The sequence below is a fragment of the Equus caballus genome, chromosome 27, assembly GCF_041296265.1.
Source record: "Equus caballus isolate H_3958 breed thoroughbred chromosome 27, TB-T2T, whole genome shotgun sequence".
Taxonomy (NCBI): domain Eukaryota; kingdom Metazoa; phylum Chordata; class Mammalia; order Perissodactyla; family Equidae; genus Equus; species Equus caballus.
In genome coordinates, this window is record NC_091710.1 from 37,192,698 (window position 1) to 37,264,786 (window position 72,089).

Consider the following 72,089-nt stretch of genomic DNA (forward strand, 5'->3'; position numbering starts at 1 on the left):
ATATAACTTTTTATAAGTCAGTGATCAAGCTAGAGTAAACACTAAATTTTAAGCTTAAGCAAAATAATGGAACTTATTGGAAGGATATGGGGTGACTCATAGAGTAAAAGGGGAAACATATGCAGGGCCTCCTGAGAGACTTGAATATGAAACTGGGAAGTCATCAAGAACCAAGATGGTGCTCACTCCCTCTCTGGGTTGTGTGGGCTCTTTGCCTGTGTGCCTAATTCTACTCTCTTTCCAAAAAGTCTTCTTTAGGCAACCCACCTGCTTGCGCACAGCTCACCACAGCGACCTTGAAATGCTTGCTTCTGCATTTAAATTCATGTGACCTCATATATCCAATCATCAACAAAAAATATTCTTTCACTGTATCAATTTCAAATTCCAGAGAGAGAGAGAATCTGTTTGTCTCCCCTTGCGTCAGATAGGCACTGCTAGTCCGATCAGCTATGACGTGGGACTCGGAAGCAAGTGGTTCCTAGGCTTGGCCCTTTTGAACATTGGAAGTGAAAGTGCTATATATAGAAGTAGGGCAGCAGGGAGGAAATGACCGGCTGAGGACGTGGTCTAGTAAGCATCTTCGCAGCTATTATTCAGTTCAGTTGAAATCTGATTTGAAGTTACCAAATTCTATTTATTCAGCCAATCAGTTCAATGTGGTAGTTTTGATCACAGGCTCCCTAGAGGAAGCAAATACGGGATTACATTTTCCTTTGTGTCCTCTAGTGTGTTCACTCGGTGCTAAGAACACAGTAGGCATTCAAATATGAAAATAATTTGATGTTCCTTAGTTGCAAATGTTCCCCCTGGCCTTGCATTCAAGGCAGAAAGAAACATGAAGATATATATGGCATGGCCTCACATACTCATGATTCCATTTCACATCATTGGCCTAAATAATTGATGAATTCATGCTATATTTAAAAGTTATCCTGGCTTTAACTCAATACTTTCAGAGTCCTTGATTGCTTTTTTATGGTTATAAACCCTATGTTTACTTGAAGTTTATCTTCTCCACAGAAACTCGGTGGGGAACATTTACCATACCTCAATCCTGCATTTCTCTCTTTCTCACAGTACCAATTATGATCCAAGTTATACAATTATCTCTGGAGAATGGTATGCATATTTTCGTTAATTGGAAGGGATCATATTCATTTAAAAATAAATAACTACTTAGGGCTTTTATGTTCAAAGGTGTTGTATAACATTAAAACGCATACTGAGGTCCTGCTTTCCTGAGTTTTACAATCTAATTATAGGATAATACAAAGAGAAAGTTTTAAAAAGTTCTGAAACGGTAAATAATAATGCAAAAAAGGTCACAAAAATAATATTATTCACTGCTAAAGCAGTGATACAGTGAGTAAATGGGTGGGAAAATTTCCAAGGAGAAAAATGTCATTTTGGATGTCTTTATTGATATTCTTTGAGAAGCTGGTACGAATTGTGCTGGAATATTTTTGGAACTGGACAGACAGGAGTGACCATTCGAGGAATAAAAAAAAATGTTGTAGACACATTCATGGAAGTGAGCAACACATTTTTCTAAGGACAAAAAAGAGAACAGTCTGATTGGGGCTAAAGGAAAAAGGAATGAAATTTTAATGATAAGTTGGATTCAGAGTGTCAAGATCTGGAAGCTTGAGTTAGCCCTCACAAAGAATTCAAATCTTATCATTTTGTATAGTAGGTTAAAAAAAGAATCGAAGGTTACTGAAGAGTGCTTTCATTGTGACCTTAGTATAGAGCTTTCTTTCTAAAACATTGTTTGTAGAAATATTAACAACAGCTTGACTCACATCAAAATTATTCTTGCTATAAGACAGTGTTATTAATTAAGCATTATGCAGTATGTGGTTATTACAAGTGAAGTGATTACTAAGAATGGCTCTGTACAGCACAGGAATTCTTACTATCCTCTACGGTCATAATATACAAAGTACTTAAGGCCCTTGTGCTGTCTCCTGCCCACATCTGGACTTGCTTCTGCATTTAAATTTATGTGACCTCATATATCCAATCATCAACAAAAAGTATTCTTTACTCTAGTTCATTATTTTCCATTCTCGCCATCATCAAAAGTATCTTTGCCTTCTCTTCTTACTCTAGTTAGTTCTCATAAACCCTGAAAAAAATAATTCAACCTAAAATAGACTTCAGACAGCTAAATCTACTATTTAACTTGCAGGAAGAAATGACCACAAAGCCTCATATTTGGAATATATTATTTTTTATAATTGATTGATGATAGACATAACCCTTTACTACCCTAAATGTCATGTTTTAATACTTCACAACTTTATTTCAAATGCAGCTGGTAGATGATATGTACAGTATCATTCAAAGACTCAGATTACTCTTCTGGAGATGAAGTAAATTTAAGCACTACTTTTCATTGTGGTCCAAAAATAGAAGAACGTTGGAAATTAATAGGATGATTTTGATAAATGAGTAATTTAAATTGGGTCATCCGCATAATTTTTAATGTAACAGGTACCTTCTCATTTTGAATTTAGCTCTATCTGTACACTGCTAGGATTTTGGGTATTTATGGACATATTTGGAAATCTGATGGGACCAACCTGATAAAATTCCATTCATATGGAGGCAAAGATTCTCTTGGATCTGCACCACTTATTAGAGTCCAGATATCCACAATTGTGTTTCTGAAAATTAATGGGATAAACTGACAGAAGTCTATTGATGTGGGCCCTGAAAATGTCGTGAGAGAAATTTTGCTCTAGGAAATTTTGGAAGTTGCCTAGCAAAATAGCATCAACTGAGAAACAAATTCTTAGTAATCCAAAGAGGAATAGAGATTCTTCAGAGTTTATGATTTCTATTTCTTTAATTTGGCTTTGGTCTTGCCCTGTGTACATGTAAGGGACTATAAGAAAATTTCAAAAAAGCTATTCGTAAATCATTGAGAAAAACCCAACATTGCTTTGAAAGAGTTTACTCCAGAATGGTGGGAATCTTCCCCTTGTTGCATTCTGCTGACTCAACCCAGCAAACTACAGTTGTTCTTGACAGCAAGGTGAAGCTGTGATGTTTGCCCATCAGAGATCATTGGAGGCAGGGCTGTTTCCAGGGGGCCAGCAGAGCAACCCTGGCTCTTGCTATGACTAGAGAAGTAGCGCTGGCCATTAGTCAGGAACTGTGGATGGCAAAGCTTTACCCTAGTAAAGCAGCACAAATGTTGGTTTGTGTACTTCACCTGGGCCTGGAGACCTGTTGAAGAAAGGGAGGACAACAAGAATGAGTGAGAGTTGAGTTAAATGTTAATGTGACCTCATTTGAACCTTGAGCTCTGGAGAGCTCTATTTATAGTTAAAATTGTGCTTTGCATTTCACTGAAAATCACAATGTATTTTGAATGATAATTTTTCATTCTGGCCTGTAAAGACTCCTCTAGATGTCTCTCAAGGTATTTGAGCCTGTGAGTAAACTTACTATAGTACAAGGAATTGAGGAGCGAACCAGTGGGATTTTGCACATCTCTGGACAGCTCTTGTTCGTCTATTCTCATTATCAGAAACTTCTCCCGCCAAGACTGCTTCCCTTGACTCTGTTCTTGAGGCGGAATTTGACTGAATGCTGGTAAGAGGCCTCCAGGAAAGTACTCCTCTTCAATAGAGTCCCCGAATCACCCACACCCATGCACAGCATCCTGTACCTTCCACCCAAGCAGGGGATGAAGAGATGATATTATTTTTTGTACCATAAATGAATCTTTAGATTTTGTTTAATGGTTCCAGCAGGGCAGTTTAGCTACTAGCAAATTACTGAAGCAAGAATATCCCTTCTTTGGCTGAAATAGATTTTCTCCTTCCAGTGGGATATGTTTGAGTAGGGATGCACATTAAATGGTGGGTGACAAGTAGCCAAAACCATTGAACTTACCTGGGTAATCATTAGGGCGACAGATGCCCCTCTGCAATCTGGTGTTGACTCTCCCACCTTTACGTTGCCCTATTCTTCACCAACTCTGTGGACTTCAGGACAAGTATTCCTGGAGACACTTAGCTTGCTTCCCTATATACACCTTCCTTCACATTTTCTCCCTCCTGTAGTCTGAAATGTCTCCCCTACATCTCCATTTGTTGAAATCCTTCTGGTTCTTTACTGTCCAGTTCACATTTGCTCGTTCAAGAGTATGACTTACAATTGTGTCTTATATACAAGAATAGAAACCCAAAAAATTATTACAGGAAAAACATTTTCTCTCTGAGGGAAATATTTACCATGCTGTCATATTAGTAAGCTGCTTTTTCAGTGTTTCCACAGTAGCTCTATGTATAATTTGTTATTGTCTCTTATATCATACTCTTTCAATTATGGACATTTTGTCTTCTCATTAAATTTTACAGGTGTAATAATAATAATAATACATATCATGTGCTTATTATATACCAGGCACTGTGTTAAGGTCTTAGAACACATGATAACATTTGCAAGCATGCAAGCCCACATTTCCACTTAAGGATCAGACGCCTAGAAGGATTGAGTTAACTGCTGAAGTTTTATCTCTGGGACCCAAAACTAACACTCTCTACCTTCAAAACCATGTTCTTTATCACCTCATTGTATATCAAATAACACACTACTTAGTAAAAATGTTATATACAAAACTATAAGGTTCTCACAATCATTTCTTGAATGGAATTGCTCATTCTAAAAGAAAGACCTATTAACTAAGATTGTTTCATCAATAATGCCAAGTTTTGATAATATAGAATAAGAAAAAAATTAAAATAATAACAAAAAGGGTTCCTGCCGTGTTCTAATAACTCTGAGACAAAGATAAACATCCAAAAACTTCTGGAAAAAATCCAGCAACAAAAGGACTAAAAATCTCCTTTATCCTCTTTTTGTTTGCTTTTGCTGTTTTTCTGCTCCTATGTTCTTCGTTCTTCAAACTGACTGAATGTTTCTGGCAGTTCACAGGTAGAACATGTATTCAATAAAAATAAGCTCATGAAAGGGATCTCCAAAAATCACACGGAAAGGAAGTGTTTTCAAATTTCATTGAAACTCCGTGTGCACAACAGATGACAATTTAGATATAGGAAGACATGTTCTTGTTTAATTCAGCATGTACTTATCGAGCGCCTACTAGATGACAGTTCAGTTTCTTGTCCTGCCATAACAATGGTTAGTGTAAGAGGATCTGGGATGATGGATACGCCATTGCCTGGCAACAATGATAAAGATGAAGTACAGAAACTAGCTTGATGCAAAAAGAGAGAAAGAGAAGAACTGTTCTCACTTATCCTGCTCTATTTTGTGAAATCTTTGGTCACAGCTACATAAAGTATAAAATAATTTTTCCTCTATAGAAAGGTGAGAATATGATGAATATGGCACCAACCTATGTGTAGTAGGCAATGAGGGAGCCAAGGTTGTAGTACCCTTACCACTGAGCATAAGGAGACATCTCTCTGGGTTTTTCTCCATTTTCCAAAAGCATTGACCTTTCCAGGTTTTATTTCAAACACTAGCTTTTCAAATAGATTTCTCAAAGTTTTTATCCTTCTTAAATATTTTGATGTATACAACACAAAATTACTTGTAAATAATCATGTCTTAAAAATGGGATTTCATTATAACCATTTTAATTTTTCTCATCTCTGCAAAATTCTTTACAGTTATTATGTTGGCCAAATACACCTTAACAATTTTAGCAAAGGTATAACAAAGAAGACAAATGTCTTGTAAATATTAATGAGACCATAAATATTTAACCTACAAAATTAATTATAGTATTTTATGAAAGTTTGAAGAAATGAAATAAAGTAAATATTATCTTATTAATATATTTCTGTACCATGAAACATATATCTTTTCCTCTGTAAATCTCAAGAAAATGGTCAGGGACTTTTGCCAAACATGATTATTTCTATATGAATATGTTTAATTTAAGCAATCTATTTTGGAGGCATAAGCAGTAGGCTGTTAAGCGGAATACTAATTATTGCTTCTAGAGATGTTCAATACTTCTTTTCACCTACAAAAACTGCATATTATGAAATTTGATTAAATCCCTTGATTTTGTTACTCTTTAATCATGTCTTCAATTTAATAATTCAGGAAAGCAAATTTCAACATAAATGTATATCTTGGCAAATTCTGCCTATTTATTGCTGTCATATTTTATCAGACAATACATATCGTGGTGTGATTATAGCTTTTGGGTTTTAATGATGCAATGTAAACTCTTATTTATTTAACTTATGAGCATTACTTCTGGTACAGCTTCCAAGAGTTTGCTAAAACCTTTGACAACGTAATTAATTAAAATTGAGAATAAGGAAATAACTATTGTCAGCAGGTGGTATTTATCTTGAGTCATAGAATTTACCCATTCTGTGATTAGCCACCAGAAAACACAATTTAGTTTTTTTTTTCCCAAGGGAATGTTAATTTAGCAGTAAGCACACTTACCTTTCTTCAAGAAGCAGTACGTACGGTTGCCGCAATCCCGCATCACGCTGTTCAGCAAATGAAAGAGTCTATTTTGTATGATTACAGGGAATGAGGCTCTGCTTGTTCACCATGAATCCAGGAATGCTTAAGTACTTTTCTGAATAGGCTTGGCAGGCATGAATATCTGGGGAAAGCTTTAAAGAAACATTCAAGTAAAAGAAGACGTAAAACCAAATCTTTTCTCATGATTCAGAAACCTTTGCACCAGTGGAGTGTTTAGAGTGAGAAATATTTATTCTTTGGGATTCATGAGGGCTGGCCTGGACAAGAGCTATAGCAGTAATGAAGTCATTATGTCATCTAACACTTATACAAGCCTGGTTTAATGCTATCATCTGGGAGAAAATTAGCAGACATAAGTTAAAGTTTTTATATTCTTTTAAAAGCTGAATATTTCAAAGCTTTTATGGCCTCCTTATAAGCTCCATGTAGTGGCATCCAGTTATAGTGAAGACAAAAATTTCTTTCCGGCAATGTTTTACTCAGCCTTTCAAAATATTGCCAGCACAAAACCCAAATAGCTTTACCAAAGTCTGGGATATTTCTCTTCGTTCAGTTGAAAAATGAAATAAAGCTACAGGCAGCAGAGATAATCAACAAGGAATCATCAGTGAATTCAAATTTATTTAAATTTAAGTTTATTATGCTACTTAAATCTCCCGATTTAAGTTTAGCCATACATTAAGCAACAATTTGCAATGGTTACTGAAATTTGCATTTTTACATTCTTTCATCAGAGTTGATGTGTGAGTCTGTGTTTTAAATAGTTTCAAAATCCTTCACCTTTTAAATGAGAGTCCGTGATCCCTGGAATTTTAGTATTCTCTTAGGACCCATTCAGATAATTTGTGGAGGGAAAAGGAGATTGGAAGAGCTGCTATTCTTAATAGATACCGGAAGCTGGATTGCGGCATCCCTCAACTCTTGGCTGCTGACGCCCTCAGGTGAACTCTAACTGTTTACAACTCTCATAGACTGAGGTAATTTTAGGCTATTGTATCTTTCCTCCAAAAGTACTTTTTTGCTCAAAAGAAAGAACCAAGAAAGTCTTCTACCCTACAAGACACTTTGTAAAGACTCAAATATAAGGTATTTATTCTCTGAGGGATAATTCTAGTCATAGGGGAAGGAATGACCTAAAGTTAGATATGCATTTTTATCCCCAAATTCTTGTGATTTGCCACCTCTGTTCCATCAATGTGCCTGGCCCCTCTGCTTAGAATGTCTTCTCCTCTGCACCTATGCCACACGGACCAGGCTGCTACTATATCTACTCTGTTTCCTTTTTTGTTTGAAATTATTTTTATTACTTAGTATTTCAAACATGAAAAATAATATGCAGTGTATATTTAATGTATAAAGAATAATAAAACAAAAACCTGTGGATCTACTCCTCAGATTCAGCAATTGAATATTTAAGATAACCTTGAATCTTCTTTGTGTTCATCCTTAATAATATGCTTTTATCTCCCATAAAAGGGTCAATACTATTTAAACTTAGGGTTACTCATTCCCATGTTTTCCACTGTGGATTTACTATGTATATGAATGTATGTCCATAAAATAAAGATCTTAGTTTTGTAGGTTTATAGACTTTATTTAAATGACACCATATTATATTTATTCTTCTATCTTATTGTGTTTTTGTGACTTAGCCGTGCTCACTAGTGAAGGGCGGATCCCTCAGTTTTTACCACTGTATATTATTCTTTTAGATGAGTATAATACAGGACATTTACTCATTTTCCTGGTGATAGTCACTTGGATTATTTCTAGGGGTTTTCTGGCTATTAAATATAAAGCTGCAAAGAACGTTCTTGATGGTGTCTCTTGGTATACATGGCAACAGTTTCTAGGACTTTGTAAAGGCAAAGGGTATATATATTTTAACTCTACAAGAGAATACCACCCTGAATTTTCAAAGTTCATGCACTAAGTTACATAGTCAATAGCAGTATATGAGTGTTTCTCTTAGTGCGCGTCTTCATCACCATGATTATCTTGGCAAGCTCCGTGAAGATCCCTGTTGGAATTTTAATTGAAGATCATTGAATATTTTAATCAATTTCACAACAAATATCTTTATGATAGTGAGTCTTCCTGTCCATGTATATGATTTGTCTCCATTTACTTTGATTTAATTTAATTTCTATAAGCATAGCTCTGTGGTAAATGTCAATCAAGATTTTTGGCTTCTCGGCATAGAGAAATGCAATTGGTTCTTGTATTTTGTTTTTGAATGCAACCACTCGGTGAATTGTCGGATGAATTATAGCAATTTGTCTGTAAACTTTCATGATATCCTAGGTAGGCAATTATTTAATTTGTGGCTTGGTTTGTTTTCAAATATTAAATATTTCCTCATATTTTAAAATTTATTTTTTCTATTCGACAAATAAAACATTCAGTATAAACCATGACAATGGCCATTTTTTCTCATTTATTATTTTTAAAAATGCTTCTAATGATTTTCATTAATCCGATATTAGTAATAAAATTTTGGTAGATATCATTTATTGTGTTAAGGTTTCACTGTATTCCAAGTTTGCAAAGTATTTTAAAAATGAAGTGATATTAAGGTTTTTCAAATGCTTCTTATACATCTATAAGATGATGTTTGTGGTGCTCCTTCCATTTGCTAACGTGAGGAATTAGGTAAGTAAAATCTCCCCCAAGTTGAAGGGAGCTTATTCCTTCTTGAATAAGCTCAAATGGGTATTTTTTACATCAATATAAATGAGTGAGATTGATTATCTCATCTTTATCTGACTTTGATAACAAAATTATATGCCTCATAAAACAAATGGTAGTGTTCTTTTCATGTTCTCTGGAAAAGCCTGTAAATAATAGGAATTGTATGTTTATAGGAATTATCTATTTATTGATGATTTGGTGAACTAAACTTTAAAATCATCTAAAAATTATTTGTTGGATATTTTAAAATGTATTCAAATTCTTTAATTAGTTATAAATCTATTCAACCTACTTATGGATCTGTTTTGAAAGCTATGTTTTTCTTGGAATTGATCTTTGCTTTTTAAGTTTGAAACATCTTGACAATGTAATGTTCAAAGGTTTCTCTTATTTTCTTCATAATCTCTCCTCTAGTTTTTTCTTTATTAGTAGTAGTATTTTTGTTTATTCTTTTCTTGATAATCTTTTATGAAAATGATTCTTTTAATCATAGATCTCCTTTGAACTAAATAGGGTCAGTATCAAATTAATATATGTTGATTAATTAATAAATCTTGAAACTGTAGCATAAACAATTATAGTTATAAAATTTGATTCAAAATTATTGAATAATAAAATTTTATACCATCCAACATATAATACATTTTATCATGTAGAGTTTTCCCAAAATAGTATGAATGCTTAAAAAAAAGAAAAGAAAAATAACATTTTAAGTAAAATATATTATTAAAGTGAGAAAAGACTTTTTAAATGATTATTTTTAGACTTTATTCTGTTTTAGAACGACTTCCAGACTAACTAGAACAAATTAAGAGCAGCTTATTTTTATTAACTAGCTCGCTCACGTTTCACCTTAATTGAGCATTCAGATATAGACAAATAATGGAAAGGGATTTATTAATTTGAGCATTGTGAACAAAAGATAAGTGTTTCCATTATTTGCCAGTCATCACACCTTAGGTCTCAAGGTAGTTTACTTTCATAAGCCAAACTTTGCCAGGTAGTTAAACTGTCTGTATCACTTTTCTATTTGCAAAATAGGAAAACAAAATAGAACTGACTTTATTAGTTTTCAAGGGTATTTATTTCATTATCATGTGTACATCTTATAGAACAATATCTTGTATATAATAAGGGCAGAGTGTTACCTATTATTACTGATATTATTGGCGGAGATATGATTCATTGAAGATCTGGTATGACTCCTTCTGAATTATGGCAAAGCTGTGTTGATTTTTTCAAAAATTGCTGTAGATGAACAATGAGAAGAGAAAGTCTGAGGTTTTGGGGTAACATTCAAACACGATGGATATGAAGACAAGTAACAAAGACTTGGCCTATCTAAAACCAGGTTTATAGCTCCATAGCTGCCCCATGTCCCTCACACATACACACACCACAGCTGTGTAATTTATGTCACACCTTAAGCTAAAGCTTGATCATTATCTAAACATTCATCACACAACTTTTTGTGTTCCAGGGAAGAAAACTGTAGTAATATCCTAAAAGATAATCCCTAGCATCATGTACCAAAATAGCGTCTGGCATTTATTGAATGAATAAAGGAATCAAGACTGTGGAAGTCAGACTAAATGGAAACTTTCTATTAAGAGGTTTTACCAAACATAGAAAGTTTGAAGAGGAAATTCCACATTGTCAAATAATGTAGTAAAATTAGGCACCATTATTTTGATTCTGGTATTAATAGGAATTTCTACTTCTTTATCATTTTTATGCCTTCTTTTCTCTGTGCCTTATTGCACTGAATAGGATTTCTAATTAATGATAAATAGAAACAGTAGAGAAGATCTGCCCTCAATCTTAGGGAGAATTCAGTGCTTTAGTGTTAGGTATGATGTTAGCTGCAGCTGTTGTTTTTTGGGAAATATCCTTTGTTAGGTTGAGGAAGCATCCCTCCTCTGGATTCCTAGCTTTCTGAGAATTTTTTTAAAATCATGATTGGTTGTTTAATATTTTCAAATGATTTTTCTTCACCTACTGAAATGATCATATAGTTTTTCTTCTTTATTTTGTTAAAATGGTAAATTGCGTTGATTAATTTTTGAATATTAAACTAACCCTGCATTTCTGGGATAAACCAAGCCTGGCCATGCATGACATCTCCTTCATATGTTGCTGGATTCAATTTGCTAGTGTTTTATGGATAATTTTTGTTTCTGTTTATATGAGGGATATTAATATATAGTTTATTTTCCTTACAATGTCATTTTCTGGTTTTGATATCAGAATAATACTGGTGTAATAAGGTTGTTTCCTTTTCTCTATTTTCTGAAAGAGTTTACATAGAATCAGTATTATTCCTTCCGTAAGTGTTTGGTGTCATTAGGAGAGAAACTTTAGGCCTCAAGCTTTCTCTGTGGGACAGTTTTTAATTAAAATTCAAGTTCTTTCATGTACTTCAGGTTTTTTATTTCTTTGCTCATCGGTTTTAGTAATTCGTGTCTTTCAAGGAATTTGTCCATTTTACTAATTTATAGAATGATAGAGCCCTATTACTCATCTTAACCTTGAAAGATCACTGAATTCAAATTCTAAATCTTACAAGGATGATATTCAGTGTGATCTCCCAATGACAGAATGATGTCTCCCTGATATGTGACGTTTTGCAACATTGTCATTCTTCTTGGTAACCTGTATCCATCTATTATGTTCTTATGCATCTATTAAGATTATTCTCAATTTTACCTTCTTGTCAAAGATTGACTGGCCCTGCTCAAGCCCAGCATTCCTAGCAATGGTGTCACCATTCTTTAATGCCTCATTTCTTTGTTCAATTATTTATTAAAAATTATTCAGGGGTCAGTCCGGTGGCGCAGAGGTTAAGTGTGCACGTTCCACTTTGTGGCACAGGGCTCGCCGGTTTGGATCCTGGGTGCGGACACGGCACCGCTTGCCAAGCCATGCTGTGGAAGGCATCCCACGTATAAAGTAGAGGAAGATGGGCATGGATGTTAGCTCAGGGCCAGTCTTCCTCAGCAAAAAGAGGAGGATTGGCAGCAGTTAGCTCAGGGCTAATCTTCCTCAAAAAGAAAAATTATTTAGTGAATAGTATATGCCAAGCCCTATGCTCAATGTTGAGTGTACAGTGAGATATCAAACTGATTAGGTCCATTTCTTCTTAATCTTTAGCACCCACTAAATAAGTTGGATAATAAGCAAGTAAACAACAGATTCACTGCAGAGAAGAAATTTACATTGAGAATTTGAAGTATAAGTAATATTAGATCTGAAAATATGCAGGTGAATGAACATTTCAGAGGAAGGATAGTAGGCACAGAGAATGGAGAAGTGAATGCAAGGCGCACAAGAGAAAACTGTGGGGAGGATTTTAAAAATGAAATTAGAAGGTTAAACAGGACATTGCCTGAATAAGCTCTTAATACTATTGCTGACTGAATTTAGATTTTATCTATTTGAAAGATTGGGAGATGATGTATTAGATGAGCCATATAAAATTTTTCTTTTTCTACATAAAACACGGAACAAGAATGTGATGTTAATAAAGACAATGTAAAAACATAGAAAGAAGTACAATCGCTAGGTGGACACCCATTTTAGAAGTCTAATTTACAAATAGCTAAACATTTTACTAAAAGTATCCCTACAACATGACAGAAGAAAATTATTTCAAGAAAATGTTTATTTCATTGAATTATCTCTTCTGGATGATTTGATTTGTATCCTATAGAACTGCCAGATGTATATGTTCATCTGGCTTTCTCTAAAGCTATTGTTTCAAATCTCCTTTAGAGGATTTAGGAATGAAAAATTGAATGAGGAACTTATAAAGAAATAAAAAAAAAATATGAGGATTCATATACCTCAGATAGACATGTTAAATAACATAAGGCAGATTGATCATTAATAAAGAGGAAATTCATAAAGATTATTGTGGTAGAATAGTATATAGTCTGGAGTGATGTTGACATAGTTATTCTTTCTAGATTTGTCTTCTTATTTTACAAGCACAACTGTTCACTAAAGTAAAATCTTTACCAAATGACTAAATAAGCCTCTTATTATCAAATAAATATGTCTTAGGAATATGTATGTGAACAGTTATTTAACATTGTCTTTACTTTACCTTATAATTGAACCTTTTGATTTTGGGGGCCAATTTCAAATTTAATATGACATCACATTCTTTCTTTTTTTTAATTTTTGTATAAATATGTTAGTTCAGTTAAAGTGAATGTTTTCTAGTCAGTGACTGCATTTTGCTTGTTTTTATATACATCATAATGTCTGACACAATGTCATTCTAATAGAAGATCTTCAGCAATATTTTTTTAATTTAAATTTACTGAACATCTGAGATATTGCTATTTCTCACCAATATTGATCTTTTTCTTTTGTCTTCTAGGTAAGCAGACAACTTTACTTCTGAGCTTTCACTTAGCCAGGACCAAATGACTGGTTCTGACCAACAGGCAGCAAGTATTTGGGACACATGTCACTTCTCGGCCTAAGCATTTAATTCCAGCTCACCTCTCTCTATTGTCTCATTTTATGCCAGAGCAGCAGAGGTGATATATTCCTAATGGTGTAGCTAAAAGATGACACAGTTTCTGTTGGCCTGAGTCCCTAATGGTCTGTGTGGAACAGAGCCCCGTACAGACCTTCATGTGACATATAGTGGAACAAAACATTTTGTTTTTAATTGTCTTAAGCCACAGAGACTTTTTGGGATGGGCGTCACTGCAATAAAGCTGATTCTATCATAACAAATGTATATCTTTCCTCTTAAGAGGTAAAACACTAATGTTTTTATAAATCTTAGTATTATCTCCACAATGCTTTTCTTACTGGGGAGTTGTTCAAATGGAAAAAAACGAAGAGTCTTAACGAGTCATATATAAAGAACCATCCATTTGCTCTTCAAAGTACATATTGCTCTATGTACAATGGATACTAAACGTGATTTGACTACAGTAGATACTGAAAAAAACAACATAAGGGGAGAGGGTTTGTACATAAGAGAAGCTCAATAAATTTTCCTTCATTAATAGGAACTTCATATCATTGAGGTTTCCCAAATGTCCTGAAGTCCATAAATACATGAATTTGTAGCAATCCTGAACCAGATATGTATTACCTTCATAGATTTTTGTCCAGAATTAGACAGAGCCCTGAGGATTCTGCTGGAGATTTTTAAATCAATCTTTCCAAAGACCATAAAATAAACATGTTTCAACACTCTCCCTTTCAGCCTATTTTACTTTAAATTGAAGCTGTAATGAATTTCTGGATAATTTGTACTAAAGGTTTTTCTCTACTTCAAATGAGGATGATATACCAATGGATGGGTGATAGGAAAGGAGACCTGTGCAAGTGTGTTCTTTTTATTGTCATCTGACCACATTCTCACTCTATTTAAAATTTCTGCCTCTATCTCATTACCCTCCAAACCCTTAAGGCTATATCTTAAAACATTTGAGGAAAAATGAATAAAAATTGTAGAAACATAAGAAAACATTGCTTTCCTGGTAGTCAAGCCTCCAGATTCATTATTCAAACTAGGCTAGGTTCCTATGAGCCACTTACTACTTTTCAAACAGCAATTGTCTGCTTTTCTTTTCTTTCTAAAAGCTGTCATTTATAACCATTTCTTGAGGGTCCAGTCTCTGTGAATTCAAGATAGCACACTGGGAGTTGCATGTCAGTTCTCAACGTTTTCCTTGTACAGAAAACAGAAGACTTTCTACTTTTGATATAACAAAACGAATAAGTAGAATTTTTAGAGTTTCAGTTTTTAAGACCTTTGTCATGGTTTACATAATAGTATCATATTACACTTTCAATTCTCTTTTATAAATATTTCTTGGTTTTCGTATGCCCTCCTCCCACTTTGATCTTTTACTCTTGAAAGTAGAATTTATCACTCTGACTCTCAGGTCAGCAGCCTCCTTGCTCAACAAGGCTTCAATAGTCCTGAAGGTACAATTGGAATGAAATAAGAAACTCACAAATAGATCACTTATATGTCAGGGAAAAAAGCTAGGGGGCCGGCCCCATAGTTAAGTTCTCGCACTCTACTACTGCGGCCTAGGGTTTTGCTGGTTCTGATCCTGGGTGCAGACATGGCCCTGCTCATCAGGCCATACTGAGGTGGTGTCCCACATAGCACAACCAGAGGCACTCACAACTAGAATATACAACTATGTACTGGGGGGTTTTGGGGAGAAGAAGAAGAAAAAAAAAAATTGGCAACAGATGTTAGCTCAGGTGCCAATCTTTAAAAAAAAAGCTAGATGGGAGATTCACATCATATTCTACTTTCACTCCTAATGGGACAGACTACTTCAAGACCCAGATTTCTAATGTTTATTGTATGAAGACAGACACTGGAAACAAGTTGTATTTTTAATATCTGTTGGCTGAAAAATTGCTTAGTAACATAAAGCTTCCAATAACACTTCTATATAGTTCGTGGAAGGTTGTGCTGTGGTAAAAAGTAAATAAATAAGTTACTTACAATAAGAAAGGTCTATTTCTCACTCACATTAAATATTGATGGCTATGTCTGATTGCAGAACTACTGCAAGTGTCTTTAATAACAGCATTTCAGCTACTCAACAGACCCCGTTAGAGACAAGTTGTTCTTGTGGTAGAGAGAAAAGATCGAGAGTGGATAAAGCATGCAATGTCTCTTAAAGAGGAAAAGATTTTCAATATTTCCATTCAAAGTACTTTGGCCAAAGCAAATCACATGCCAAACCAAACAACAGAGCAAGAAAACATTCTCCTCCAACAAAAATCACATGGCGTGGTAGGTTGCTTATATAAACATCCACACTTTTTATCCTTCTTGTATCCACAATTCTTGGAATGTGACTTTCTGAATTCTCCCTTCGAGACATGGAGAATATTTCCCCAACCTGTAAGTAGGGGCTGGCCTTGTGGTTGACCTTGGGCAATAGACAGTGTATAAGTGGTGGTATTCCACTTCTGAACATGGACCTTAAGAGACTTTTACACTTTTACTCTCACTGCTGGACCCCTGTCACCCCCTGAGAAGAGACAACTCACCCAACTGAGGCGATCCTAGTCAAGTCAGCCTCTTCCTCAGTTTCCTGCAAATACCTTAATGATTTTAGCCAAGATCAGCCAAATCTGGCCCTGACCAGAAGCCTAGTCTGGAAGACTAATAGACTCACAAGTGATAAAAGGTTGCTGTCTTACGACATTAGATTTTGAAACAGTTTATGCCATTATTGTGGCATTATCATGACAATAGATAGCTGAAAAACGTGGCAATTAGTAGGGTACAAAATCTTGCAGAAAGAGGGTGGTGGTGAATAATTGATAAAAATAGTGTAATTTTACACAACTTTTAAATGAATTCTATTTTATCTAAGATATAGAAATAAGAAAATATATTACTGTACAATGTTATTCAGACTAAAATGAATCTGTACATTTTAGAGACATAAACCTCTTAAAAAACTGTTAACTGTTACTACTCCAAGAGTTCCAGATCAAAAAGTTGACATCTTAGGGAATGTCTATGTAATAAATCCCAAATTTAGTAAACTCACCAAGCATCAGATGCTCCTTTCTTGCTAGTTTCTTCTGGGAGAATTCATTATTCTCATCTTTTATAGGCCATGTAAGAATAAACAGTATGTCTTTGACTAATTTAATGTACAGAATAACAATTTCTGTGATAACTTTATGACATAACTCCATTGTTCTTTTTTTGTTCTTAGATCTTTTGTCTCAGGATTTTCAACATTTCATACTATGTTCTCTTCCTTAGAAGTTTTCTTTCTGTCTACCTCCTTGTCCTCTATCTTCTTTTCTCTCTTCCTCTTGTCCCAATAGCACTAAGACTAATTAACTGAGGCTCTTTATTGTTCTGACCACAAAATAAATGCATTCCTAAAAATCAATCTGCTGTTGCCTAGTTTCTCCTTTAATTTCTCCCATGGCAACAATTTTTCCTTATTGTTTCAACTCTCATCTCATTAAGGAAGAATTTCCACTGTATATTTCTGATAGTGACCTATTTCCTCTGTTAGATTTTATATTTTCAGCATTGGCATTTACTATACTCTTAAAATACACATTTTTTTCTCAAATTCAATTGCCTCTTGTCAGCCAGATTGGAAATATCATTCATCTTGGCTAGTCCCTATATCTTATTCCCTATATCTCATCCATCACTAAGGCCTATTTAAACTTTATTTTTAATCATTCTTACATCTATGTCTTCCTTTGTGCACGACCAACATTGTAATCCATGTATTTATCAATTGATACCTTGGCTAACTTTCTTCATTTGGGGATTGTCCAATTTAATCTGCCCAACACACTAATGCTGAAGAATCTTCCTAAAACACTATTATAATCAGGTCATTCTCCTTTCAACTTTCTTAATTGCTTGCTAATGATAATAGGGTATTGTTCATATTCTTTATATAGCACTTTACATAGCATTTTAAAACTTCAGAAGTCATAACTTGACAGAATTTTCCATTCTTGTCTTATCTCCCCTGATACAAAATATCTGCTACATGCAACACAATATGCTGTACTCTTGTGTCCATGCATTGGCCTTGCCATATTCTCTTTTTAATGTTTTTCCCAACAGTCCAGATCTTACCTATTCTCAGAATGTATCTCAAGGATTCCCCGAAACAGGAAGATCTTTTGCTCTGGTATGGGATAACCTGTTCCTCTTATGAACTACTATTGTTTTTGAGTGCAACCCATCTGTGTCTTAAACATACCCTTAATTATCACAAATATGCCAATGATCCCAAAGTCTATATTTTTAGCTCTAACTTTCTTTCATAACTTGAGACATGTATATACAAATGCTTTCTTGATACTTCCACAAGAAGAGATTCTACGATTTTCTGTCATCAAGAGTTTATTGGAAAATATGGTAAATATGTCAGAAGATAAAACTGTTTTAGCACTCTGCTTACAGCAAACAACTAATACTTATTTTTGGATTGAACAACTGAGTATTTGCTTGATGACTGAAGACTTAGGGAAAAATAAACAAAAAAAGTCATTTACTTGCTGTGCCTTCATTCTGGCTTTTTAGACAAACCTCTATTTCTCCTCATTATATTATATGATTACTGAGAGAAGAGAATGAGACAAATATATTTCTATCTCTTAGAGCAGTGTCCAATAGAAATATAATGTGAATCACATACACAATTTTAAATGTTCTAGACGCCATGTTCAAAAAAGTAAAAAGAAACAGATGCAAATAACTTTAACATATTTTACTTAAACTAATAAACCTAAAATATTATCATTTAAACATGCAACTTTATGCAAATTATTAAGATTTCTCACATTGTCCTTAAAATCTGATGTACATTTTACATCAATAACATACTTCAATTCAGACACTAAATGGTCATCCAAAATATTTGATTTAATAAAATTTGCAGTTGAAGAAGAAGATTCATATGCTTATGTTGTTCCAACCAGACTTAAATTTTCCAGAAGCTGAGTCAAGTACCAATCATATTTCTTTAATATTCATATCTGCATTGCAAAACTGGTTCATTTTGTTTATAAGAATTGATTGACTTAGAAGCAAAAGCATTTCAGTTTCAAAACTACATCTGTCCAAGTTAAGCGAAGTCCAAGTTTTGCATCAAATCAGTAACATTAAGATCAAATTTAGAGAGACCTTGCACAAATTGAAAAGTAACTCTAAATTCCTTAATATCAATAAGTGGTTCTTTAAATTTTTCTTGTAATTTTTGAATCCATTTTACATTGAAAATTAAAACCTTTTGCATAATAAATCATGTTATAAAAAAGTTCACAATCCTTATTTCTTTGAAGTTTTATGAAAAGTTTCAGCTCAAAATAAATTCTGGTATCGTTTCTGTCTAGTTAGGTTACAAATAAACTTTTTTTCCCCGAAACTTCAAATTTAGTTTATTCACATGCAGATGTAAAACGTTTAAAAACTATCTTTATCATGAGTTAAATTTTTTTCCCCCTTTTTCTCCCCCAAGCCCCCTAGTACATAGTTGTATATTCTTAATTGTGGGTCTTTCTAGTTGTGGCATGTGGGATGCCATCGCAGCATGGCTTGATGGGCCATGTCCGCCCCAGGATTCGAACCGGAGAAACACTGGACCGCGGCAATGGAGCACGCGAACTTAACCACTCGGCCACGGGGCCGGCCCCCATGAGTTAAATTTTTTTAGGTCACAAATTGATAACATTTCTTCATAAATATGGAAGCGTTTTGAGATGAAACATATCCAAAGTATTATTTACATAGTATTTCCCTTGTTATATGACTCTTCCAAAGTTCAAGAAAAGTTCTTGCAATTTTTCAAAATTTGAATCAATTGATCTTTGACACTCTAAAAAAAATCTCATATTCTATATATTCTTTGGTGGCTTAATCATAAGTCTTTTGCTTTTTGTAAACTGCATATTTCGGACTTTTCTCATAATTTTCTAGCAAAATTTCTCTAACTGAAATAATTATTTCACTTTCTCTCCATCTAAAATATTTTCCGTTTTTCTTTTCTTTCTTTTTTTCTTTTTTCTTTTTCCTTTCTTTTTTCTTTTTTCTTTCTTTTTGTGTTTTCAAGACTCTAAGACCTTCATTTTATAGGTGGTCAAAGTTACCAATTCAGAACCTGTTAAATCATTTATAAAATTTTGTTGGACATTTAGTTCATATTTCAGGTGACAATTTCATTGACTCTTTTTTGACTATAGAGATGATGTTTCTCATCTTATCCACTATCTATTTAATGAAAATGTCTCATAAAATTATTCAGGTAATTTTTTTTTTTTTTTTGAGGAAGATTAGCCCTGAGCTAACATCTGCTATCAATCCTCCTCATTTTTGCTGAGGAAGACTGGCCCTGAGCTAACATCCATGCCCATTGTCCTCTACTTTATATGTGGGATGCCTGCCACAGCATGGCTTGACAAGCAGAGCATACGTCTGCTCCCAGGATCCGAACTGGAGAACCCGGGACTGCCAAAGCAGAACGTATGAACTTAACTGCTGCACCACCAGGCTGGCCCCTCATGTTAATATTTTTTATATTTTTTAAGACAAACAACTTTTTATTTTGCCTTTCTGTAGCAATTTGCAATTGCCATTCATTATGAAATTTGCAGCAGGGCACTAGTTTCTGTATCTCCTCTTGATTGTACATCAGTAGCATACCTCCAATTTAGGTTTTCAAATTTGTCCTTACGTATTACTAAACTAGAAAAATAATTATAATTAAAATAACACACAATTTAATTACCATTACAATTTACCTAACTATCACTAACTCATGCTGTCTGAATACGGTATGCAAATAAATATATTGCAGTGGTTTTCACTGGTGTGCAGAAAAAAATTCATTCAAAATGAATGAGTCCATTGATAATGAGTTTATGTGTAATAAAAGAAATGATGCAAATGCCTGAACACTACAACATAACAATAGCTAAGGTTGCGCGATGATTAAAGTAAAAAGTATTCCTACAAAACAATAAAGTTGTGTTAATAGAAATATATTATACACCGCCTTGATTTCTAAACAAAAAATAGTTTTTTTAAGTATAAAATTCAGTTCTTTGATCACACTAGCTATACTTCAAGGGCTCAATAACCACTTGGGGTTGGGGCTAGTGGCTATCGTATCGCACAGTGCAGTCTTAGAGCAACTGACACAGTGATTTTCATGAGTAGTATTTGATTAATTGCATCAAAGGGGACTAATGGTTAAAAAAATGGAGATATCCAAAGGATGATGATTTAAAGACATTGCTTTTGTACCATGTGTATAACTGCTACTGAATATCAGGTATTTGATCACGATCGTGGGTAAATTAAAAAGAATTTTTGTTTTGTTTTGCTTTTATATGTCTGATTTAAAGTCTGTTTTCCAGCCAAAAAACTCTAGTTGAAAAGACATTCTAAATAAACAAACCTGTAATGAATGCTAACTATGAGCCAAACACTGTGTTCACAGTCATATATCTTGTATCTTGTAATCATCTAATTTGGTTATCTGATCTATTTAAAGCTTTCTCATTCTCTGCAATGTTTCCATATAGCATTGCTAGTCAAATGTTGGCATGGGAGTACATGTATCTGGTTTCTATTTACAAGTGTCGTGAGTCACTTGTATTACTTTGGAGAAATCATTTGAAATTGATTCTCAATGCTTCTGTGACACAAAACCTAAAATTAGTTACATATGGCAAGATATTGCCTTCTCTTCTCCAATTATAAACACTTAGTCGCTTTTGTACAAGGATAAAAAACACATAAGAAATAAAATGGACTGGCTTGTGGTAACATAGCTAAATCTTGACTTTTGAGTTATAAGGTAAACCTGAAGAAAAGGCACTTGAGATTTAAGGCCTATTCCTTAAAAAAGCTGGAATACATTGTTTTCTAGATTTCTCCAAAGCACGACCTGAATTTGTGTGCCAATAAGTAAAAAAGAAGTTTTAAAAACAGTGTTCATAAGTGATTAGCTCAAAATCAGATAGGATTAGCCATGTGTCAATGTGTATTTCTGCGATATTAATACACAAAGACACAATTACAATTATATGTATGTCCTTAGCCACATATTATCTATCAAACTCCCCGTCAATGTTCCTCTAATGCTTTCATGGTCACAAAATGAATAAACTGTTCAGAAGTTTGAAATCGTGATTGCTCATAGACTGTGATCTTGGTTCCAACTTTATCACCTAATATCGAATTCCACCGTGCTGCATAAGCAGGTTTGTGATTGCAAATGCTGTTTTGATTAGCAAATGAATGCCTTACTCCTTTATAGGATAAAAATGACATCACATTCAAACTTGCAGACCAGCTTTGCATTCTTATAGAGGAAATCATGTGTTTTAGTGGCAAGAGCACCGCTGGGAAGTAGAAAGCTTTGCTTCTGCTCCTGGCCTCATTGCTGACATGCTGCTTGGCATTAACATCAAACTTCCTACCGCTTCAACCTGCTCATGTGTGTAATGAGTTCTTCTGTTACACCACTGCCATCTACTTAACAGGGATAATATGAGAATTAATTGGGGGGAGTCTTTAATCTTCTTATTGCGGGTCTAAGAAATACATTTAAAAATAAATAAACCAAAGTTACTTAGTAATTAAAATGCTTTATAGATATCCTCAGAAATGATACTTTTGATTTCATGGCCTCCAAAAGGTCAATAAAAATTCGACTACTTTCCACTTTGAATCAAGCAACGACCACAGCGTTAGATAGCGATGTGTTTTCCTTGGACTCACTGCTCACCAGCCTACTTCACCCACAGAGATACAGAATAAAAGGCAAGCATCTGCTCCACAGTGAAATGAAGATGTCCCTATTAACCAAACACACTGGAGTAGCCGATAATTGTTCCCACAAGATAAAAAACTAACACCTTGCTTTGCTAGAAGTCCTGATGCCATGGTGCAAAACTCTGTAGCATAGCACATGGAATAAGGCTTTTTGTTGAAATTCACTGATTAAGCATGACACATTAAAGATGCATGCTTTTTGAAAAATCAATAAAAACATTGATTAGAATTATAATTTTAGTGTAAAGTAAATAGCATTATAATTTTTAAAGATTTTCAAAAACTGACAAAATGGAATGAACATTTACACTAGTGCAAGCAAGTAGAGTTATATCTTAATTGTACTAGGAAGGCCCGAATATGTAGTAAATCACATACAGTCTCACTTTATGAATAAGTCTAGACATATATCCAGATAATTCTACCTGGAGATATATTGAATCACCCGCTAAATTCTGACTCAAATTCTTAAAATAATAGAATGTTTACCATAGAAGAGGCCTAACATTTTGAAATATATCACTCTATTAATATTTAAAAATAACATCAATGTATTGAGCTAACATTCAAAATTCACAAATATAATATTTAAGACTCTGAATAATAAATGAAATTCCTGAATCTCTGAATTTCTATTGTATAAATCCACAAATGCTTACACATATGTGGATCAGCAAAAGGCGCGGATTTAGCAAACCTGAGTTTTCATCTTGGATTTGACGCATGAACTCAGTGAGCCTGGGTAAAGTCAAGTTATCTCACTTGGGAAATAACAAAACTAGGCAAAATTATCTTTCAATTCCCTCTACACTAAAATCTCTGAATCCTGTCACACGTTGAAATAGTGTTTAGTTGATAGGTTATAATAAAGGAAGGTATTATAGAGGTTGTAAAAACTAATGTTATCTATTCTTAATGTTTGAAAACACTTTCAAATGTTTAAATTATTCAATTACTAAATTGGCAGAATGCTAGCCAGTTTTCATGAAAACACATATAATATTTAAATGAATACAGGCAATCAAAAAGTCGTATATAGAGCAAAGGAATAATGGCCTTTTAAATTCTTAAACCTGACAACCAAGCGAATAGCCCTCCTCCTTTTTAAAGTAGCAGAAACATTTAGCTTAAATAAATAAGATTTGCTAAGGATGCCTACTAGCATGTTTAAATCCATAATTTCTAGTTTTTTGTCATCATTTATACCAACTCAAGATTAATCAATTAAAATGTGTTTATTCAGAAGCTGACACTCTATAGCAAAACAGCTAACAAGCCAAGAGCAAGTGAAAACAAATAGAAATACAAAAATCAGGAACATCTGGACATGTTTTATACCAGCTAACAATTGACGAGCACCTGTTGCCAGATGCCTTTTTTGTTTTTTCGAGGAAGATTAGCCCTGAGCTAACATCTGCTGCCAATCCTCCTCTTTTTGGTGAGAAAGACTGGCCCTGAGCTAACATCTGTGCCCGCCTTCCTCTACTTTATATGTGGGACACGTGCCCCACAGCATGGCTTGCCAAGCGGTGCCATGTCCACACCTGGGATCCGAACCGGCAAACCCTGGGTTGCTGAAACAGAACGTGCAAGCTTAAATGCTGTGCCACTAGGCCGGCCCCCAACCAGATGCCATTTTAAGTGCTTAATATTTACTGGTTCCTTAAAATAGGCATTCCCATTGTGTCACTTACACAGATAACAACACCAAGGCATGAACAAAATTTAGAAACGCTCAAGCTCACCCAAGTGGTAGAGCCAGGATTCGAAGCCAGGAATTCTAGTTCTAGAGTCTATGCTTTTTACTATTCTATAGCCTCTCAACATATGTCTTGTGGTTTGGGAAGCAAGTAGATCAGTTTGACTGAATTATAGGAGAAGGCGAGATGGTGATCAGAATTAGAGTTTGGGAGTTCCAGTTCAAGATGGTCATGTCGGAAAATCTTGAACTCACCTCTTCCCGTGGACACACCAAATCTACAGCTACATACGGAAAAATTTCCTCTGACAAAAACCTAAAAACTGGCAGAGCGGCCTCTTCCCATTGGGCAGATGAGAGGGAAAGCACATCAAAGTGGGGAGGGAAGGCCAATCCACAGTCTCACCATGAACCCCACACAGGCACAGAAACCCAAAACCAGGAGGGAACTCAAACCCCTGAGCTTCTCTCTGAGCAGTGAAGGGTTTGTACCCCACAACAGGTACTCCAATTTTTAAAACTGGCACCTGAGAGATGAGCCCCCAAAACATCTGGCTTTGAAAACCAGTGGGTTTTCTACCCATGCTGCCTGCAGCTGTGGTGAACAGAAGAACATCTCTTAAAGGGCCTGTGCACTGACTCACCAGCCCCGGGGCACAGTGCAGAAGCAGCCCTTTAAGAAGTGCCCAGACTTTATGTGAAAGAGACTCATTTCCCAGCTTTAAAGCATTGGTCTGAGGGGCAGGGGCCTGCTGGAATAATCTCCAGGGATGGAGGCTGGTGGTGCCACCTTCCTGCCCTTCTTCTGCCTTACTAAAGCTGACAGGCACCTGCTGTTTTTCTTTTTATTTCCCTTTTTCTTCTCTTTGTTTTCCTTTTTCTTTGTACTCTGCCGTAGCTGCACTCCCCCTCTGCCTTGCTCCAGCCATTTGGCACCACCTTTGCATGTCTAGTGCCCTGGGTTTTGCGGCTGCCACCCAGGGGACACCTCCTGATCCCCTGGCTCTGTAGGCCAGAGGGCTTGTGTCTTGAGTCCCACAGGACTCCAAGTATTGGAGAGACAGTTATGGGTAGACTACTACTCTCAGGGCCCTGCACAGACAGCAGACTGAAACACACCCCCAGTCTTTTTGTGAAAGAGGCCTATTTGCTGGCCCAGCAGTTTGGGCCTGAGGGGAAGGCTTCTGATTTGGCACACCATAAGGGCCCACCGAGCTGCTCTCAGGGCATGGAAGCTGGTGAATGCAATCTTTGCGCTCTCCCTCTGTTTCACTCCAGCTTGCTAGTGTCTTACAGAAAGGAGCTTATACCCTTCTCTTGCCCTGATATTTGTGGCTGCTGCCAGGCCACATCTCTATATCACCTCGCTCTGGTGGCCAGCAGAACTAATGTTCACAGGTCCCACAGGACTGTAACTAATGCAGAAAGTCTTCTTAAACAGTTGCCACCCCCAGGGTGCAGCAAGGAGCAACAGGCCCAGAAACTCAATCCTCCTGGAAAGAGACCCATTAGCTTATCATCATAGCCTCAGCCTGAGCAGCAGGCTTCTAATTAAACACATGTGTAATGGCTGACTATAAACCTTTCCTGAGACCACGGAGGGTGGACGCTATCTACACTCTCCCTCTGCCACGCTCCAGAGCACCAGCATTTCTTGGAGGGAACTCTTATACACGTTTGGTACCCTAGTCTTTACATCTGGTGTCCTGGTTTTTGCAGCTGCTGTCCAGGGGGTACTCCTTGATCACCCAGCTCTTCTGGACAGAGGGGCTTATGATCCTGGTTCCTATAGGACTGTAAGAATTGAAGAGACACTTCTTGGCAGGCTACCAGTCCTAGGGCACTGCACAGAGAGCAGACTGAAACACACGCCAGCATCTTGGTGAAAGAGGCCCACTTGCTAGTCCTGGAGCTATTTAAAAATAAAATAGGCTGCTTGAACAGTCACAAAGTTTTGAGAGACAATCAAGAGCTAGGGCAAGGTTGAACAGTAAGTTTTACCTCCTACACAAGGCCAACCCTTCAAGACTGAGAGAAGTGACTGTTTTGTCTATACCCAGAAACCAACACAGAGAGTCAAGCAAAATGAAGAAACAAAGAAATATGGTCCAAACGAAATAAGATAAAACTTCAGGAAAAAACCTTAATGAAACAAAGATAAGTAATTTACATGATAAAGAGGTGAAAGCAATGGTCATACTCACTTTATGAGTATGTGAAAAAATATACTATAAGAATTCAACAACAGACTAGATAAAGCAGAAGAAATAATGGGGCATAAACTCAATAATGGGGCAGAGAAATTCACTCAATCAGATCAGCAAAAGGAAGAAAAAAATGAAGATGGCTTAAGTGACTTATGGGACAGCTTCAAACAGACTAACATCTGCATTACAGGAGTCACAGAAGGAAAAGAGAGAGAGAAAGTGGCAGAAAACTTATTTGAAGAAATAACGGCTAAAAACTTTCCTAACCTGGGGAAAGAAACAGACATCAAGATCCAGCAAACACAGAGAGTTCCAAATAAGATGAACCCAAAGAGACACACATTAAGCACATTATAGTTAAAATGTCAAAAGTTAAAGACAAGGAAAGAATCTTAACAGAAGCAAGAGAAAAACAACTTGTTGCATACAAGGGATTCCCCCCTAAGACTATCAGCAGATTTTTCAGTAGAAACTTTGCAGGCCAGAAGAGATTGGCATGATATATTCAAAGTACTGAAAGAAAAAAAATTTCTAAACAAGAATACTCTACCAAGCAAAGACCACATTCAGAATTGAAGGAGAAGTAAAGAATTTTCTATCCAAGCAAAGGCTAAAGGAGTTCATCACCACTAAACCAGGCTTACAAGAAATGTTAAAGGGACTTCTTTAAGCTGACAAAAGGGGTATTAACCAGTAATATTAAAATATAAATCTCACTGGTAAAGATAAGTAAAAGCATTCACACTTAAGTGGTTATCAACTTAAAATAGACTGATATAAATATAAACCATTAAATGTAAGCCTCATGGTAACCAGCACGCAAAAACTGACAGTAGATACACAAAAGATAAATGAGAAACGACTATAAGCATATCACTAAAGAAAGTCATCAAGCCACAAAGGAAGGAAGCAAGAGAAGAAGAAAAGCAGAAAGGAAGAGCAAAACAGCCAAAAAAAAAATAACAAAATGACAATAAGCACATATCTATCAATAATTACTTTAAATGTAAATGGACCAAATTCTCCAGTCAAAAGACATAGAGGGGCTGAATGGATTAAAAAAACCCAACCTATCTATATGCTGCCTACAAGAGACTCACTTCAGACATAAGGACATACACAGACTGAAAGTGAAGAGATGGGAAAAGATATTCCATTCAAACGGAAGCCAAAATAAATCTGAAGTAGCTATACTTAAACATCAGAAAAAACAGACTTTAAAATAAAGACTGTCATAAGAGACAAAGAAGGGCATTACATATTGATAAAAGGGTCAATCCAGCAAGAATATATAACATTTGTAAATATTTGTGCACCCATCATAGCATATAAAGCAAATATTAACAGACCTAAAGGGAGAAGTAGACAACAATACAATAATAGTAGGAGACTTTATATCCCACTTACATCAATAGATAGATCATCCAGACAGAAAATCAATAAGGAAACATTGGCTTTAAACAACACATTAGATCAGATGGATTTAACAGATACATATAGAACATTCCATCCAAAAGCAACAGAATACATATTCTTCTCAAGTGCACATGGAACATTCTCCAGGATAGATTATGTGTTAGGCCACAAAACAAGGCTTACAAATTTAAGAAGATTGAACTCATATCAAGTATCTTTTTCAGCCACAATGGTATGAAACTAGAAATAAAAAGAGGAAAATTGGAAAATTCACAAATATGTGGACGCTAAACAACATGCTACTGAACAACAAATAGGTCAACAAAGAAATCAAAAGCAAAATAAAAAAATACCTTGAGATGAACAAAAATGGAAATGCAACATACCAAAACTTATGGGATACAGCAGAAGCAGTTCTAAGAGGGATGTTCATGGCAATAAATGCCTACCTCAAGAAACAAGAAAATACTCAAACAGCCTAACTTTATACCTCAAGGAATTGGAACAAATGAAAAAAAGAATACACAAAGCCCAAAGTTAGTAGAAGGAAAGTAAAAACAAGATCAGAACAGAAATTAAAATAGAGACTAGAAAGGCAATAAAAAAGACTAATGACAACAAGAGCTGGCTCTTTGAAAAGGTAAAATTGATGAACCTTTAGCTAGACTCAGCAAAAATAGAGAGAGCTCAAATAAGTAAAATCAGAAATGAAGGAGATGTTACAACAGATACCACAGAAATACAAAGGATCATAAGAAAAACAATTATACGCCCACACATTGGACAACTTAGAAGAAATGGATAGATTCCTAAAACATACATCTTCTAAGACTGAATCATGAAGAAATAGAAAATCTGCACAGATTGATTACTAGTAAGGAAATTGAATTACTAATTACTAATTACTAATTTTAAAACCTCTTACAAACGAAAGTCCAGGACCAGATGGCGTCACTAGTGAGTTCTATTGAACATTCAAAGAAGAATTAATATTGATTCTTCTCAAATTCTTCCAAAAAATGAAAAAGGAAGGAACACTTCCAAACTCATTTTATGAGGCCAGCATTACCCTGATACTAAAACCCGACAAGGATCTCACAAGAAAAGAAAATTACAAGCCAATATGTCTGATGAACATACATGCAAAAATCCTCAACAAAATATCAGCAAACTGAATTCAATAATACATTAAAAGGATCATGCACCATGATCAAGTGGGATTTATTCTAGGGATGCAAGTATGGTTCAACATCCGCAAATCAACCAATTTGATGTACTCTATTAACAAAATGAAGGCTAAGAATCATATGATCCTCTCAACAGATGCTGAAGAAGCATCTGACTATATTAAATATCCATTTATGATAAAAAAACTGTCAACAAAGTGGATATAGAGAGAACATTTCTCAACATAATAAAGGCCATGTACGACAAGCCCACAGCTAACATCGTACTCAATGGTGAAAAGCTGAAAGCTTTTCCTCTAAGGTCAGGAACTAGACAAAGATGTCCACTTTCACCATCTTCATTCAACATGGTATTGGAAGTCCTTGTCAGAGTAGTTAAGCTAGAAAAAGAAATGAAATGCTTCTAAATAGGAAAGGAGAAAGTAAAACTATCACTGTTTGCAGATGACGTGATTCTATAAATGGGAAACCCTAAAGATTCCACCAAAAAAACTATTAGAACTAAGAAAGGAATTCAGCAAAGTTGCAGGATCCAAAATCAATATACTAAAATCTGCTGCATTTCTATACACTAATAACAAACTATCAGAAAGAAAAATTAAGAAAACAATTCCGTTTACAATTGCATCAAAAAAACAAATAAAATACTTAAGAATAAATTTAACCAAAGTGGTGAAAGATCTATATACTGAAACTACGACATTATTGAAAGAAGTTTAAGAGACATAAATAAATGGAACGATATCCCAAGCTTGTGGATTGAAAGAATTAATGTTAAAATATCCATACCACTCAAAGCAATATACAGATTCAACGCAACCCCTATCAAAATTCCAATGGCGTTTCTCAGAGAAATAGAACAAACAATTCTGAAATTTGTATGGAACCATAAAAAACGCCGAAAAAAAATATATAATGGAATATAATTCAGCCATAAAAAAAAGAAAGGAATCTTGTCATTTGCGACAATATAGATAGACCTTGAGAACATTATGCTAAGTGAAATAAGTCAGATCGAGAAAGACAAACAGCATATGATTTCACTTGTATGTGGAATGTAAAAAAAACAAAAAAACCCTCAAGCTTAAGTTCATAGATACAGACAACAGATTTGTGGTTGCCAGAGGTGGGGGTTGGGGAGTGGGCAATATGGGTGAAGGGAGTCAAAAGGTACAAACTTCCATTTACAAAATAAATAAGTCATGGGAATGTAAGGTACAGCATGGCGACTATAGTTAACAATATTGTATTGCATAATTGATAGTTGCCAAAAGAGTAAGTCTTAAAATTTCCCATCACAAGAAAAGAAGTTCTGTAGCTATGTATGATGACGGATGATAACTAGACCAATTCTCGTGATCATTTTGCAATTTATACAAATATCAAATCATTATGTTGTACACCTGAAATTAATGTTACATGTCAATTATACCTCAATTAAAAATATTTTTAAAAATATACATAATCATCCATGAGAAATATGCCCCCTGGCAAAAAAGACAGAATTTTTGTGGCATTAGGTGCTAGGCAAAGGATTTTGGATTGAAGTGGAATTATTGAAATTTTCCAAGCTGAGAGATGATATGAGAGTTCTGTCTGGCAACATTGCGCACAGTGTGGTAGACAGGCATTGCCAGTCAGAAGAATCCCACTAATGTGAAAATGAGCCCTTAGAGACTGCGGAATGGGAAGACAGTATAGAAAAGCGAGGAGGCATTGGGAAAATAAAATGCCTGAGATGTGCCAACCAATTATTGTTGAAGGAAAAGTAGTGAGAAACGTACGTAATAAAGGGAAATTCAACAGTTCTGAATTTGATGCACTCTGAAAGGCTTGAAGCCACTACAAGAAAAGGACATCAAAAAGTACAATTTGTTGGAAACAGTTAACAGCAAAATGATGAATTCACTGTTAGATTTTTAACATAACATGAAGCCTCAATTTAATGTTATGAACTTCTGAAGATAAAATAACAAGTTTCTATCTAATGTCCTCTTATGGGCAGAAGAAGTTAGTAAGAGAATATTGCAACTTTTCAAAAACTAAACTGCATATAAGTTTCTGAAATGTCATCAAAAACCATATTTGGACTTTGCATCATAAAAGGGTGAAATTATTGTTCAAAGAAATAAAATCCATGTAAACCTGGATACCTTCCCAGAAAAGACATTTGCCATTTTAACATGCTGGGGAATAATTTGACATGAATTTTAAGTAACAAAAGTACCATGATACTTCACAACCTATAAACTATTTCTCCATCTGTGGATTTGTACCTGCCAATGCAAATAATTTGAGACAAATTACTTTAAAAATGTGAATAAAAATCTAAGAATATTTTATGTACATGTATATATGCATATATGCATGTGTGTATATATTTATGTATATATGTCTATGTCTATGTGTGAATATATATGTATATTTTATCTACTTTCACATATATAATGGCTATATATGAATATGTTATTCACACACGCACATATACACATATACTCTTTCAATATCTGATGTGTTTTGCTTTGTTCTTTTTTTGTTGCTATCATTCTATTATTTTAAAAAATGTGCATACCTTTGCTGCTGTGACTTTTATATTAACATCTTTAGTCTCCTTTTCATTTTTTTTACAAACAAAAATAGAATTTCTTGTCCTTCTTCTCCTCCATTATCCTATTTAGTCAACAGTATTATCTTTTTTTTGGTGTGCATCTTTATGTTCAGAAATATGCTTAAGCTTTTACTGCCTAATTTGTCAACTTCAATAAAATATTTTTACTTTGTTATTACCTATGAGTCAATAAGTGGGCTTATTTTATAATAACTCTTCTCTTCCTACTTTTTGTTAGTTGGGCTGTTTCGACATTATCAGAGTATATAACACAGAACATTCTGTCATCTTATATCAGTCTTTGATTTCTTTGTTCTTAATTTTATTAAAAATATATTCAGTATTCACCACCAGTCTGTCTTTTCCTGACATGGTTTCCTCAGTCATCTCCTGAAATTAAGCACATCCTCTAGTAGTAGAATCATCAGAAGTCAATATTTCCTGGGTTATTGTGCATTCAAAATTGTTTTCTGTAGACTTTTGATTTAAAGGAAAGGCCAGCTAATTATAAAATCCTTGGCTCTCGATTTCTTTCCATGAGTGTTATTAAATATGGCTCAACTGTTTAACAACGTTGAATATTAATGTCTAAAAATCTGATGGCAATCCCATTTTCTTTTGTTTATATCTGGTATGAACCTGGGTAGGAAATATTTGATCGATTGGAGTATATTTTCTATTTTTTTTCAAAAAGTGTGCTCATTTGCATGTTTTCTGAATTTCTGTGAAAAAATTATTCTAATATTTTAATATGGCCAAGTGATTCAGGTTAATTCTAAGTGAGATTTTTTTATTTCTAAGCATTTCTGGAAAATAAGTACAAAGAACTTCCAAAGTCTAACAGCATTTGGAAAATTTGCTCCAAGGGAAAAGGAAGGAGTTATAAGTTTGACTTATTAAGAAATGTTTAGTTTTTTATGTTTAATAAAGAAATATTTTTATTAAAGACAAAAGCGAATCATGAGCACTGCATGATATTTATCCCAAAGAATTGCTTTTTAATAGGTTATCCCAGACTAAAACATGAGTACTTAATTTATCAGACATCGTATTAATCAAAACTTTTACCCCTCTTGATAGTACAAGGACCATTAATTTTTTTTTTTTAATGAGGAAGATCAGCCTTGAGCTAACATCTGCACCAATCTTCCTCTGCGTTTTGTACATGGGATGCTACCACAGCATGGCTTGATGAGCGATGTGTAGGTCCACACCTGGGATCTGAATCCGTGAACCCCAGGCCACCAAAGCAGAGTGAACGAACTTAAACACTATGCCACCAGGCTGGCTCCTAAAAATTTTAACTCTTTTTCTTCTCATCACACATGCTGTCATTGTCCTGCTCCTATCAACTTAGCACTTACTTCTCACATTGCTACCCCAAATTTCAACTACCAGCCCCTCCACTTCTGCCTGAAGGCTTTCTCTGGGCTCCTGAAGGACAGACCAGAAGTCTTCAAGAACTTATGCACTCCAGGAGCATCCATCAAACATGGACTCATCAGAACTGGAAAATTTCCCAGATTTTTCACCTCTCTGAGATTCTGAGGCGTGTTCTGCTGCTTCCCCAATTTTCCCCACGGGTTTGAGCTGCAGTTGCCTACAGTGATAACTTACTTGATAACACCACCTTATCGGCTTTCACGTCTTCCTTTGCTCACTTTCCCACTTCCCTACCATTGTTTTCTGACCTCAAATAACTACCAAATAGACCAAATAAACAAATAAGCTACTTATACTCAAATATTCATCCCAAAGACTGCTTCTGGGGGAGTTCAAATCAAGAGAACTGGCGCCAGAAGCAGCTCTAGGAGACAGACTCCTCAGGATGAAATTTTAGAATTGGTTTACTCACATACCAGATGGCAACATGGGCCCTATTACCAGGCGTGATTATGAATGCTAATAATGCCTAATTACCCAAAAACCTGAGATTAATTGGGATGGGGATCCGTGAAAAAGATGGACTGACTTATGCAACATATCAATCATGAAAGACACAGGTAAACTGGTAAATACATAAGAATTAAGAAAATAACTTGTTGTTAACTGCCGTTGAAACCTTTAAGGAAGAAAATGGCAGGTTCATGTTAGTTAGTTATTAATTCAAGGCATAGTGCGAAAGCCAGAAGGCCTCCATGTCAGTATGTAAACAGCCTTTCATTTCCAGCAGCAGGGAACAGACTCTGTCAAAAACTGAGTCCAGGATATAATTGTGAGAATAAAAGAGTTCCAAAGAAAGCCAAATTAGCAGATCCAACAAGGCTCCTATGAAACAGTCAGGGTATCAAATTGCCCGAAATCCTCTGGGCCAGTAGAAGCAGCCCCATCCCCTTTCCTAGAGCGACGGTCTTCCTAGAGACGGTGAAAATGTCTCATCCTAGGCTGGTGGTCTTGATGTTTGTCTTCTTCAAGATCTGCCTGCACCTCCCTTGTGGCTTCTAACTGAGGAGTAAGATCAAGTCTTGGCCTGGCCTGACTGGGAAGTGTGTCTCCTGCTTTAGAAGGAAAGAGATCAATCACCAAACGATCCGCAAGTCTTACTTAACAGGACAAGTGGGGATCGGGTGAACATGCATGGATATGGACGTTAAGGGTTAGTTATCTTATAGTGCGATGGAAAAGGGGTTATTTGGGGGGGGGAAACCATTTTTATAGTTAGTGAAGGAATTTTGTAATTAATTTATACACAGACTTGATAAGTTCTCAGCTGAGGTCCCACATTCCTCACTTCACTTACTTCAGTCTAAAATATTTCTTATTTTTTTCAGGCTCTCCAAGGCAGACAAGATCTTTTGTGCTCTTTCTGTTCTGCATTACTTTTTCTTGTTCAATGGCTAGAAATTGATTAGTCTCTAATGGAGATTATATTTTATCTGGGTTTTAATTCATTCAATGTTATAGCTAATGTTACACATTGTTATCAAACTCTGTCAGTGCAGTCATCTTTACTATGCTCCCAGAAACTATCTGAACATTTTCTACTCTTAGCTGATTTCCAACCTTTCAGAATTGAAGGTAAAATTTGTTCAAAATTTCTTTTTTTGTGTGTGTGGCAGTAACGTTGGTTTATAACATTATATAAATTTCAGGTGCACATCATTATATTTTGATTTCTGTGTAGAAGTCAGCATGTTCACCACCCAAAGAGTAATTACAATCTATCACTACACACATGTGCCTAGTTATCCCTTTCACCCTCCTCCCTCCCCTTTCCCCCTCTAGTAAGCACCAATCCAATCTCTATCTCTACGTGTTTGTTTGTTGTTGTTTTATCTTCTATTCATGAGTAAGATTATATGGTATTTGACTTTCTCCCTCTGACTTATTTCACTAAGCATAATACCCTCAAGGTCCATCCATGTTGTTACAAATGGCAAGATTTCATCCTTTGTTATGGCTGAGTAGTATTCCATCGTGTATATACATCACATCTTCTTTATCCATTCATCCTTTGATAGGCACCGAAGTTGCTTCCAAGTCTTGTCTAATGTGAATACCCAGCAGTATGCTTCCCTCTCATCATCAGTTCCAAATGTTCCAGGAGTGTCCCCTGTTTGGGTTATGTGTGTCCTTCTGTTGTGGCAGGGTTGATCTTATTGCTGCTGTTGCCCTGGCAGGCTGCTTGTAGTGCTCAGCTGTATGTGACTGCTATGGCCCCTTCAGCCACTTTATCAGGCATGGAATGCCTCAGCATAGCTGGCTTCTAGGTCTAACAGCATATTCCTGTTGCAGTTTTTTTCTATTAAGTGAGTTGGCCCCCAGCATGGCTGGTTGCTAGGCTCAGGGGCTTACAACTGCTATAGGCCTCCAGACTGCAAGGCTGTTGTCAGCTCTCTCAGGAGTGCAGCTGAGTGGGGCCAACACCAGACACGGGAATACCCAATAGTTTCAGGCTTTGGAAGGTGGGGCTGATCTCCTATGTATCTGTTTGAGAAGCACAAATCTGCTACAGCTGACAAGCCCCAAAACCTGCAGGGCCACATGAGCATTCCCCTATGCGCTGAAGCAGACCCAGTCACCCTGCTGCAGAAGCCTCACACACTCCACCAGTGCAGACCCACCCCTCATGCATGCCCTCTCCTGCAGAAGCAGACCCACTTGCCTAGCTGATTCCAGGCACCCTTCTTATGCAGGCCCACAAGTTGCCTAAAGGCTTGTTGTTAGGTGAGGCCAGTCCCTAGGGCAGGCTGCCTGCCCTTGCTAAGCTGTATTAAATGGGTGCTCTAGTTGTTGTGGCAGACCCCTATGCTAACAGTGCAAGGGAAGAATTCCAATGATGTCTGCCAGCATCTGGGTCAGTACACCTGTACTAGGTCACAATAATGGCTACCACCAAAGTCTCAGTCCCTGGGCAGATGGACCCAGCCTAGGGAGGTCTTTTCTCTCACCAAGATGCACCCAGAGTCTATCAAGTGAGTCTCTTTTCACCAAAGGGCTATGCATCTTTCTTTCTGGTGATTTTAGGTTGCTTTCCAAAATGGATAAATTTGTGTGTAGGCCCTGTAAGAGTGGGCTTCTAAGTTATTTATTTCTAAGTTATTTATTTGATCATTAATGATGTGAATTGTGGTCTCAGTGTTTTCCTTAGCTCAGAAACTTCCCTTTCCATAATATAATAGTCTCTGCTTTATCAGATTACTTACCAACTCCTATTTACAAGAATTTATACTTTTATGAAGGCCTTCAGGAATGGGAAGTCCTTGTGGGGAATCATAGGCTTTTGTTACAAGATCTATATTCTTCTGGACTGGCCACATTGTGTTTGTATGCCTTCTCTTCCCCCATCATTTTTGGTACTATTTGTTATTATCTTACTTATGGTAGCAGCTCTAACAAAATCTTTTATTTTTTCTAGTCTTTCCTTCTGAAAGGTCTATAAAAATCATATTGGAATGTATATATTCATATCTATGCCTTCTTCCCTTTCTTTCACATTTACCATCTCTTTACCTTCTGTCCACCTGTCTTTAATGATAATATCATAATTATAATGTTATGCTGTCTTCAGAAAAATCTACCACTTATCTTGTTTTTCCTTGATCTAATACCAGTCTGTTATTTAGCCCATCTTAATATGTGGTTTAATTTTTTTCAAATCTAATCATTTTTATGTTTCTAAATGTTAAATATTTTGCATTAATTTCTGCTCTTGGTGGCACGAAAACATGTCCTTGTTATATAATGTATGTGATGTACCCCAGACCTCCAATAGGGTATTGAATGCACTTGTGTCCATGTTCACTGTCATCTCTGTTTCCTCAGTGGAGGTTTTTCCTGTTTGCTGAGTGTATTTATTGGCTCTCATGATGTTGATTTTGAGACTCTTGGTTGTTCACTTGGGGGCAAATCCCCCTGTGTGTTTTTGGGTTATGGAGCCCTCTTGGCTGGTGCCTTGATGTCCCATTCACTCTATTCTTGCAGTTAGCTCTTTTGCAGTAACCACTGGTTAGAGCTTCACCTTGGCATCTGCTGCCTTCTCAAAGAGTCAGTATTCTTTAACTTTTTTTAAATTTATGGTTTTAGGTTATATTTATTTACTTACTCATTTCTCTTGTCTACCTACTTCTTGATATGTGTTTAAAAAAATCTAGAAATTGAAGGACTATTTTTAAAATTAGATTTTTCTGTTTAAATGGATTCAACTTTTGTAACAAGACTAACAATAATAGCATAGATATTGATACCATGCTTATTTGGCTTGAGTGCTTCAAGTCAGATATCGCATGCATAATTTTTATGTTTTGGGGTTCTTAATTGTAATCAATTTTTCAGTTGGCAGGTCATCAAATTTAAGTATTTTTAAAAGAAGAATAATGCATATTTTTAAATCCCCATATAACTGAAATGTCTTTACCCAAGAAAGACAGTTTAGATGAATAAAAAATTCTTTAAAACATTTTTCCTTTCAAAACTTTGCATATATTTCTCCCTTGCCTGCTAACATTTGACGTTGGTGAGCAGTCTGCAGCCAGCTTAATTTGACCTCTTTTGTACATAAGTTCTTTTTTCTTACCCACCTGGATAGTTATAGATTGTTCTTCCTGGTCTTTTTTCACCTGAGGAAAGTTTTATAATTTTTAATGCTTGACTATTGTTTCTGTTACATTTGCTCTGTATTCTTCTTCACAGTTATATTGAATCTTAATTTACCGTCATAATTATTAATTTTTAAAATTAATGTTAATTAATTATTAACATTAATTTCTTAACTGTTCTCATCTATTTGCATTTTTTATGTCGCACCATGGGAAAATTTATCAAAAAACATTTCCGTAATTATCAACGCAGTTGTCTAAAACACCAATTAAGCTCTTCGTTAAAAACAAAGAAGATTAAAGAACAGAGTTATAATTTCCAAAGACAAATAGACTGGCAGATCATAATTACACACAAGGTTCAAATGGTCTGCTGAAATGAAAGAATGGTGCAATATAGTGATTATTGCCAGATTGGCATACCGAAGAAGATTTTTTTTAAACCCCAAAATCTAAACTGTGGAATAAATATGTCTGTTTATATGAATATCAATTCAGAAAGTTGCTGCATCATTTTAAAAGTAAGTAAAATAAAATAATTTATAGAAGAGTGAAGAGCATGTCAAATGCATACAGTCATCTCATAAGTGGCGTATTTACGAGTCAGATCCATCTTGGAATACATTGTTGAATATTGTTCTCCACGTAGTGGGGATGAAATTGCAAACTTGAAAGCAGTTCTCAGAAGAAGAACAGGATGGACAAAAGAAAAGGAGAGAAGGGAAGGAAGGAAAGAAGGAAATGTATAATTAGGAAGACAATAAAATAAAAGTATTTTTGTAAAACTTCTAGAACAGTGGAGTTGAGGAAAATTTTAAAAATTTAGTCAATTAACTTATCTGTCAACATGGGAGAGGGCTGGTGGGTATATTTCATCATACAGACTTTTAATTTAAGACCCTGGAGTTCACTTTAGCTTCATTTGATTGGGCTCATGCAGGTTGGGGGTTCGAGTGGTGTGATACAATAGGGGCCATCAGTAAGAGTAGTGTGAATTCAGAGCTTAAATATGGACTAAAACAATCTTACAAATGACCTTGAATCCAGCACGGAGGTTTTATTTAATTTTATATGCGCTGAGGTACATAGAGTTTTTTGAGCAGAGATGTGGTTCAAACCCAGCTGCACGTTTGGAAAATTAAACTAGTTTTGATTCTGAGCAGGAGAGGTTGGGAACCCAGATAGAGATCTATTTCAATAATCCAAGCTGGCATTTTGACTAACTTGATTGGAAAGGAAAATTTTGTCATATTTCAGGAGCTGTTATAAATTTAACTGAACCTCAGAATAGAAAAAATCCACACTGAACAGACATCGTACTTTAGCAGGATGTAGTTACGACTGACCAGACCTACTCTTAGGTGTTTAGAGACAAATGTGACAGGGAAAATGATAGGGGCAACAAGGTTACATTTTTTGCACTCTCTCGAAAACTTTCTCATCAAGGCTGTTGATTCCTAAGTTAAAAGATATCTATTTTCTCTAAAAATCACTTCCTTTGTCATCAGAATACGAGTTGTGTCCTCCCAGTCTCTTATTTTAGCACAATTCAGAATGATTCTGCTGACAAGACTGAAAGTTTACTATTTCTCTATTCAATTGTTAATGAGGCATTATGCATACTGGAGGTGGAAATATCAACAAATAAAATAGATTTGGACTTTCTGAGCCCAAGATATTGCTTGGTTTCTGGAGAATTCAAGGACGGCGTTAGGAATAGGAGACTAGCACCTACATGTATCTATCATATTTTCTCTGGCTATAGCCAAGACGAATGTAAAATGCTTGGTAACAGAATGATGTTATTCTCAGGACTACAAACACGTCCCCATTCACACACACACACATACACACACTTCTTCACATTAAAAAACATTAGATCAGGATGATGGTATCATTTACACAGTTTAGCAATTTTTGAGTAGAAATAACTCCATATTCATATTCTCTAATTCAAGTTACAACAGAGGTGAAGCAATGTTCTGTTATATGCTATCCAAAGAAGATTAATAAGGGAAGTGAAAACAAAAATATAAGCTTAGAGTTGTTTTTTATATTGTTATGCAATGAATACAACATTAAATGTTTTTCATAGCTTCTGTGGATCCACATTATGAGTGCATAGGCAGTGAAAACACATCTCAAAATTATTATAGGAATCTTTTCCCTGTGGTGCACACTGGGACACACTGCCCAGATTCCCCAGAAAAGAAGGACTTGTCTCAGTTCTTGGGTGGGTTGTGGGCATATATCTGTCAGTTATCAGGTCCTTTAGGGATCGCCTCAGCTGGAGAAGATTGTCTCCCCAAGATGGCGCCTTTCCTCCATGGCTCACATCCTGATCCCTAAGAGATTATAATGGCCTGGCCAGCTCAACGCAATAAGAGACAACTCTGAAGGACCATTCTACCTCCAGAACTTTCCCTGGGATTGACCAAGACTGTCTTGGGTCTGCATCACTGTTCAGTTGCTTCTTGTGCCCAGTGTTGACTTCTCACTTTTGAGCGCTGATCCCAAAGAGACTCCTGAATAAACGAACTGCCTGGTAAACGCCATCATAGAGTCTGCTTCCGAGGAACGTAAATCGTGGCATTATCTTTTACTAGAAAACTCAGAAGACAGTGACCAACAAAAACGAAAAACCCAACTTCCTAATTTATTTCTCAATAAAAGTTGCATGGTAATTCGTTGCAATATAAAGGTCGAGTTGCTATTTTGAAATTCCCAACATGGAAGTATCCTACTTAGAGATCCTGCACTAGTGCTTAGAAAATGACACCTGAACGACTGCTCATCTCCACATTCAGTGCTCTGCTCCACCGGCAAAGAAAGGACGAAGACAATTCTCCACAAACAACTAAACATTTGATAAGTCAAACGAGCTAGTCTCGTTTCTCGGAATCGCCACAGTTATCCAGAAATACGTTGAAATAACAGAGTAGACACCCAAAGTGAGAGGAAAATATCAGTTTGCGAAGGATTTGAAAATCAAAGTAATGTGGAAAACAGCAATTTGTGTTGAGCAAAATTAATTTATTTGCCTTCCTTTAAACAGGGACTTACATAAAACAACTATTCTAGTTTAATTCTAATAAATCAGTATCATAGGATTCTATCTTTGCCTCCAATCTCATCTACGGAACAAAGTTGGGTATCATAAATCTTTTAGCTGTGATCAGAGGGAATTCTAATATTTCACAAAAAGCAGAAATGTTATAAGAATGGAACTTAATACACTGTGTCACCAAAGGGCAAAATGCACAGGCTTTTAAGGAGAAATCCTAGAAATTTTCCAAATTCAAATAAAAATATTTGTAACTTGTTATAGGTTGAATCATATCCCTCTTAAAAAAAGATGTGTTGAAGTCCTAACTCCCAGTACTCAGAATATGACCTTATTTGGAAATAGGGTCTTTACAGAGATACTGAAGTCAAAATGAGGTCATTTTGAGTGGATCCTAATCCAATGACTGATGTCTTTATGAAATATAGAAATTTGGACACAGAGGCAGATATGAACAGAGGGAAGATTATGTGATGAGAATAGGAGAATGCCACAAGACAAGGACACCATGGACTAACAGCAGCTGGAAGACACAGAGAACGATCCTCCCTGTCAGGTTTCAGAGAGAGCACTGCCTGCTGACATCTTGATGTTAGACTTCTAGCCTCTGAAATGGTGAGACAATTAATTTCTATTGTTCTAAGCCACTCTTTAGTCCTTTGTTATAACAGCTGTAGGAAACTTTTTTTTTTTTTTTTTTTTTGGTGAGGAAGAGTGGCCCTGAGCTAACATCTGTTGCTAATCTCCCTCTTTCTTTTCATTCTAGTTCTTCTATGTGGGATACTCCCTCAGCATGGCTTGATGAGCAGGGCTAGGTCCACACCCAGGATCTCAACTGGCGAACCCCAGGCTGCAGAAGCAGTGTGCATAAGCTTAACCACTACACCACTGGCTGGCCCAAAGAAAATAGTTTTTTAAAATTGATTTTGATATTTTCTCATTGTATGATGTTTTCTTGACCACATGTTCTTATTTGATTTGATAGTACTATATATGTATAGGAATCTATACTGTATGTTTATATGGAATTGATTTTAAAAGCCACAGTTGCTATTTATTACCATTTATAATATTCTACACATCTATTCTTACAAAAAGCATTATGCTCAGCTGAAGTTTCCAACTTTACATAAACAACATGCCCTTGAAAGAAGTTGGGTCTAAAGTCACTTTAAGCAACTGCAGGGGCCGGCCCAGTGGCGCAGTGGTTAAGTGCTCATGTTCCACTTAGGCGGCCTGGGGTTACTCAGTTCTGATCCCAGGTGAGGACATGGCACTGCTTGTCAAGCCATGCTGTGGTAGGTGTCTCACATATAAAGTAGAGGAAGATGGGCACAGATGTTAGCTCAGGGCCAGTCTTCCTCAGCAAAAAGAGGAGGATTGGCAGCAGTTAGCTCATGGCTAATCTTCCTCCAAAAAAAAAAAAAAAAAAACCCTGCAAATTTCAGCCTGGATTTAAAGAGCTACATTCTGGGAGGGCAACTGGGTATTTGTGCCAGTTCTCAGCAACGACTTCCTTGCAGTTACTACGACTGGATGGTATAGTTATATCATAATGTTAATAAAACACATTTCTTTTACTCAAACTCCGCTCCTATTTTTAGTTATACTGATGTCATAACTTCCTACCTGGCCATGTTAAAGGCCTTCATGCTTAGGTTAAAGGATTTTAAGAGAAGAAATTAGAGTGATTTAATTTTCAAAGCATCAAGTTCAGGAAAGTTGTTCACAATTTTTAATAATGTTGAATAACTTAGAGACACCTCTCAGGCATCATTTAGATCCTCAGGAATGTAGACGGGATGTCACATAGTGTTAGTTATTTCGAGTTTATCAGATACCCTCCTGAGGACACCACATCCTGCCTTTGCCATCACATCATAATCTAAAGGAAAATAACAACTCCTAAAGGCCCTAATATGAAGCTAGGAAATAGGAGGCATAGAAGAAGTTATCAGTGAAGAGATACTGAGGTATTTGTGAGCATATCTCCAATAATAAACATTTCTGTCTGGAAATCCTGAAAGTACATTAGGAACTGGTTATACCTCTGCACAAAAGGCTATCACTTGTCAGTAAGAGTAACCACAGTCATTATAAACAAGCAAAACACTGCCCTTTGCAGAAAATGGTCCCAGAATATCTAGGAAATGGACCTGCTTCATCAAATTTTGACATGTGTGGATTGCTCTGGTCTAATCATTCACAGTTTGGATGCAGCAATAGCACACAGACACAGCTGCTGTCCTAAAGATCTGACGGCAGGCACCCAAGTAACCATGTGTCAGGAGGATTTAGTCCTTCAAGGACAAGGTGTCACCTTCCTACTCATTCACAAGAATATCACCCCAGCAGATACAATCTCTTTTCACTTTATTTTAGTTAACATTGTATTATTTTGTGTATTAATATAACTTAAAGTATTTAAATTTTCCTGTGTGCAATTGATCTTAGAGCCAGGCCACTTCACCAAAGCTTGCTAGGGGTGCTCAGTGCTGGCCACTGCTGGAAATCATCCCCAAGACTCCATTGCAATTGCAACGAAAGTGACTTCCCAGTACTCTTAGGACACCTATAAGTTAATTATATTAGCTAGTTTATGCTTTCAATCTCTACATTTTACTGGTAGCTAGAGTGAACTGCCGTGGCAATATGTTACTTGGTGTGGGTTATGGAGAAGATATGTTGAAGACAAATTTAATCTTTCAATAGTTTGCTTAGGAAAGCAATTTGTTAGTGACCTCTGGGAAAGGGAGATGTATGAAGAGAGAGGGAGAAGGAGGGAGGGAGAGAAAGGAAAGGGGTGGGGAGAGGCGGCTATCAGAGTTAGCACATTGAAAGTGTAGAAGAAAGAGTGATGTGCAAATTGGGAAATTCTCAATAGAGTTGTAACAATGAGCAAGCTCAGAAATTGAATCTAACTATCTGGTCACTCGTATTTCTACATCCATTCTGATGCCTGCAAATCCCCTGAAATTGTTAAAGGTGTTCAATGTTCTTTTGTTAAGTAATATTTGGCTATTCTCATTATGGTTGTAAATTGCATATTATCAGTAATCCTGTACTTATCAGTTCAGGCAGGAGCTTCCGCCAGGAAATAATGCTCTCAGCTATAGAAAAGCTTAAAGTTAAATAACTTTTGTATATTCTCTATAGATCAGCAGAAGCATGATGCATTAGACTATGCCTAGAATATTAGAGAAATAGTCTGATGGGTAATGACCTTTCATCTGAGTCTTAAATTAACCAACATTTTCCAGTGGACAGTGGACAGTGGGTAAATAAGGGAGTAAGTAAAAGTGAGAAGTTGGCTAGGTTGTTGTTAAAATCATGTGCTATGTCATAGGCAAGGATTCCAATTTGAGCTTTCTTACATACTACATGTATTATCAAGCTACATAACCAAATTTTTCTTGAGCTTAATTTCCCCATATAAATAAGGGCTGTATAAGATCTCATTAGGATGTTGAAAGACGTAAGTGACATAATTTGCGCAGTGATAGAGCATGTAGTGTCTGACATATTGTTAGCACTTGATAAGTGATAGCTGTTATTATTTTTATTACCCTCACATCAAAGCACCTTTTGAGGTGGGCGTTCAGTTTACTGGGATTTCTTTCATTTCTCAAGGGAAATTGGAACATTAAGAATAGTAGACATTAAAATAATAGAGCTCTGAGTTGATATAATAAAATTTGGCATATTTCTGAAATACTTTTACTTTTAGATGCTCATTACATACATAAAGTAACCATTATACTACATGCCCCAATCAATAATTTCACTTAATTAAGTTGTTTTCAGTCCTAGTCTATAGAGATTTTATCAGATATTGATTCCTGATCATTGTCAGAGTTTTTAGACAAGTTCAATTTCCTCAATTCTGAGTTTTTTATTTTTATTTTTGCACTCCTTGCTATTTCAACCTAGATTTTGTCCTGATTGTGTTTGAAGCAGTACAGAATCAAATCTGTTTCTCAAAATTGAAGCTACAGTTAAATTCTAAAGTATAATAGCAATGTCTAAACCAGATTTTCCAATTTTTCCCTGTTATAGTAATGATCTAGACCTTGTGCTTATTTATTCTAGACTTGAAAGGTTTGTACTTTTCACCTTATTGAGTTGGCTTTATTCTTGCTAATTGATAGAGGAGACAGGAGCAGAGCACAGTGAACTCGACTTAATTTTTTTCTCCATCTAACTTCGGTGATGACTCAATCACTCTCAGCAAACAACTCTTGAAGGCCTACTATGTATAAAATTCCCATTGGCTCACAGAAGCAGCCTTATCTTAGCATTTTTTCTCTGTTCTTGACACTTTCCAGAACTGATTAATTTTCTTTTTTCAGTAATAGGATTCAAAGTCTGCCAACACTGCTGTAAAGATATGAAAGTTTTTGTTAGATTTTCTTGAAGTCAATACATACTTTTGACTCTCATCTTGGGCAGAGGAGAAACAAGCATCTTCAAATGATGTTCTGATATCTATGGAGCTGTAATTGAAATGATTCAAGTAGATTGTAAGTTCCCTGAAACAGTAATTATTTCATTCACTTATTATGCATTTACATACTATCTAATTCTCTACTAGGACACGGTATCTGCCAAATAAACACTTACTGAATTGAATAATAATATATCATTGATAGTTCTTATTTAGAAAAAAATCAGGCAATGAGAAAATATAAACAATTGGTGTGCTAAATCAGACTCACAGGAATAAGAGATTTTACACAGTATCACATTTTACTACTAATTTCAAGGATATAAGTAACCATGAGGCAGAGATGAAGCAGAAAGTATTGGATTGCCAATACAGGTCTCAAGGTGCTTCTTTTCTGCATCAGGACATAGCCTGGCTAAATCTGATTTAGCAAATGAGTTCTCTCAGAGCTTTATGTATCATCACTTACACAAAATAAGTCATTTTGATCATGAAATATTAGATTCATTTCTATGGATGCTGTAACAAATCACCACAAACTTAGGGCTTAAAATAGCACAACTGTATTATCTTACAGTTCTGTAGGTTAGGAGTCCAGTGTGGGTCTCACTAGGCTCAAATCAACATGTTGGCAGGGCTGCATTCCTTGCTAAAGGCTCTAAAAAAATCCATTTCCTTGCTTTCTCCAGGTTCTAGAAGTCAGTAGCATTCCTTGGCTTGTGAAATCCTTCCTCCATCTTCAAATCCAAAAACAGATAATCTCCCTATTTTAAGGTCATCTGATTAGGAACTTCAATGCCATCTGGAATCTTCATTCCCCATTGCCCATGTAAGGTAACATTCTCAAGTTTCATGGATCAGTCCACGGATGTCTTTTGTTGGGGGATGGGGGGCATTATTCTGCATCTGTCAACCATTTCCATGGTTGCTAAATCTGATACTGACTGACATAATAGATGATATATTCAATAACTCCATAGTTCTCAAGTTTGTTTATCACAAACAAATCTAGATAGAGTAAATACATTCTACTAAAATCATTTCAAAGTTAATGACTGTTCCATTAGCAAATACTTTTTAGCATTTTGTTTAGCAAATCGATCAGGTTGCATTTTTCCTTTTCTTTCTGGATAATCTGGTAAATGGAAAGAATGGATTGCAGGCTTTTGGATAATCCTTACTTTTCAAAATGATATACCATGTAATTTAAAGTCTTGGTTTATTTGAGTGTCTCTATATTCAACCAGATATAATTAACTTTTGTAATATCTAATCTACTACAGCTATACTCAATCTCATTTACAATTGCATCAAAAAGAATAAAATACTTAGGAATAAATTTAACCAAGGAGGTTAAAGACCTGTACACTGAAAACTAGAGGACATTAATGAAAGAAATTGAAGAAGACACAAACAAATGGGAAGATATTGCATGTTCACGGATTAGAAGAATAAATATTGTTAAAATGTCCATACTACTGAAAGCAATCCACAGATTAAATGCAATCCTTATCAAAATTCTGATGGGGTTTTTCACAGAAATAGAACAAACAATCCTAAAATTTGTATGGGACTACAAAAAACCCCAAATAGCCAAAACAATTTTGAGAAAGATCAAAGTTGGGTGCATCATGCTCCCTGATTTCAAACTATATTACAAAGCTATAGTAATTAAACAATATTATATTGGCATAAAAACAGACACAAAGATCAATGGAACAGAATAGAGAGCCAGGAAATAAACCATGCTTATAGGTCAATCAATTTATGACAAAGGAGCCAAGAATATACAAAAACGAAAGGACAGTCTTTTCAAGAAATGGTGCTGGGAAAACTGGACAGCCATATTCAAAAGTATGAAACTGGACCGCTATCTTACATCTTATAGAAAAGTCCACTCAAAATGGATCAAAGTCCTGAACATGAGACCAGAAACCATAAAACTCTCAGAAGAAAATATAGGTAGTGGAGCTCCTTGACATAGCTCTCGGTGATGATTCTTTGAATCTCACACCAAAAGCAAAAATAAACAAGTTGGACTAGATCAAACTAAAAAGCTTTTGCACAACAAGGGAAATCATCAACAAAGTGAAAATACAACCTACAGAATGGGAGAAAACATTTGCAACCACATATATCTGGTCAGGGTATAATTTCCAAAAATATATTAAAAACTCATACAACTTTATAGCAAAAAAAACAACAATCTGATTAAAAAATGGGCAGAGGATCTGAATAGACATTTTCCAAAGAAGACACACAGATGGCCAATTAGCACATGAAAAGGTGCTCAACATCTCTAACACCTGTTAGAATGGCTATTATCAAAAAGACAAGAAATAAGTGTTGGAGAGGATGTAGAGAAAAGGGAAGCCTCTTGCACTGCTGGTGGGAATGTAAAATGGTGTAGCCACTATGGAAAACAGTATTGAGGTTCCTCAGAAAATTAAAAATAGAACTACCATATGATCCAGCAATTTCACTTCTGGGTACTTATCCAAAGAAAACAAAAACACTAATTTGAAAAATATGCACTCCTACAATCATTGCAGCATTATTTACAGTAGCCAAGATATGGAAACAACGTAAGTAACCATCAATGATGAATAGATAAAGAAATTGTATACACACACAACGGAATATTATTCAGCCATAAAAAGAAAGAAATCTTGCCATTTGCTACAACATTAATGGAACTTGAGGGCATTATAATAAGTGAAATAAGTCAGACAGAGAAAGACAAATACCATATGATCTCTCGTATGTGGAATATTTAAAAGCAAAACAAAACAAGCTCACAGATACAGAGAACAGATTGGTGGTTGCCAGCGGCAGGGGGTAGGGGGTAGTAGAAATGGGTGAAGGAGGTAAGAAGATAAAAACAAAAAAAGAATTACTTAAGAAAATAGCCAAAAGACTATTATACCTTATTTGAATTGTAATAATATCTGTATTATTACATTTTTGGTAGTGGTACTCATGCTTATTTCTCCAGCTAGATTGTAAAACCTTTGAACATTGACCATTTCATTACTCTTAGGAATATCCGTCTCTACTTACAGGTCATCTGTAACATAACAAATTTCCACAGACACTTAAAACAAGAAAATAAACTTCCTGGTGTGTAAGTTATACTCCAATACTGCCATTAAAAAAGAAAAAATCTTGGTTTATCTGAGTGTATCTATTTCAAACCAGATATACATTAACTTTTGTAATATCTGATATCCTATAACTATATACAAATCAATAGTTTAATAAAAGTATGAGCTTTTATATACAATTAACTTTCCCTCTTCATAGACAAGAATGTCAACAAACTACCCTTCTAGATACAGAAATTGTATGTATATATATTGAGAGAGAGAGAGAGAGAATTTTTTAGAGTCTTGGCTTCTGAATCTGAGCCTCACCTTAATGAGTAAAGAATTTAATGACTGAACTCTTCTCCTTTTGAAAATTATGGAGTTGATTCTATCTGAGTCTGTTTCCACGTCGTACCTGTGAGAGAGCATCCTCATTTTTTATTTTGCGTCAGGATCCCTTAGGTTATATCTGGTACGACAACAGATTAAGAGAAATTTCTTATTTTTATTACGATATAGTAAATTATTATTCACTTAAGAATAGTATGTTTTTGACGCAAAGAACCTCCTAATAGAAATGTTCCTCCCCAGAAATATCTACACACAAGTATTCACTTTGTCTTCTCTCTCATTTAATTCAAGACTGTACCAATGTCACTTTCTTTAGAGAAATATCCTTGTCCCAAATAGTAATTATCTTCCTTCACTCAACTTTATTTCACAGGGCCTGGAAACTATAGCACTTATTTTTTTGTTTAGTTATTGTAATTTCCTCCCTCTACTATGATGTAAGTTCCATGAGGAGAAACCGAGAAAGTGCTGGAAACATGGCACTTTTAAAAATAAATATCTACTGAATAAATGAATGGATTATCATAGAAAAGGTGTAGCAGTTCTATTAAATCTGTATTTTTTTTCCCAGCTATTTCTTTAGGAACAATTTTAAAAGACCAGCTTTTGAAAAGTTTCTTTCAAGATTTAATTGGTATTTATAGCAACATATTTTGCAAAGGGGGTACTTACTGTTGTCGTAGACTGAATAATGGTCCTCTAAAGATGTCTACATCCTAATCTTCAGAGTCTGTGAATACTTTATCTTACCTGGCAAAAAGGACTTTGAAGGTATGATGTTAACAATCTTGAGATGAGGAGGTTATTCTGGATTATCGGGCTGAGCTCAATGTAATCACAAGGGCCTTTATAAGAGGGAGGTAGGAGGTTCAAAGACAGTAACAGTGATGAAGCAACAGAAACAAAAAGGGAGGAGAGAGACCTCTTTTATTATAGCAGTTATAGGAAACTAAGGCAATTGGCTAATTATTGATTGTAGGAAATATTTCCAAGGTTTTCTTCACGGGATTATTTTCTTAATTCAAAGTGATGGATTTTTGAAAAAGGATAGTGTGAGAAAGTGATCTTCATAAACTCTACATAGAGTGGGCTTTCTCTCTGGCTATTTTATATGAAGTGCTGGCTTAGAGTTGCCAGAAAAAGGGTAAAAGCCTAAAGGAACTTGCTCCCTGTAATGGAAATAGGAAAGCGATCTAAAACCCTCTTAATCCTGGTCCAGATTTGATCAAAGGCTCTGTATTAGTTGGCTAAGGGCTGCAGTAACAAAGTACCATAAACTGGGTTGCTTAGAATAATGGAAATTTATTGTCTCACAAGTTTGGAGGCTGGAAGTCCAAAATCAAGGCTTAGAAAGGCCATGCTCCCTCCGAAGGCCCTGGGGAAGGACGTTTTCCAGGCCTCTCTCCTAGCTTCTGGCAGGCCTAGGCATTCTTCAGTTTGCAGATGAGTCACTCAGTCACGGAGCCATCTTCTCCCTGCGTCTTCACTTTTCTTCCCTCTCTCTGTGTCCACATTTCCCCTTTTTATAAGGAAACCAGTTACATTGGATTAGGACCCACCCTGATGGCCTCATTTTAACTTGATGACCTCTGTAAAGACTGTTTCCATATAAGGTCACATTCTGAAATACTGGGGGTTGGGATTTCAACATATCTTCTTCAGGGGACATGATTTAACTCAAATGTGTTGCAATTAGGATTCAGAAAAAGTAACATCTAAGAAGGCTATCATCCCAGTAGCATAAAAAATCCAATCTACTCATTTTCAAAGAGTTGTGACATGTCAGTACAACTTGCCATATCAATAAAGGAGTATTGAATGTGTACCAATCACCATTGAAGGCATGCCTACTATTTATTTCTAATTCTCATTCTATTTCAGGATGTGACAACTTAAAATATAGAAACATTTCTTAACCTTAAATTTTAGTATCCTGATTTATTTTTTAAAATTGGGAAAAGAAAGAAAAATGTGAGACCAATTTCATTTTACTTCATTCAATAAATAATGTGTCATTCCTTCTTTTAAATACATTGACTCAAATCATTTTTTCAGAGATAATGAGTAAGCGGCAATCACAAAGGTGGTTATAGTCAATTTGCATTGGGAAATCAGTGGTCGGAAAGAAGCTGAGCCAATTTACAATGATGAATAATCTCATAACAATGATCATTTCTGAATTTCCACATTTTATTACCTGACATTTGTGAAATAATAGTAATGACTGTCATGACAGGCTTTCACAGGTATTACCACCTATATATACCACTAAAATTTCTGCTTTAAACTAAGGAAACTGAAGCAGAGGAAAGTTAATTAACCGCTCAAATTCACATAGATTTTAAGCGCTGACAGGAGGATTTGCAATCATGTATGGTGCCAGAGCTTATATTCTCAACCACTGTAGTGTATTGGTTCCCATAGTCAGGTAAGGAATTCCTGCATAACTAAATATCTTTTATAGGCTTCTGTAAACTTTGTTGAGAGTCAGAGTTACGTCCTTTGGACATATACCCACATAAATGCCAGGAGTCTCCAAAGTCCTTCTGAGCCATCCCCTTCTTTTCTTTCTCACTTAATGAAAGAAAAGTGGAGCACCATGGCAGTTGATACTTAATAGAATTAGAGAGGTACAAAACCAAGGAAAATGCAAAATATAGACCACTTGTTCCAATGGTAAAGGTTGAAAACTTAATTTATACTACATATGAACCAATCATTTCACTCTTATGACACTGATATGTAGCTTAAACTTACCCATTCAAATCAGAGTAGACAATCTATTGTCGGCTATGTGCCAATGTTACCCATGCAAACCCTGTCTTCTTGGAAGTGTGAGTGTGGCATCTGAGCAGAGGCGAGCTAACTCTTCACCCTCCTCAATTAAGTCATTTGAATATCAGGTAACAATTTAGAGTAGTTTATGAAAACCTCTGAAAATTGAGATTTGTTCTATGTTGTATTACAGCTCTAGTTCTTATAATCTGGGAAACTAGATCTATTTAACATAAAAGATCACAATTTTTGGTATTAAAAACGTAGGCTACAAAAATTAATATCTCTTTATTACATGTTATCATGGCATACAATTTTAAAGGATTAAATCATCAGATAGTAAAATTAAAATTAATAAGTACTAAATGAGCCCTGAAATTTAAAGCTGTTTGTCTTTGGTTATAAAATTGAAATACTCAGGTATGTTTGTGTATGTATATACCGAGGCAATAATGTGATTATTGCATATTTTTCTAATTAAAAATCTAGAGCAGTTGCCTTTTTATTTATCTTTGTTGAGATTCCTGAAGATGACATTATAATACTACTAAACTATATCAATGCACTTTATAAAGATTGAGTCTGCAACAGGTTAGAAAGGGATTGCTTTTGTTATTGATTTCATAATAAATCTAAGTTCTTAGTTGAAGCAAACACATACTTAATGATAGCTGGAAATATATCTGCATTATTTCTTAAAACAACGCAACCAAATAAAAATATGCTTACCACAAAATTCCCCAATTTTGGGGCCAATCCCATGGCCTAATGGTTTAGTTTGGTACACTCTGCTTCAGCCAGCCTGGGTTGGGTTTCCGGGCACGGACTTACACCACTCAGCTGTGGCCATGTTGTGTCAGCAACTGACATGCAAAATAGAGGAAGATTGGCACAGATGTTAGCTCAAGGCGAACCTTCCTCAAGCAAAAAGAGGAAGCTTGGCAATAGATGTTAGCTTAGGCAGAATCTTCCTCAGCCAATACAAAAAGAAAAAAATCTCTAATTTTATTGGAATGAAAATGTGCCAGAATTAAAAAGAATGCTAACCCAATGTATCTAGATCATGTGTACAAAGGACTTATTTATGCAAAATTTTTCTAATTATGAAAGCAAATACTTTTGACATTTGAAAAAATAAAAATTATAAATGACTGTAAAATCATTTTAGAAAAAAGTTTTATACAGCAACAATATTTTACACTATAAAAGGAAAAGTTGACTTTTATTTATTTTTTTATTTATTATTTACTTTATTTTAATGGCTTGGCCCTCAGTTAAAAATGCCTTCAAAGAACCCAGCATTGATAATAATGACAAATCAAGAGAGATTATTTAAACTGACTCAAGTACTTTCATCATATTTTAGAAAAAATACAAAATAAAAATATTATAGGGGCCGGCCCCACAGCCAAGGGATTAAGTTCATGTGCTCCACTTTGGTGGTCCAGTGTTTGCTGGTTCGGATCCTGGGTGCAGACCCAGCACCACTCATCAAGCCATGCTGTGGTGGCATTCCACATAGAAAGAACTACAATGGCTTACAACTAGGATATACAACTATGTACTAGGGCTTTGGGGAGAAAAACAAAAGAGGGAAGATTGGCAACAGATGTTAGCTCAGGGCCAATCTTCCTCAAAAAAATAAATAGACAAGTATTGAAAAACTGAAAAAATACGTAAAAATAATAAGATATAGAATTATTAAAAATAACTGAAATGAGAATAAACGTGTACATTGAAGATTACTTGCACAGCTAGACACCTGCTCCAAACTCTGGTCAGCTAAGGAGCTAAATAAACATTTGATGCATTATCAAATAAAAAGTTATGTCTAGAACATATGGGAAAGTGACTATGTTCCAAATAATTTAAAAGTTGAATGCAATCTTTTAAATTTCAGAGTAAAAGTGATTCTTGATTATATAATTTACTAAAATTAGAGTCAGAATTATGTTTAGGCCAGGTGTCAGTAAGCAAAAGTGGGTGACTTTCTCTTTAGTACCTCCGGTTTCCTCATCACTCTCCACCTTGATCTTTCCTCCTCAGGTCCTCAGTGCCCAATGACAAGATTCACCAGTTGACCCTGGTATGGCCATAAAATAGTTGATAGCCAGTGTCCACTCTGACTGGTCAGTACCCATGACAAACTGTTTGTTAAATACTTTGAAAATCACTACTTCCAATGTTCCTAGAGCTTTGTCAGATACCCATACACAAAAGCTATTCACAGAAAATATCACCCTGACATTTAAATGAAAGATAAGGTTTAATCTGTTCGGTCTCCCATGATGTTTGAATTTTAATATAGGCCATTTCTAGTTTAAGCCAAAGGGAAGCCTCAAGGTCTCTGCTTCATGTTACAAAAGGAGCCTTCCAAGTGACATTAACTGGCTTACGTTTTCTCTGCAAGAGCCCTGTTCACTCCACCTTGGAGAAAGAGGATTTACTCCTCTAATTGGTGGATTTAGGATGAAGAATCAGATGTGCTCACCTCAGCCTTTCCTCATCTCCATTTTATGGACGTCATCTATTTGGTTCACTCATCCACCCTGTACTTAGAAATTTGTCTGGATCATAGAATGGGCTCAATAAGTATTTGCTAAATGAACAACAATGAATATGCTGTGTAAATTTTATACCATGGCTCAAATATTAGTATGCACATTAGGTCAAAGATCTAAACCCACATTATTTTTGTTTGCTTTTGATTTTAGTTTTTTCTTTTTGAGAAAGATTAGCCTTGAGCTAACATCTGCTGCCAATCCTCCTCTTTTCACTGAGGAAGACTGGCCCTGAGCTAACATCTGTGCCCATCTTCCTCTATTTTATATGTGGGACGCCTACCACAGCATGGCTTGCCAAGCGGTGCCATGTCCGCATCCAGGATCTGAACCGGAAAACCCCAGGCTGCCAAATTGGAAGGTGTGCCCTTAATGACTGCACCACTAGGCCGGCCCCTAAACTCACATTTTAAACAGCGTTTGTCAGTATTCAAGTAAATAATTTTATGCCTATCTTTCTATGCTTTTAATCCAACTCTACGAAGCTCAGCGTTCAGGCAGGAATAATGACTAATATTTGCTGGGTGCCCTGCAACCCATAAAATAGAATTGAAAAGAAAATACAATGAGACAGAGTTCAAGTCAACATAATAGAATACTTTTTGGTTGTTTTTAATGAAGGCTCTTCAGAAATAGGATGTGTTTATTGAGTGTATGCAACCTCATTGGGAGAATTTTAACAGAGAATAGACACTTAATTGAGAGGATGTTGTAGAGATGATCCCAGCACCAGATGTGGAATCGGTTTAGATGAATCAGTCAGTTTCTAGTCAGAAAGGCAGCAACCACTCCAGCTATTTCAAGTAGAGAAGGATTTGAATCAGGGAAATTGCCTATGAAATTGTTGGAAAGGCAAAAGAAGTAAAATCAAGAAGGGGAGGAGTAAAAGGGAGAAGGGAATGTTACTTGGAAATCAGGTGTCTCCTTCTAACCCTGGGCTGAACACAGGAAGTAGCCCGTCTGCTGACGTAGACACATGGATGCTACAGCTCCTTTCGCTGCTGCCGAGCTGGGAACATGGATTCCACTGACGTTGCTGAAGCTATTGATATGCTTGTGACTCTGGCACTTAAAATTGCTCCTGGAGCCCATAGTTACCTCCCCATGCTGCCACTGCTGCCACCAGAGGCACCGCAGAAACAGAAAATAAATAATGCTTCTTTCTTCCTCCCTCTTGCTATCTCCTGCCAGTGCTTCCCACGGGCCAAATCTCACTGGAAACTTGCCAGCAAGGGAATATGGAGAGGTTACTTTGCACATTTCCAGCCTCCACACAGAGGAGGGCAAAGAAGGGTTAGAATGAAGCTGAGAGCCAGCAGACAAGTAACTGGAACTCCAGAAAATGTATTTTTAATAAGATTTTTTTAATATCTAAAAGAAATTTGTTACAAGACAAAAACTACTCACTGTTAACCCCTCCAGAAATAATTGTATCGGTCAACTAAAGAAATTTAGAAGTAAATCATTAGCAGTTATCCATAGTATTAGAAATAAAAATATTGAACTACAGCTGTCCAAGTATGCATAATAAGGTTTACACCCTACATAGAGAGAACTAATTAGAAAATAAAGAAATGCTAAACCTCCCAACTACATTTATAATCATAATTTAGAATAAAGGAAGATTGGTGCTGTCAACTCTGGAAAGCCTTCAAGAAGAGATCAAACTTAACATGCACCTGTAGGTGAGTTAGGATTTGGTAATTTTAGGTTAATAAGATAAGATAAGTGAAGGAACAGAGGCTAAAGTGAGGTTGCATATAGACAGAGAAAACGGAAGAAGGAGAAGGGAAGTGAGAAAAATCAGTCTGGCTGAAGGGTTTGAACATTAGAGTGGGTCAGATTATGGGGAACATAGAATTATACTCAAGGTCTGGAAGACTACCGAGCAGTGAGAAAACATGATGAAAATAGGTTCCTTTGAAGTTTACTTTGTTAGAGAAATTTTACTCCCCAGTCTACCAATTGATAAAGACTGAAACAGCATTCTCCACTCTAATCTATAAGCAATGATCAGCCTAAAATATATTGGGAACTTTGTTTTGGGAAGTCTTCTAAATCTTGCTTGAGGTTTCATTCTGAGTGGTATTTGCAGCAACATTTAATGACCTTGACTTTTTCTGACTTCCTTTTCCTTTCCATACATATTGTACTCTTCCCAGTTCCATCACACTAGATAACTGAAAAATACTTGTATAATATTGATATCAACAGTCGTAACATAGACCACGCTTGGAGTTACATTACATTACAGTATAGTGGTTAAGGGAATGGATACTGAAGACAAACTGCATGAGTTCAAAACACAACTCCACATTTACTACTTGTGTGACCTTGAATATGTTATTTAAACTTCTCTTTGCTTCATCTATAGAAAGGAGTAACGTAGATTTTACCTTCCTAGATTGTTGTCAGGATTAAATGCATTGATAATATGTTAAGCACTTAAAACAAGGCCTGGCACACACAACATTTAATGTGTTAACTTTATTTTCTCCATCATCCCCAGCATATGGCTTCTAGCCAATGCATAAGTAGTCCGTTTTGACAGAGGTACCATTATCTCCTATGGCAGTTCATTTCATTTTGGACCACTGAAATTGTAAAATCTTTTTGTATATTTATTCACCTTGGATACCCTACTATTTCTAGCCATTGTTCCTATTTCTGCCCTTGAAGTTACCTACAATTAGTGTGCTACATTCTCTCTTGCATATGGCAGCATTTCCTAGATTGGGAGAGAAATAGCTTCCTCTCTCCAAATTTTCCATTTTGCACATTGTCAACAGTCCTTTTAGTTATTCCTCATATGATATATTTATTAGGCCCTCTTGAAGCTAATTACTTGTCTTTGGATCTATTTCCATTTGCCAATATCATTCTCGAACATTCAGGTAACACTTGCATTTTCATCTCCAAGAAAGAACACACTGGGGAACTCTCAAATGGCCAATGGGGCAGATATAATTGGAAAGAGGAGCCTTCCACCACTCATCATCATCTGCTTAAGTAAAACGCCTGTGCTATGAAACTAAGCCTGTCACTATCAAATTATCTCTTTAGAGGTAATTCTCAAAAGGATCTCCCTTGATTGGACTAGCAAACTGAATGGAGACGATCTCAGAAGGAAGGGAGAAAGACAACATGCCAGCTCTCCTCAGTCTCATCCACTGCCTTCTCCTCTTAATTCATGTTCAGCAGATTTTAAGCTATAAAGTTAAAAACTGATCCTGCTATGAAATGATCAATATTCACAGAGGACAAGCACTGAATAGTAACCATACATTAAAAATTATAATATGTAGGGGCTGGCCCCGTGGCCGAGTGGTTAAGTTCGCGTGCTCCGCTGCAGGCGGCCCAGTGTTTCGTTGGTTCGAGTCCTGGGCGCGGGCATGACACTGCTCATCGAGCCACACTGGGGCAGCGTCCCACATGCCACAACTAGAAGGACCCACATCAAAGAATATACAACTATGTACCGGGGGGCTTTGGGGAGAAAAAGGAAAAAATAAAATCTTTAAAAAAAAAAAATTATAATATGTACTAATTTAGCATAATGCCTTGACAGGGTCAAAGATTTTTTAATGTTCTTTACATAATCCCTCGTAGAATGCTGACCTATTATTTAATAAAACTTTGTTAAAATTTAAAATCAATCAACTCATTTTCTTCTAGCTCTTGTATTTTACATTAGCAAGTTTTTGTTTTTGACATGGACTGTTGAGACAACATTCTCCAAGACTCAAACTATAACTGTTCTGAAATAAAGGTTATGAGAAATACAATTATGAAATTTATGAAAGACAAGGCTTTTCCAATAGTCGGATTATGTGGTTCTATTTTATAAAACTATATATTACTTCAAGAGAATTTAGAGAAAAATATTCTATTAATTGTAAACCATCTTCACTCTGAAGAAGTCATTAGCTGATTATGTGTTACTCTCAGAAAAAGACAGTGGTAGTGTAGTTACCCTTATATGAGAGATTTTCTTCTCCATCTGTGGTCCTTGGAGAACTCATCCTTTCAGGCCTCAAGGTAAGCATCGTGTGCACTACAAACCAAGATTCAGGTTTGGATTAAACCTGCAGGCTCCACATAACAATTTATCCCCCTGACAAATCTTTTCTGCTGATTAAACAATGGAATTTCATGGCCCATTTCTTGAATAATATATTTGAGCTTGTTTTATGTGTACTGGCCTTAAATTGCTGATTCTATAAAACTGAAAGCTGACTATGTTGTCTTGTCAAACTTTTGGAGTCACACATTTTCCTAATTGGATTTGTTGATTTATTACCAACAAAAATAAAACTTTCTACTTCAGCTACTTATCTGGGTTTTGAAATTGCTTCAACCTGGAAGCAAATTGTATGAAAAAAGTGCTTGAAGTACATTTATTCACAAAAATATTAACTTGACAGAAATGAAACAAAGAAAATGACACATATAGTCTTCTTGTTTAAACTCTACATAAAATTATTGAAACTACAGCTGTTTCAACAGAAAAATAGGTCTTAGTAACTGTTGTCATCTAAATTTTCTCAGAGTAGAAAGTCAGTTGTAGAATTAATTTTCTATCAGAATATTATGATTACTGGTAATCAATTTATAAACATTTCATAATTACAGGAATTGTATAATATAACTATGGTTTTTTATTGAATTAATATTCTATAACTAATTAATATTCAAACAGGGAATAAGAAAGTAACCCCCAAAACCTATAGAGAATAGTGATAAAATCGTGAAATCTCATAGCAGGCAATTGGAAATGCTTTAGTTTTTGAATCTTTATAAGGAGGAAAAAGTAACTTTACAATTTTTTTCCCCAAATTTTATTTTATAATTCCTAGCTAGACTAGAAAACAAAGATGGTTGACTAATTCTCCATTTTAGACTTCTTTTATTTTTAAAGATTGGCACCTGAGCTAACAACTGTTGCCAATCTTCTTTTTTTTTTTGCTTTTTCTCCCCAAATCCCCCCAGTACATAGTTGCATATTTTAGTTGTGGGTCCTTCTAGTTGTGGCATGTGGGACACCACCTCAACACGGCCTGATGAGCAGTACGATGTCGTCGCCCAGGATTTGAACCACTGAAACCCTGGGCTGCCGAAGCAGAGCTCCCAAACTTAACCACTCCACCACGGGGCCAGCCCCCATTTTAGGCTTCTATTTGGTAGTAGATATTTTGCTTGCATTATTACCTTATTTAATAAAATGTTTATTGTTCTGCTGGAAATTTTTATTTATTATGATGTTTGATATACATACCCATTCGGAAATGTGAATATATCTTATCCAAAGTAAATAAAAACAAGGCATTTTCATTTTGAAAAGCTCTAAGTGTGTCTGTGTCATAGAACACAGTTGTGACACTGTCATCCACAAATTCCGCCAATGCCTGGCAAAGAGAATCATGAATCCCAAGAACAAGTTAATCTTTCCTGTCCAAATGAAGAAAAATGCTCTACACTCAGTATTCAGTCAGAGACAGAAATAACATGTTGAAGTTACATAAAATAAAACTTCTGAGTGCATTCTTGAATTTCTTCCATACAAATAGTGCAATGCAACATCACTTCCTCATTCGGAATGTTAGAAATTAGCAAATAGAGAATAGAGCCAAAAAACCACTGGAGAAAGCAGCTTGGTCAAGGCAACACAGCAGGCAATAGGTTCTATGACTTTGCCTTGGACCTGTGTTTGTCTAGGAATTCGTGTTGTGCACCATGTTCGAGTAAGAACCTGTTAGAACCAAAAGAGCTAAGTATGTTATATAAAGAATTGAGAAACTCATTACTATGAAGTGCCAGAATTTACTGCTCCCGGAGAGTCATTTTGTTATAGAAGGAGTAACCCAATAGGTATCCTGATTTCTTCATTTCCAAGGTCAGGTTCCAAAGGAAGTTGCGATACCAGGCCAACCAAGCCTGCCAAATCAGTCTTCAGACTTGTGGTTGGGTACTCAAAGTATATCTTGAGCTCTTGTTTTCCAAATTCTGATCAACACCCACAGGGAATCATTGTTGGGTGGGAGAAAATGATGCAGAAGGCAATTTGGCAGGAGGGTGAAGGAGAATGGAAGAAAAAAAGGAACAGATTTATTCAGCAGACAGCAACCAAAGCCCATGATCTGTCTTTTCAAGCCACACTGATCCTAACTGAATTTCAGAACCAATATATTTGGCTTAAGGAGGGAGCAGATAACCTGGAGAATATGCACGATGATGAATAAGGAGATGGGTGCTTTTCATAAAGCCACAAGCACACAGAATACTGCAGTTGTTTCCGAAAAAAATCCAACTGCTGGAATTCTGCATATTGGAGTTGGCCTTAGAGGTGGTCATATAGTCCAAAATTTATTATGTAGGGATGAGAAAGTAAGATTTTTCAGTCCTCTTTCTCCAAAAACAACACAAATGATTGTCTAACATAAGCATCTCTGCCAGAAAGCTGACAAATGTTGCCTTTGCTTCATTTTTGCAAATGCGGAATAGAATAAAGAGAATTTGGCCTCAAATTACCAACCTTTTTGTTTTGGCACTAAAAATGAATTGGTGAGAAGTGGAAGAAGCAACTGCAAAAACAACAAAGAAAACCAAAGGTAAAACAAATATTGAATGCAAGTAGAGAAAGAAAATAAGTAAACCCCCAACATTATAGTCTATCATTCATGTAAAAAAATCCAAAGATAGGGAAGGTAAAATTTAAGCCCTTAAATGTTGGATGCACTCCAGGCAAGGAATTTTGAAAACTGCGTATAAAATACTTGTTCTTCCAAAATGATCCCCTTGTCCTTTATGCACTGCTCCACTTCCAGAATTCCTTCCTTTTAAATATTTTAGGAAAATTATTAAGTTTGAATATGTCTAATTCTCTTGGCAATAGCCAATTAAGTTAGCCCTGGTCATCTGCATTTGGCGAGGTCTGTGTGGCAGCTGTCAATTGAAGAGCCCAAGATGCTTCAAATTTCCAGCTCTCTAAGCTTCTAACAATTGGAAAATTGTTTACCTAATATTTTCATCAAAGTCTTTGTCTGAGTTATTTCTGACACACAGAAGAACTCCATTTTCTATAATCAAGGCCAATATCTGTCAGGAATTTTATCTGATATACCCAGCCTCTTCTCCTATTCACAAACTTTCTTGTACCCAAAGAAAAATTTTTCGATGATTTAGCACATTTCTGATCATTGTCTTTTATTTTATCTCATTTGCACCAGTAATCTATTAGCAAAGGAGACACAGTCTGAATTTCCTACTTGGCTGTTCCATTTTGGTACCTCCTCTCACAGATTCACACAGTGTTAGCCCAATCCGTAGTGCTCAGCTTCTGCCCTTTGCTTTCCGTGCAAAGCTCATAGCAGAAGATGGAGTCCTATGTGCACCCACTCAATTCTTACGTTAATGATACGCTTGCTACATCTGCTGTTCATTTGTCAGTTTCTTTTGAAACAAAGTTGCTCTGGACCATTCCAAAAATGTTTGGGGAAACGGAAATCATATGTAGGCATGCTTTAGTTTCAGTTTTCAGCATGATGATCTAGCAATTTATTTCCCCCATGTCCTTGTTATTACTGAAATCTCATATTCTTACTATTTGTTATACTCATGATTCTTCAATTTGGTTTTTGTTGCAGTTTTAATTCATTAATTTCTTCCAGAAAGATTTTTGGAGTACCCATGATGTGGCAGGCCCTACAGTAGATATTAGGTAACTGTTTAGCTAAACAGTCCAAATTTCCCTGGCATTTTTAACCTAGTAGGGGAAACAGACTAATTAGATAATCACATACATGAGTATATGGCTATAAGTTGTAGCGAGTAATATTAAAGGAAAAGTACAAGCATTGAGGGAGTAGGGAGACCAGACTCAACTGGGAGACAGAAGAAGCTCTCCTGGAAGAAGAATATTTGAGCTGTTCTCTGAAGAATGAATGGAGCAAGCTAGGCAGGGGTGGTGGAGCAGAGTCCTAGAGATTTACAGGAAGAGGGAAATGCATATAGAAAGGCTCGAGTTAGAATAAAGCTTAGCATCATGAAGCAACTGAGAAAACACAGGTGTGGCTCAGTGCGTGGAGCACAGGGGAAGTTGGTAGGACTTCAGGCAGGTGAGACTGGTGGGGCAGATCCACGCATCATGTTAGGAGTGATCTCAGCACTGTGGGAAGCCAGTGAAGGGAAATTACTCTGACTCAATCTGTATCTTCAAAATATAACTTTGTCTTCAGTAAAGAGAGAAATTTGGAAGGGAGTAAAAACAAAGTTGATGGAATTATTTGGGATGATATTTCTTTTGTCCAAGTAAGAGATGATAGTAGTTTGACTAGAATGTTATAAGTGATAGGAAAGTGGATGCATTTGTGAAAGATTTAGAGTGAAATTTATTGCATCCAGGAACTCATCGTATATGAGGGAGCGAGAGAGAAGCAGCTCGTGAAATGGCTGGCAGTTAGAGTGGTGGTCATTGAAGTTGTCTTGTCCCAGGTTTGATTGTTAGAGACTTAGAAATAATGTGTGTGCCCATCAGTATTTATTTGGCCACCAGATCTTAGCTTCAGAGAGAGCACTTTCATTCTTACTCCTCTGTTTGGGGTTAGAAGGACAATTTATGTACTTTCTACTTCATTATTTTTTACAGAATTCATTCATCCTATTTTCATATAAGACCCAGGTATTGTGCTAAGTGCTTGAACATGCTCTGTGTCCAATCAAGAAGGAGGTTGTCAATGAGTCTGTCATTACAGCACAGTGGGGCAAGTGCAGTGGACCACAGGGAGGGAGACGTTGACCCAGTCTGGAAGGTCCAGCAGAGCTTATTGGAGAAGTTGGCACCCTAGCTGAGTGTACAGGATGATCAGTAGGAATTTTCCAGGAAAGAAAAGGCCCATGTGCAGAAAATTCAGGTACTAGAATCTAGCTGAACCTTCCAGAGCAGGGCTTCTGTGGGTTCAAATGCAAAAAGCTGGGGCATGAGAAGGAAGGAGAATATGATTTGCTTTCCCTGCATTAGCTGGAAAGAAATTGTCCAACTAGTGCAAATTGAACTGCTGATGACACACCCTTGAGCAGTTCAACGCTGCCTTGTACTGCTTGTTACATATTTGTGCAAATTGTTCCCTCAACGAGATTATAAGTATAAATTTCTCTGAAAGCCTGTGCTGGCTCTGAGCTCATCATAAATGCTCCATGAGGTGCCAGCCCTGTGGCTGAGTGGTTAATTTTGCACATTCTGCTTCGGTGGCCCAGGGTTTCCCTGGTTCAGGTCCTGGGTATGGACCTGGCACTGCTCATCAAGCCATGTTGAGGCAGCATTCCATAGCAGAGCCAGAAGGACCTACAACTAGAATACACAACTATGTACTGGGGGGCTTTGAGAGAAGAGGGGAAAAAAAAGAGAGAAGATTGGCAACCTATGTTAGCTCAGGTGCCAATCTTTAAATAAAATAAATAAATAAGTGATCCATGATAAGTATTCATTAGCACATAAAAGTAAAGTTTCTTGGGAAAAATACCTTAGGTCCTTCAAACCAAATATATAACTTGAAACTTCTTTTTTCAGACTAACTATACATTTTGTATATATTACTCCTCAGTCTGATTAGCATTGATAATCAAAATTCTTTAAATTTTCAAATGGAAGATGAAAAAGGAAATTTTAAGTTGGTAATTGTGAAAATTATAGCTGTTAGCTGTACTTTCTTGAGGAAGCAAACTAGATTTCATAGTAATAAATGAATATTCACACGTGTTATATAGCATTGGCAAGAAAGTGCCTATTTTTAAACTCATCAAAGAGAACTTAAATTCAGATTTAATTTCATGTTAATTCCCTCTGTTTTCTTCTCTTTAGTTTCTACTCTGCTCTATTCAATATGACAATTATATGCTTAGGTTATATTTAAACATTTGAAAACATTCCTAACTTTTAAGATATTTTATAGTATAGGTATTTTGGATTTTATGGGATGGTTCGAGAAGTGACTGAATTGACACATGTAAAAACCTGAATTGTGTCCTAGTGTTCAAGCTACCAGCAGTCTGCAAGGAAGTCCACCCAGTGTAGTCTGAATGTGTTTTCATTTTTTGGATTCACCAGACAAATACGTGTGGGTGACATGAGGGTATTATACTTAAAGAACTAGAGAGGTGGATCCAAGAATTCAAATCTGGATCTTTAAGTACCAAACTACACCCTCACAAAGTGAGTATTGGCTGGACTGCTGACTTGCTGCTGGCTTTCAGTTCCTGCTATGACCTTATATAATCTATGCATTTTTGCATTTTCCTGTTTGCATCTGGTAATCATCTTTAATCAGCTTACTTCCCAGTAGGGAGGATTTACTTCTGGTGCTGTCTTGCTGTTTTGCAACTTAAATTGTTTTGCCTTTAAGTTTTTCATAATTCTACTCCTTAACCTCAGAGGAACCTTTAAAAATCAAACTATCTATATGTGTAAAGGTGAAAAGGTACTGTTAAAAAACAACCAAATGCTGTTCTGAAATTTTGTGCGTATGCTATATATATCTTTATATATGGTAACATGTATCCATTTCAAAAAATAAAGGTTGATCTCCCTATTAAAAAAAATTGACTTTTTTTAATGTTTTAAAATAGCTCTCAAGAAACATCTCCCTTAGGACTGATGAGGAAACTGCAATTTGACCAACAAAACTAACCAAAGGAAGCACCAGGGGTGGACCATGCTGGAAAGCCAGACTGATGGTTCTTAGCAAATGAGCTGTAACCCGTCTTGCAACTTATATTTTATGTGTAGGCAGAGACTATATTAGACATGGTCACCTTTTGTACCCTGAATGCCTGACATGGAGTAAGATCTTATATTTATCTTTGAAGCTTCCATTTATGTTGAATTAACTAGTAGGCAACTCCACAGTGATTTTTGATTTATTTAAATAGTGCATTTATATTTATTTATAAGAAATGATACCATTGGTAATTCCTGTTACTTAGTTTTGAGGATGTTGGTGAATTATTATTTGATAATAATTCCATATGATTGGTTGGTAAAAAACACTCTAAATAATTGGCAGTATATAATTTTCTAGAACTAGGAATTTTCTGTTGCAGATTACAAATCTGTTGTTCTTGAAGAAAGAATGGTTATCAGACATAGGCTATTTTCACGACTTTCATTGTTTTTTTGAGGGGGAAGTGTATCTTTTCGAACTATAATAAAATTAGAAGCCAAAGTAACTGGAATTGTGGGGCATAGATCAGTTTTTAATGCAATATATTCAATTCCTAAAAAAACATTTTAAGGTCAATCTACATTCAACTACATAAGCCAGTGAAGTAATATCCTCACATGAGTAATATGTAATTTGATGTAAATATGATTAAATCAATGCTGAAAACAGAAATTAATTACAAAATTAAACTAATTTTTACTTCAAATTTGTAAGATGAAAGATGAAATCTCAAATAGTGATTTTTTTTCAACAGAATTCCTTAATGATCAAAATATAGGCAATGTTTTATATGACAGTCTGTCAGCTTCTGGTTTTCACAGAAATGTTAACTTATTAGGCAATATTTCCTTTAGCTTCTCTTTTAAGAGGAATACTGAGAACTCAAGAACTAGAGGAGAGTATCAATGGTGATGAAAAGATTATGAGTTATATTAAATTCCTGAAGTATTTAAAGTAGAAGAGAGCATGATTTTCAAATAAATCAGGTACCTCATGATTGAGTCCATCTATTTTCATTTTAGTAAAACAATAAGTGAAGAAATGAAGGAAAATTATGACTGTTCTTATATATGACATATACATATCACATTACAAAGCATTCCCAGACAGGAAATATTTTTACTGCCCTGTGCTGGTTAATTTGATGTGTCAACTTGACCAGACCATGAGGTGCCCAGGTATTTGGTCAAACACTATTCTGGATGTTTCTGTGCGGGTGTTTTCTTCTTATGTCTTATGAAATTTTATAAAATCTAAATGTGTTCAGTTCTCTCCTATCACAAAAATAAAACAAATGAACAAACAAACAAAAAAACTCTCTCCTCTTTGGCAACCCCTTCTGCCCTGTGCAGTATTTCTCCCCTTCCGACAGCCATATTTTCTGAGATTGTTGTTTTGTACTCGCTGTCTGGCCCTCTTCACTCTCAGTACTGAACCACATAGCTTAGCTTCGCTTAATTTAGCCACAATTTTATAATCAGAAAATCTAAAAAGAAGCTCTTTAAATTTAGGGATTTATTTTCATTGCTTTGAAGGAAATATTTTACATTGACTTTCATATGGACGTGGTGGTGGCACCTTTCACTGCTTTGGGCTATAAGATCACCAAAGTTTCTCAGTCAGACTTCTTTATTACCCTTTCTCTCCGTGACCCACTGAATCCTAGGTTCTGTCTCACCAGTTCTGCTGAAGTTGTTCTTACCAATGTCATTAATGGATACTCTTCTGTCGGTATCAAAGTTAATATCTTGTTACCATCCTCCTTGAAATATTCTCTTCCACTGGCTTCTTTGAGGCTTGATTGTCCCATCTTTAGAGTTTTTGAGTTTTCAGAGTTCGCTTCTCAAGAGTTTCCCCTCTCACTGGACAATCTCAGTGCTTGTGATCTGACCCCATTTACTCCCACAGCTTCAAGTCTTTTTATTTCTGATGTTTCTCAAAATATAGATTCGTATATCCAAATATTATATTTCTCCATTGGAATATTCCAAAGGAAGTTCAAACCCATGTTGTGGAAAAATCACCTTCTTGTCTTTATCCCAATCCCTGTTCATGTTCCTTGTTCTCTAGCTCGGTAAATGGCACTGCCATCTGCACTGGGGCCTACAACTGAATCCTCAGCACAGGCTTTAACTTCTCCTATCTCATCCTGTACAACCAATGAACCATCAGTTCCTATAGATTCTACAATCTAGAAAGTTCTAGAATCCAACCAATTTTACCCACCACTGTAATTTCTTTATCCTACTTCATACCACTAATCTTTCACCTAGGTTGTTGTAATATATAGTAGCTTTCTAAATGAATTTCTTCTTTTTTGCTTCTTTCTAACCCATTCTTTATAATGCAACTAGAAAGATAAGTTAATGTAAGTTCTAATAGTTTTCTGTTTAGCATAAACATTTCCATAGCTCCTCATGATCTTCAAGACAATATTTAAACTCCTCAATATGGCTTAGAATACCCTGCATGAACTGAATTATTCTTACCTCTCCAGTATCTCTTGATGCCTCTTTTGCAACACTTGTAGTCTGTCCTAGAACAATATCAGATTACATTCTATTCTTCAAATGCACAAGTATGCTTACATCTTTTGGCTTTCCCACATAGCTTTTTTTTGTTTGTTTTCTCATTCAGCTAACTGCTATTTCAGATCTCAACTTAGACTTTTTTATCTGCTACAAAAAGCTTTCCTTCATTCTCTCAATAGGGATTAGGTGGCCATACAATATGCTACTTTAGACAATTATTTGACCTAAATCGCAATTTTTAATCGTAAAATAAAATGTATTATTTCAGCTACCTTACAGGGTTGTTGTAAAAATTAAGGTAAATAATACGTGTAAAGTGTTGGCGGAGTGAATGGCTCAGAATAAATTAATTCTCAATAAATATTAGCTATTATGATGAGTTTTATACTTATGATGATGATCATTAAGAGAAACCATTTTATGAAATCTTACCTACTATCAACAAAAAGATTCTTACATTTCTTTGACATAATTGGAATGCAAGTTTTTGATCTGGCTCTCTGTGATTTTTTTCTCTTTTCTTAAAGTTGCTTGAAACTTTACTTCCTGGAAAAAAGGAAATGACAAAATGGATAAATAGATAAGTTCCTAAATTTTGGTACTATCAAATCAGATGTCTTTTTGAACAGAATTAACATGGGCCCCGGATATCTTTGTCATAAGCGGTGAGCAGATAAACTCTACTATCTAAACAGGACAGATTTTCTCCTGGTCTTTCAGAAGGATATTTTACACTAGATAAAATCTTGTTGTTGCTTACATTTCATCTCCAAACGCCCACATTCATGCCCATTTCAACCTCGCATACCACCTCACCTCACTGGGGGGGCAGCTTCTAGGCTGGGGACCGGAATGGCTGGAAGCAACGTGCGAGATAGTTACTGCAAATTTTCATCAAATGTGGTTCTGTAAATTGTATCTTTAAGATTAGGAAATTTATTCTTCAATAGTAGCTTAGACTCAAGCATAGTTCCTAATCCTTTTCTGCAATTCCAAAATCCAAAGACCCCTGAAAATAAGTTTTTCCTAGTTTTGGTGTCAAAAGTCATTTGGAAACAAAACTGACCTGAAACAACATCTGCACATTTATAACTCTTTTTAATCCCATTTAGTGTGAATATTCATTCATTTCACTATAGAAATCGTAATGAGTTTGTCTCCAGAGTGCAGCCCTAACACTCCTGGAATTTTACATGACATCTGACTTGTGAACCATATCTGACCCCAAGGATCTAGAATAAAATATTGTGGACCTGTAATTCTTTTTCACATATATTGCCATGAGGAAGATATGAAACAGAAGATATTCTTAGGTTTCAGATTACAAAGAAACAGCTCAAATTAATTTAAGTTAAAAAGGTGATTCAGGGCCAGCCCTCGTGGCTTAGTGGTTAAGTTTGGCATGCTCAGCTTCAGTGGCCCAAGTTTGGTTCCCAGGTGCAGACCTACACCACTGGTCAGTGGCCATGCTGTGGTGGCAGCCCACATACAACATAGAGGAAGATTTGCCACAGATATTAGCTCAGGGTGAATCTTCCTCGCCAAAAAAAAAAAAAAAAAAAAAGGAGATTCACAGATGGGTACTTCAATCACACGTAGAAATAAAGAGAGATATCAGAATCATGGCAGTTTCAGTTTAATATAATTTCAATCAGAGAATTAGGCAGTCAGAGCAAATTGTTGGCTACTTTCTCTCAGACTTCTCTGGATGAAAGGAGACAAGGCCTTCAGGAGCCTTGTCTAAGTACTGATACTTATATTGGGGAAGTAAGAGGCCTTTTTTTGCCAGCTCTATATGGAAATATACTGGATAAAATAATCAATTACTTCACTGGGTTCACATGTTAATTCTTAGCTCACTCTTCTTGGTCATGGAACAGGGACCAGGCCTTTGCCATGCACCCAACTGTGAGTAGTGTGGCAGAGTATGTCAATTGCTAGATCCAACCTAACCTCACAGTTGGACTGGGAGAGGAACAGTACCACAAGGTTGGTTGGTTTTTAAGTAGTAGATAAAACATCAGATGTTCACCATAAGATAAGCGGCCAAGAAAAAGGAAAACATACATTGTATTCATCAATCACCCTGGCAAAACTAGGGAACAGAGAAAACTACTTTTTTCATATTTCAAGGTTTAAAATTCTTAAATTAAAAGTAAATGTAACACGTCATTACATTTTAGACAAAACCAATCTACTGAATCTTATTTTCTGTTTTTTAATACTTCAAGTCAGAATGGTTAAGTATTTTACGGTATGATAGACTCATTCTTTACTTTATATTCTTATGATTCTTCTCCATATACACTGATAAATGAACAACAGTGTCATCTGCTATGCTAAAGGGTCTCTTTGAAAAACAAATCACTATCTGCCACGACATTGATATGGTATTTCATCAATTAATAGTTTCAATGACATTGAAATATTTCAAGGATATGTATACCCAATAGGTTTAATAAGACTGAATTTGGATGTCGGTGCTTCAATGTGGTGATGAATATATTTTCATTGAAAGACAATGAAGGGCAATAATCCAAAAAGCTAATGTAGACACTTGAATTACATTTTAATCATAATTATTTCTGCTCTTTGTGAACTAAAGAAAACTTAACACAAGCATTTCATTTGTTAATAAATAATTCCATATCAACAGGCTGCAGAAATACTTAAAGCAGTCCTTTAGAAATAAACAATGATAATCATGAAAAAAACAAAATATCATAAAACTCTAGGGAGATCCTAACATTTCTTTACTTCATGAAGTTTTCTTCAACTATTCCATTCCCTGTGGTCTCCCAACTGTTTGAGCTTTTATGACACCTGCTGTCCAACCATTCAATTTGTCCTTCATTGTATACAATCTGACATTATCAATGACTCTAATACTGAATCCATACTATGCCTTCCATTTAACTTGTAAATTTATTAAGATAAATATATTATACTTCATTTATATTTCCTCTTCAGTGCCTGTTATTAAATGCATACACTAGGCATTAAACAATACTTGAAAATTGAACTGTTAACTTTGTAAGGGTTAACAGGGAATCATTGGCTAATCAGTTTTAGGCCTGAGGTTAATTTAGTCAACAAATTATATATGAGATTTTTGCCAACTATAATAAGCTATCAAACTTCCAAAATTTTTCGTCAGTTTATATTCCAATGACATCCCTGTTATCAGGGAGAGAAACTATTAACCTAAAGACAATATAAATGTCTTTTCCAGGACTAAGCTGATCACCTATCAAATACCATAGCAAGTTTAAAGCATTGTTACTAACTCAAGCATGTGAGATAAATACTGTAATGCGGACTCGGGCAATATTTTCTGAAACTTTTTTTCCTCCACTATATCCCTTAGCTGTCTTGAGGGCTGGAGATCTAAAGCACATCTGTGGGTCTGTCTTTCTAACATAAATGTTTTAGAATGGTCCAATGCAAACTGGAAAAACTCAAACTTCTGGTAAGAAAGCCCCTTTCCATACTTGCCTCGCCATCCTCTCATCATGCTCTCTCGAATGCTATTCTATGTAAACTGTGGTAGCAATATCAAATGTATTAATCTTTTCCAAATATTCTAATCATTTTCCCACTGCTGTGCACTCCTCTTTAAATATTTTTTTCTCATTTATCAATCTAAGTTCAAATATTAAAGTTAAGAATTAGCATTTGTAAGTTTCTTCTAACTCATCTACAGCAAAAATAAGGAAAATTAAACATCATCCAGAAGTCCAACATTCAGAAATAACCATTTTTAAGCTAAAGATAACCATCCACCTAAATATCTTTCTATGCAGAGGTACCAGCGACTTTAAATGTTTATTCTCAGATCCGTTCCCTGCTCTTCCTCTGCGAGTTCCAGCCATCCTGACCACTGGGTCCTGGCTAGGTCTTGCTATTATGAGGAATTGACAGGATCCTAAAGACTAGGAAGCAGACATAGAGATAGGTCTCCTTTTATTCTGCTTTGAGCTGCTCCTCTGGCAGTAGCTATATTTCTTCACAGCCCCGGCTCACCCTGGACAGCCCCTTCATCTATGGTTCTGGCTGCTACCAGGCAGCTTACATGTACATTCAGCAAGCCCACTGCAATCTGGCCACCCTAGCTTTGGGGCCGAGGTACCATCACTTCTATCATCTCCAGCCATGGAGTGGGACTGACTTCATGGTGTTGCTAATCTATGGACTTCCTTAATGGCCCCTAATTGCCTTTTAGTTCTTCAAACACCTTTGCAAATAGTCCCCAATATTCAAGTCCTTCTACTGGGCTACCTGGCATGAGCTCTGATTTTTGAGCTAAAAAGGCAATTTTTAAAACGTTATCATATAGTTTATGCTGTTTTAATAACAATGCTAATTTGGATTTATTTAAATTTAGTAAAAGAAAATTTCAAGTAAAACTGAAAACCTAAATAAAACACTGCTAAAAATCGAATATAAGTTTCTTTACCATAAGAGGTATTATCTTCTTGAAAGATCTCTCTGCATTTAGGAACAAATAGCAATTAAAACAAGGGACTTCAGTCACTATTTTTAAACTATCTGTTTTAATATTAGATATTACCTGACCATAGATTAAAAACCTTGGAACTCTCATAGTTCTCACTTCTACTCTGAGCACCTCTTCATTTTTGTGAACAAAATGTATAATATTTATCTCTTCTGCACTAATTTCACACATTTTCCTATAGAAATTCTGCATTTATAGAGAGTCATTGATAATCAATACTGGATAAAGGTTTCTGCCATTCCTGAGTTCTCCATAAGGATGCATTACATAATTTGTTGAACTATTTTATTAAATAAATTTCAATACACAGTTTGTCTTTTTCTTAACAGAAGTTAGCAGGTGATGTATTGCATAAGTTCTTCCACATTTGAG

General features: G+C 35.8%; 1 long non-coding RNA gene across 1 annotated transcript; it reads right to left on the minus strand.

Moving 5' to 3' along the window:
- Window positions 1–2,835: 2,835 nt before the first annotated feature.
- LOC138920996 (uncharacterized) lies at window positions 2,836–49,487 on the minus strand. Its single transcript, XR_011433116.1, has 5 exons — window positions 49,370–49,487; window positions 45,166–45,231; window positions 10,335–10,434; window positions 6,451–6,626; window positions 2,836–3,237 (listed from the first exon to the last, which is right to left on the minus strand). It is a non-coding gene; the product is annotated as an uncharacterized lncRNA (long non-coding RNA).
- Window positions 49,488–72,089: the final 22,602 nt, after the last annotated feature.